Source organism: Aotus nancymaae, unplaced genomic scaffold (genome assembly GCF_030222135.1).
Source record: "Aotus nancymaae isolate 86718 unplaced genomic scaffold, 86718_ANA_hifiasm-v0.15.2.pri h1tg000019l, whole genome shotgun sequence".
Lineage (NCBI taxonomy): Eukaryota > Metazoa > Chordata > Mammalia > Primates > Aotidae > Aotus > Aotus nancymaae.
The window spans coordinates 48,319,461-48,391,549 of record NW_026988431.1 but is presented as its reverse complement, the minus strand read 5'-3'; the positions used below and the strand labels follow the sequence as shown (position 1 = coordinate 48,391,549).

The 72,089-nt window shown below is 38.9% G+C and overlaps 1 protein-coding gene and 1 pseudogene across 1 annotated transcript; one reads left to right on the top strand and one right to left on the bottom strand.

The window, feature by feature from the left end:
* Positions 1 to 40,341: 40,341 nt before the first annotated feature.
* Positions 40,342 to 42,318, bottom strand: LOC105713563 (polyadenylate-binding protein 1-like; annotated as a pseudogene).
* A 17,667-nt stretch (positions 42,319 to 59,985) lies between these two features.
* On the top strand, positions 59,986 to 63,749 carry STRIT1 (small transmembrane regulator of ion transport 1). The gene is made up of 3 exons (XM_021669533.2): positions 59,986 to 60,048; positions 62,965 to 63,063; positions 63,157 to 63,749. The coding sequence occupies exons 1-2, from the start codon at positions 60,036 to 60,038 to the stop codon at positions 63,057 to 63,059; spliced, it is 108 nt and encodes a 35-aa protein (XP_021525208.1). The 5' UTR covers positions 59,986 to 60,035; the 3' UTR covers positions 63,060 to 63,063; positions 63,157 to 63,749.
* Positions 63,750 to 72,089: the final 8,340 nt, after the last annotated feature.

The window sequence follows — 72,089 nt, the reverse complement described above, 5'->3', positions numbered from 1 at the left end:
GAATTCCCTGTCTTGGTTATCTTCCTGAAGGCGCAGGGAGTGTTAATCCATATTAGTCATCTCTGCTTCTATCACATGTAAGACAATTGTCAGGACCCATGCCAAAGACCCAGCCTTGGAGGAAAACTTGAAGTCCCTAGAGCCTGAGAGTTTAGATCTTGCCATTCAATAAATAGTATTGAAAATATTATTGTGTGAGGGCTGAAAAAGACAATCTGTATTCTCACAGTGGATAGGACCCTTTTAAATTCACAATGAACTGTCCATCTAATAAGAAAACCCCAGAGTGTTTTATAAAAAGGTAGAATTTGACAGCAAAATATTTGTGAACATATATCTTACCCCTTAGGAAACTTCAAACCTCTTCCTGTTTGTGGTGATGCATTTATTCTTTCATATATTCACTCAGCAGTCACTTATGTTAATCACAGAGGGAGTCTAATGGGGCTGTGGAGAAACAGGAAGGTGGAATTGGAAAGGGAGACCGGGCTCAGAGCATGGAAGCCTTGTGTTCTATACTGAAGACTGTATTCTGCAGTCAATGGGAAGAGGCAGAGGCAGAGGCAGAGGCAATGGATTCAAGCAACTCTGAAGGTGTCAAACCCACAGGACATGGGACATGAGGACAAGGGATGGGTCCTAGATGACCCCTGGCTTCTGGCTGGTGAGCCTGGGGACATGGTGGGACCCTCTCTGAGAAAGCGAAGCAGAAGCCGAGCAGGTCTCTGGTAGAGCTGATAGGTTTGCTTTTAGGGTATGAAAGTGAGGTGCCCACAGGACATCTGCATGGAGATTCTCAGAGTCTGGGTCTCCACGGATCCCAGGGGCTCTGGAAAGAGACTTTTACTTATCACTTACTGCTTCTTTAGTACCTGTTTCTGGAAACCATGCTTCTTCCAACTGGCTGATTCTCAGGCTGTCCCTAACCTCCATCCTTCCTGAGGGCATTGGAGGGCTCCCTCCCCTGAAGCATCATTTTTGTCCACCAGATCCACTTCTGGTTTCAGCCCCTAAGGGTGTTTGTTTTGTCACAACCTCTCCTGTCCTGCTCAAGCCCCAGCCCATTCCTGCCCTTCCATGTCCTTGGGCAGGACTTGGCTCGCCTGTCCCCAGCTGATTCTGCAGCAGGTTGGACAGCCAGCTGCCCTTTGTCCTTCCCTTGTCACCTGCTTCCTGAAACACTGCTGAGCATCGGTTCTCAGCTCTTCCAGGTAAAGACCTTTCCTATGGCACATTCAGAACCAGAGATGGCACGGAGAGAATGCAAGGACATTACTGTTGCAAATCCTTTTTGGAAAGTAGACCCAGTAAAATTAAGAAATATATGATTAAAAGAAAATGAAGACACAGGGCTCTAGTCTCCTTTCCTGGAGGAGAAAGTGTACAGAAACAGAAGACTGGTCTTTCAGGAGATGCATTTTGCCCTCTTCATCATTTAGTCAAAATTTGGGTGTACTACCAGAGAGCTTTCTGTTTCACTTTCTGTTTCGGGCTCTGGTGTGAAGCATAAAGTAAGAAGCCTTGTTTCTGAATTGCAATAATAACAATGATAATAATAACTAATATTCATTGAACACTTACTATGTGTCTGACACTAAGTTCATCGCATGCATCACCTCATCTAATTCTCACAACAGTGCTACAAGGCAAATGTTGTTACTATTATTTTTTTTTCTATTAATATTTATTTTTTAAGATGAAGACATAGTGCTTAGGCAGGTTACATAACTTGTCTGTGAGTCTCACAGCTGTAGGCTCTCATGTAGGCTCCAAACCTGCCTGCACAGCTTGGGTGTTGCACTGAGGATGGTGTTCCCCCAAACTCATGTCCAGCTGGAACTTCAGAATGTGACCTTTTTTGGAAATAAGGTCATTGCAAATATAATTAGTTAGTATGAAGTCACACTAGATTAGACTAGGCTCTAAACCCAATGGCTGGTGTCCTTATAAGAAGGCTATGTGGTGACATAAAGACACATGAAGAAGAATAGCACATGAAGACAGGCAGATTGGAGTGATGGGTCTACAAGCTAAGGAATGCCAGGGATTTCTGGCAATGAGTGGAAGCTAGAAAAAGAGGAAAAAATATTTCTTTTCTTTGCCAATTGCTTGCTTCGTGGCTGAAGCCCCTATAACAAAAGACAGATGAACAAGAGAAGAGCATACACATTTATTTGATATGAGCTTTACGTGACACAGGAGCATTAAGAAATAAAGGTCCAAAGAAACAGGGTATTTTAATGCTAGGTTGATGGAGAAGTAGACAGTTGTGGAGAAGTAAGGTTTGATAAAAATGTACCATGTAAGGATTATAAATTGGGGGAAAACTTAGCAAAACCTTTTTAGATTCTTCTCTGTGTCCCTGTGTCTTCAGAGATAAGGATTTTCTTTTCTTGTGAGTGTAGGGAGGGCATCTCTCAAACTGAGGTTTATGACCTGCCTCAGGTAGAAAGTGGGAATGTGAGAGTGACCTTCCTGCTTCTGCTGTTTTCTCAAATGCCAAGGTGCCATATTTGGGAGTACCGTGTCCTACACTCAATTGGGGCATGGAACCGATTCTTTTGTAGAGCCTCAAGAAGGAAAAAAAAAAAACCCACCACCTTGGTTTCTGGCTTCTAGCCTCCAAAACTGTGGGATAATGAATTTTTGCTGTTTTAAGCCGCTCTGTAGTAATCTAACAACCCTAGGAAATGAATACACTGTACTATGTGGCTCAAAATGCTAATTGCCCAAATCATTTCTTAACAGTCAAAAAGGTGATGGTTTTCCAGCACGCTCCATCTTTCTCCGTTTCAGATGTCATGGATGTGTCAACTTGACAAGGCTTATTTTAACCCCAGATTCAATTTTCTACTTTAGACACATTCTTTGGTTTATTTAGGTATAGTTCGCCATCTAGTGGCTTAAAATGAGAAATGCCGGTTATTTTTGGAAATGCATGATTTGAATAGTCTCTACCTGCTCCTTGAAGAATATCAGAAAAATCTGCAATAGAATCTTCCCTAAATATTTATTTGTGTTAATATCTGTGTTAGTGACTTGGAATGATTAGAATCATTTATCGGACCGGGCGCAGTGGCTCACGCCTGTAATCCCAGCACTTTGGGAGGCCGAGGCGGGTGGATCACGAGGTCAAGAGATCGAGACCATCCTGGTCAACATGGTGAAACCCCGTCTCTACTAAAAAATACAAAAATTAGCTGGGCATGGTGGCGCACGCCTGTAGTCCCAGCTACTCGGGAGGCTGAGGCAGGAGAATTGCTTGAACCCAGGAGGCGGAGGTTGCGGTGAGCCGAGATCGCGCCATTGCACTCCAGCCTGGGTAACAAGAGCAAAACTCCGTCTCAAAAAAAAAAAAAAAAAAAAAAATCATTTATCATCGTTATGTCTGTTTTAAAAGGTAAAATTAAAGCATTAACTTTAAGTCATACTTAAGAAAGAATGAGCTTTTTTTTTTTTGCATTATATCTACAATTAAGAGTATAGAGGTAGCTTGCATCAAGATATGATTCTGGTCGGAATATTTTATGGTCTTGTGTGGGTTGAAGAGTATGCAGTTACTCCCTCCCTCCCTCCCTCCCTCCCTCCCTCCCTTCTTTCCTTCCTTCCTTCCTTCCTTCAATCCTTCCTCCCTCCCCTCCTCCCTCTCCTTCCCCCTTCCTCCCCTCTCTCCTCCTCCTCCCCACTTCCACCACCCTTCTCCCTTTCCCACCTCCCTCCCTCTCTACTTCCCTCCCTCCCTCCCTCCTTCCTTCCTTCCTTTTCTCTCTTTTTTTCTTTCCAGAGAAATGCTGTAAGATGGTATTTTTATCCTGTTTGTAAAGATGAAAACATGGAATCAGATTAACCTGCTCCAAATCACATAGCTAAAGAATAATATCACCAAAACGGATCCCAATACTGTCCAACTTTTTTGCAGCCACTGAGCTGCTACCCATTAGTCTTGACACATAATTCTGCTGATTAAAGAAGCTATAGGATGAGTTGTCATTGTAGCACTGTAGCACGTCTTGGTCATAAATGTCCAGTCCTGGTGAGGAGCATAAAATAAAAAGCCAAATGTGTTTTATGCTTATTGTCAGAAAACTACTCTTGCAAAAAACAGAGATCACTTGCAGTTTTACTTTCCTTGAGAAAAATTAAAAGTGATTCTAAGACTGAAGAATAAAAGTCCACTTTCTACATTGAAATAAATGCATTCCTAGAATAAGAATTTGAGGAAAAGAACAGAAATAATGAAAATAACCATTTACATTTGTGATTTTTTAATTGAATAGATAACAATAACCTCTTCTATTCTCGTTGGTTTATATGTACATGGATTACTTTAATCCTTTGAGGAATTATTCTTTGGGTACACCTTGTGGAATGGAGAGATGGATTGGACTATAGTTGGATGCTTTCATTGATTCAAAAAAAAAAAAAGGCAAGGTGTATCATTGAAATATTTCAGAATTTAGTGTTTCTGGAAATTTCTGAGTAAAATGAGCTAGAAAAAACTCCTTTAGTATTTAGAGCTCTTCCTTTCAGAATATTTTACTCAACTATGATGCACATTTATACAAAATTGATATAAACCAGCTCAGTCAGAAGCCAAGAAAACATTAATTTTCTTTTTTATTTTTTTGAGATGGAGTCTTGTTCTTGTTGCCCAGGCTGGAGTGCAATGGCATGATCTTGGTCCCTACAACCTCCGCCCTCTGGGTTCAAGTGATTCTCCTACCTCAGCCTCCTGAGTAGCTGGGATTACAGGCACCTGCCACCATGCCTGGCTAATTTTTGTATTTTTGGTAGAGATGGGTTTTTGCCATGTTGGCCAGGCTGGTCTCAAACTCCTGACCTTGTGATCCGCCCACGTTGGCCTCCCAAAGTGCTGGGATTACAGGCGTGAGCCACCATGCCCTGGTGAAAACATTAATTTTCTTTCTTTCTTTCTTTTTTTTTTTGAGATGGAGTTTCGCTCTTGTTACCCAGGCTGGAGTGCAATGGTGAGATCTCGGCTCACCGCAACCTCCGCCTCCTGGGTTCAAGGAATTCTCCTGCCTCAGCCTCCCGAGTAGCTGGGACTACAGGCACGCGCCACCATGCCCAGCTAATTTTTGTATTTTTAGTAGAGACGGGGTTTCACCATGTTGACCAGGATGGTCTCGATCTCTTGACCTCGTGATCCACCCACCTCGGCCTCCCAAAGTGCTGGGATTACAGGCGTGAGCCACCGTGCCGGGCCTGAAAACATTAATTTTCTAAAGCTATCAGCCTCCTCAAAATGTAGTGTTCTCCTTTTGGAATGCAAATTTACTACATTAAATTTTTAAAACCCAAACAAAATCAGCCCAATTATTATTCTAAGATCCTCTTCCACCCAGCAGCAAGGAGAGCAAACATTTCTAAATGAAGTATCTGCTCCATATGTGTTAGACCTATGTAGGAAGACTGGATTTAGGGCATTGTAGTAAGTGACGAGTGTCTCCTCATTAACATAGTAGAAACTTGGATATGCTTCTTTGATTGTCTAAGAGTTAATTCCCTCTCCAGGAAGACATGGTTGAATTTTCTGATAATACTGCCTGGCTGACAGATTATAAAAATGTTTTTCATTTTCTTACATGCTTTTGCCAAAAATATCAAGTATCTGCTCTGCCTAATTGGTTTGCCTGACTTTAAAACATGTTTTGGTTTTTTTTTTTTTTTGCCTTTTTTTTTGGAGACAGTGTCTTGCTCTGTTGACCAGGCTGGAGTGCAGTGTGATGATCATAGCTCAGTTGTAGCCTTGAACTCCTAGGCTCAAGCAATCCTCCCACCTCAGCCTCCTAAGTAGCTAGGACCATAGGTGCACACTACCATGCCCAGTAATTTTGTTTTGTAGATGAGGTCTCATTATATTGTCTGAGCTGGTCTCAAACTCCATGACTCAAGCAATCCTCCCACCTCGGCCTCCCAAAGTGCTGAGAATATAGGTGTGAGCCACCATGCCTGGCCTAAAATACCTTTCAAGTATTAAGATGGAATGCATTTTATTAGCTACTTATTTATTTCAGGGAAGAAGTCAAATTCTGGCTGGGAACAGTGACTGACTCCTATAATCCCAGCATTTTGGGAGGCTGAAGCAGGAGGATCACTTGAGGTCAAGAGTTCGAGACCAGCCTGACCAACGAGACCAGTAGATGGCGAAATCCTATCTCTATTAAAAAAATACAAAAATTAGTTGGATGTTGTGGCATGTGCCTGTAGTCCCAGCTACTTGAAGACTGAAGCATGAGAATCTCTTGAACCTGAAAGGTGAAAGTTGCATTGAGCCAAGATTGCGCCACTGCACTCCAGCCTGTATGACAGAGTGAGACTCTGTCAAAAAAAAAAAAGAAAAAGAAAAAGAAAAGTCAAATTCTTTGTAGAAATAGCAAGATAATTCTAATATACAAAACAATCTTTAAAAAAACAAAGTTGGAAGATTCATATTTCCTGAGTTCAAACTTACTACAAAACGGTGGTAATCAAGACGGTGTGGTACTGACACAAGGATAGATCTACAGATTACTGAAATAAAATTGAGAATCCAGAAATAAACCCATACATTTAACTAATTTTTGAGAAAGATGCCAAGACCATTCAATGGGAAAAAAAAAATTCATTTCAATGAAAGAAGTTGGGACAATCAGAGAACCACATGCAAGATACAGAAGTTGAACCCTACCTCATACCATATACAAAAATTAACTCACAATGAATAAAAGACCAACAGGTAAGTGCTATAACTATAATATTCTTAGAAGAAGCCCTTTATGACTTTGGATTTGGCAAAAGATTCCTAAATCTGACACCAAAAACACAGACAATCAAAGAAAAAATTGATAAATAGAACTTCATCAAAATTTAAAACTTTTATGCTTCAAAGGACACCATCAAGGAAATGAAATGACAACCCACAGAATGACAAAATATTTGCGAGCTTGCAAATCATATATCTGATATGGGTGTAGTATCCACAATATATAAAGAACTTGTAAAACTCAATAATGAAAAATTGAATAATCTGATTAAAAAGGGACAAAGAATCTGAATAACATTTCTCTAAGGAAGGTACATAAATTTTGAACAAGCACATGAAAAGATGCTCGATATAATTAGCCGTTAGGAAATGCAAATAAAAACCAAGAGACAGTACTTCATAACTATGGCTAGCTAATCTAATATATTCCCTGCTGATATTGTTAAATTGGTGTGTGCTGGTTACTTCAAACTTTAAATCTAGGGGCAGAGATTTGCCCTAGTTAAGAATTCACACCATAGGGGCAATCAGTTACTAGAATATAGTAGTCCCATGCCAGATGTTACCATAAGCTTTGCCATTGTATCTTAATCAAACCAAGGCTATGGTAATTAGGAAACTGAATGTCAGAACTGTGTTATTATTGATTAAAATGGGGACCTGTTGACTAATAATGAATGTCAGAAATGGCTTCTCCTTTGTGAAGTTTAAATAGTTCAGATACAAAGATGGGCTGTACCCTTTCCCTTGCATGAACAAGGTAAAAAACCTGGGGAATCCTGTAGCCTATGTCCTTACGGAAGACACTCTACGCTTAATCTCTAAATGATCCCTTGTCCCATTGGTTTAAGAGGATTCTGGCTGCTTGATGCTGTTTGCAAGGCTAACAGAATCTTGCCTCTGGAGTGTTGTTTTGTCCACCTCAGGTGAACTTCTCAGGAAACCTAAAAGAGATCCAGGCAGTTGGAACTCTTTGGAGCTTTATACACATTTTATGAGAGCTGTTTTAGGCTGCCTACTAATGTTTGGTCAACACATATCATTATGCATGTCAGCATTGCTTTTGTTGGAGAGTGTGGGGCAGTAGCTCACCCTGACTAACCTCAAACTGCTCCATAGATTATTGCTATCCACCAAAAACAAGAGCTGTACGTGACCATACAGGCTAAGGTTAGTTAGCACCCGTGGGTATACTTGTTCTCGCCACATGCATTAATTGAGAGAATGTGTATCAACATCTTACCAAACAATGCTGCTTTCTTGCTAGACTAGATTGCATCTAGTTCTATTTTATAGTTAGACCTTACTTGACTAGCTGATGGACTGGATAGGAAGGCGTGTAAGGGAGAAAGAGGAACCGACGATGAGCCCAAGGCTTTTGGCTTGAGCGTATGGAAAATGGAATTGCCATCAGCTGAGAAATAGAACACTGTGGATGGTTCGAAGGAAATAAATACATGTGGTAATGTTTTGTAATTTATAAATTGCTATAAAAAATCTCAGCTTTTAGAGATTGGGATGTTTATATAAAGTCCATGTAATTTAGCATATGTTTAGAAGAGAGTGGTGCTTTCCCCCAGCTTACTCTTAAGTGAATTTCCTGGTTTCTAGTTACTGCACCACACACTACACCACACAAGAAATCTGCTTTCAACTGTCATCTGAATACTCTCTGACTCCACTCCCCCAAATCCTGCCCCAGGGCCCACCATGGCACTGAGAAAGCTAAGATTGTTTCAAAGATGGGAATCACAAGGTTTGTACTTCTTGACTACTTTGAAAGCCTGTCATTCTGCTTGGCTGATGAAATCACTTAAAAAGCAGAATGTGGTTTCTGTAACCAGTTTGCATCTAACAGTCATCAAAGACACAAGGTGTTTATTGAGATTGGGGTTCCTGGGTCTGATCTGCCAAGCTCTGTTTCAATTTTTAGATTTCTCTTTCTTAGAAACTTGACAGCAAATCTATTGGTGCCAAAAAGACACATGATATATCACACATTACTGTAAAGTAGGAAGGTGTGCCCTCCAGACACTAAGAAGGAAAAAAGTTGTAACTTTTCAAAACATAATATTCTTGTTTACTTAAAAAATAAACAACATACTTTCCTTCTGGCTTTGATGATGTAACAGGAACTGGATTTATTTATTTTCCAACAATTAAAAAAGAAAGAAAAGCCCTGCGGAATACACATGCAACAAAGTTTTCCAGGCATTGGATAAGAGGCAGTGGAGGACTGTGATTTATGACAAAAAAACAGTCAAGATGAGTCCTACAACTGACCCAGCTTATTGTGTAAAGGCTATTTCAGGCTATAGTGCTGAGAGGGAGACCCATACAGAGTTCAGAAGTCTTGTGGAGTTGAAGAGATGGAAATTGGAATTCTGGGAGGATAGGTGCCTAGAATTTGCTGGACAGAATACCAGAGAAGAAGGAGTTATATGGAGAGTTCCCGAGAAGTGCACACGGGTCTTCTCTAGTCTTTGGCTGAGTTCTGATCTACGCAGGGGTGAGAAGAAACTACACAAGGCCAGAAAAAGACCCTCAAAAAGCAGAAGATTTCGGGAGCTCACTCTGGGCTGGAAATAGTTCATATTCCTGTTAGCCAAAGTGGGAGGAATTTCTAAGACCTGGTCATTGATTCGAAGACCTTAGTGTTTCCTTAGTAGCAGGGCTAAACTTGCCCTAGATAGTTCTTGTGACCCATCCTCATAAAATTTAAAAGCTACTTTCATTTTTTTTTTTTTTTTTTGAGATGGAGTTTCGCTCTTGTTACCCAGGCTGGAGTGCAATGGTGCGATCTCGGCTCACCGCAACCTCCACCTACTGGGTTCAGGCAATTCTCCTGCCTCAGCCTCCTGAGTAGTTGGGATTACGGGCACGCGCCACCATGCCCAGCTAATTTTTTTGTATTTTTAGTAGAGACGGGGTTTCACCATGTTGACCAGGATGGTCTCGATCTCTTGACCTCGTGATCTACCCTCCTCGGCCTCCCAAAGTGCTGGGATTACCGGCGTGAGCCACCGCGCCCGGCTAAAAGCTACTTTCAAAAGGATAAATTGTTTCTAAGTAACAATTCTATGTAACATGTTCTGCATGCTAAAACAAAGTCCAATACTCCTTAATGGAATATGACAAAATCCAGCACCCCCAAATATAAAATTTACAGTATGCAATATCCAACCCAAATGGCCAGGTATATTCATTTCCCGGGGCTGTTGTAGCAAAGTACCACAAAATGGATGGCTTAAAAACCACAAAAATTTATTATCTCATAGTTTTGGAGGCCAGAAGTGTGAAATCAAGGTGTCAGCAGGGCCACCTTTGATTTTTAGGCAAATTGGACAGAAATTATGGGTGACCTGAGAGCCCACTACGTACAATTTGCATCTGACCTTGGGGTGCAGTCTTACACAACTGAGCCTTTTAGCTGTGGGGTCTGCACTAATTCTGGTTAGTGTCAGAAAGGAGTTGAATTGTAGGACACTCAGCAGTTGTTGGAGAATTGCTTGGTTTGGGAAAATCCCACACATTTTGATGACCAGAAATGGTCTGTGTTGAATATTGAGAGCACAGAAGGAGAAAACAGTTCTCTTTCCCCCCATACATACTATAAAATGGTTTCTTTTCACAATCTGTTTTCTTTAACAGTAGTATATAACTCCTATTGGAATGATTTGTCCAGCAACAACCAACGTGGCAGTTTCTTCATAGATGCAGGCACCAGCCATGAGGTGCCAGCTGAAAGCTAGAGCCACGGCTGCTGGCGCTCCTGCCTCATGAGGAGCTCTTCTCTGAGACTCTGGTGACATCATTTTTTTTCCTGTCATTCCCCCACATGGGGTTGTAGCTGCTTCCTGCACTTACTAATCTCTGGGTTATTTTGGTGTGCTATTTTTTGCTATTTCAGCGTTCCACCAACAATATAACCACACTGCTGAATTAAACACCCTCCTTTAAAAATACTAGCATGATCGCTTTTTTCTTAACCAGATCCTAACTGATACCACACTCCAGAAGAAACAACTGGAACCAGCTAGGGAGAGGCAAAGATAGAGCAGAGAGTCAGTAACGAGAAAAAAAAGTAAGCCTGCGTGGGAGGCAGTAATTGGGAGGGTGGATTTCTAGGGCAATCTAGCTTATTCAGCTGATGACTTCGTTTTGGCCGAATGTATTGCTGTAATGACACTCCTTCTGGTATTTTCTGCTCTGTAGCTGAGTAGCCTTGCAGAACTCTCATCCATTACTTAGGAATCAGGCTATCAATTTGCAAAATACAAGAATTATTCTGGGTGAATTCCATGATTCTATTCAGCTACAAATTTCTCTTGAACTGGTTGACAATTTTGCCCAGAGTCAGTTCAGTAAAGCTATCTTGTTTCTTACCATATGCTAAGTGAAGACAGGATTAAGAAAGCAGAATGATTTGGCCTTGCGGTGTGCACTGCTTCCTGGACAGGAAACAGAAAGGTTTTGTTCCTTTCGTGTCAGGTTCGGTTAAGATGAGTTAGCCAGGAGAAGCAGCACATGTCAAACTTCGCACGAAGTGCTGCAGCAGAGCAATGGCCGTGTCACAGAGATGCGTGTTACATGTCAGTGTGATTCTGTTTGAAAAGTGATTATTCCAAAAAGGTGGCAGCAAAAGAATGTTATAACCAGAAAGCTAATGAAGTTGGTTTGATGGTATAAAAGTAGGTGTGGGACTGGGTTCCTAAAAATGGTGTAATTGAAATGACTATGCATTTATCTTCTTCTATGTAAAAATGTAATGCCTTTTCTGAATAAATTTTACAAAAGGAATAAAGTCTCTTTGTTTACCACTTTTCAGGCTTCTTTTTGAGTTTTCAGGTAGATCTCCTTCCTCTTAATGTAATTAACATGGGAAGAGGCTTTGCATTTGTTCCTGTGAATTGCTAGGGATGTGTGTGCATCCTAGGCTGCCTGTGGGCTTCTGGAAAAACTCATTTTAAACCCAACATAAAAGCCTTACACCCTCAGCAGATAAAGATGATGATATTAGAAACTGAAGAGATTTGGGATTCTGAAAAACATCAATTGCTATTAGCTTGAGGGCAGCTCAGCTGCCTGGCTTTCAGGTCGCCACTTAATATAAAAAAGATAGCATCTGCTGGATAATGAACACCTGTGACAATGATTGTGGGTCTCAGTCAATTGAAAAATAAATTATTTCAGTGTGGGTCTGGTGTGGCTGTGGGAATGTGTTCTCTTTCCGGGTCCACAAGGGGGTGTAGTTTTAAGGGCAAAAACTTCCCAGCACCATGCCCCCTCCCATCTCTCTCCATCCGGGAGATTTAATGGTCTCTGTTTTAATTTTCGTGGGCGCGGGAAAGGGTCAAAAGTCAATCACTCCAGCGGAAGTTCTAAGGAACTCCTTTCATTGGCCTGGGGTCTTAGAGAAGGTGGGGGTTCTTCCCAGGTTAAAAGTCCCCTTCTCCCACATCCCTTTGGACTCCATATATGGATCCCCTTCCACACACACACTCTCTCTCGTGTGGAAGTACTTCTCTCTTCTTCTCCTTTCTTCTCTTTTTCTACCTAAAATAAATAACTTTTCTGCAACACTTCTTGGATCTGGTATTTACGAGCTTACCACACACTTGCTGTGGTCCCCTTTCTCATTCTTGAGAGGATGGAGACCAAGAACCTACAACATTCTCTCAGGGGAGCTGTGCCTCACCCGCACCCCGTTACATGGCCAGTGTTGAACTTCCATGGGCCAGATTATTTTCTGGTTCTGATGACATCCAGGGCACCTGAAATTGTTCTTTCAAGGACTTCTATGAGTGAGGCTACAACAGAGCTACTATCCACTTTCATCTTGTACCACCTACTGAACCAATCTATTGTCAGCTGCACCTGAGTGATTCCCCACGTGGCTGTAGGTTTGGGCTGAAATGCCACGGTGGTTGACAAGGGTGCCTGAACTACCTGTTTAAGAGCTTGCTTAGGCCCTCTGATCTTGTTTTTTTTGTTTTGTTTTTTTGTTTTGAGTTGGAGTCTCCTCACCCAGGCTGGAGTGCAGTGGTGCAATCTTGGCTCACTACAATCTCCACCTCCCGGGTTCAAGTGATTCTCCTGCCTCAGCTTCCTAAGTAGCTGAGATGACAGGCATGTGCCATCACACTCAGCTAATTTTCGTATTTTTATTTTATTTATTTATTTATTTATTTATTTATTTATTTTTTGAGACGGAGTTTCGCTCTTGTTACCCAGGCTGGAGTGCAATGGCGCCATCTGGGCTCACCCCAACCTCTGCCTCCTGGGTTCAGGCAATTCTCCTACCTCAGCCTCCTGAGTAGCTGGGATTACAGGCGCGCACCACCATGCCCGGCTAATTTTTTGTATTTTTAGTAGAGACGGAGTTTCACCACGTTGACCAGGATGGTCTCGATCTCTTGACCTCATGATCCACCCGCCTCAGCCTCCCAAAGTGCTGGGATTACAGGCGTGAGCCACCGCGCCCTGTCCCAATTTTCGTATTTTTAATAGAGATGAGGTTTCACTATATTGGCCAAGCTGGTCTTAAACTTCTGACCTCAAGTGATCTGCCTGCCTCCAGCTACCAAAGTGTTGGGATTACAGGCATGAACCACCACGTCCGGCCTTGCTCATTTTTAATGGCCCTCCGATCTTGCTTATTTTCATTTTGTGATGAATTGCTGCTGGGCCCACTTGACATTATGATTTGGTAGGTCTGATAGAATCAAGTTTATGCTGATAAGTTTTGGATGCATGGGTGCTTGGTGTCCTCATGGCCAAGAATTACTTCTCTTCTGGAGTTCAAGAACAAAGCAGGAGTTGTTTTTCAAAAGGTGTCTAATAATTCCCTGCATATGGCATGGCCCTGCTCCAGACCCTCAGTGCCTTATTGTCATCCTTCATTGGAGCTTGCCATACATTCCGCATAGCATCTTTCTCACTACCAGAATCTTTAACACTATAAGGCTTTCTGGCTCAAGGCCCGAGTGTCAGGGACATCCATAAGAGAATGGACATCCAACAGAGAATCACAGTGATACATCACATATATGACATTATGCTAATTTGTACTGCTATAACCTGGACCTCCTGCAGAACTTTCTTCTTCCCCAGGCCTCACTCAAGTTCAGCAGCCTTTTGTGTCACCTGGTAGACAGGCTGGAGGAGTATTTTCAGGTATGTAATATTCCACATTCTGAACCTTAGGGCATTGAGCTCCTTACTTCAGGATAGGTGTAAGATGCAATAATGTGTCTTTCACTTTGAAGATCTACTGGCATGCCCATCACTTGACCCCCAAATGTTTTCTGATGTAGCCCCTTGAATCTTTGTAAGTCTTATCTTCAACTCTCCTTAGTGCATGAGTCTTACTAGGGCCTCCAGTCTGCTTGACTTCTTACTCATCCAGACAAATTAGCGTAATGTCACATGTGTAATGCATCACTGTGATTCTCTGTTGGATGCACAGGTACTCCAGATGTCTTTGTGATATATTCCAACCAGCAACAGGGGAGTTAACACAGCTCTGGGGCAAATTGTAAAAACATAGTGCTGCCTGTTTCATGTGACTGCAAGCTATTTTTGACATACTTTTCTGACTGGAATAGAAAAACAAAAAACATATTTGACAAGTCAATGGCTGCATACTTGTGCACCTGAGGCTGTGTTAACCTGCTCTAGAAAAACACCACACCTGGCACAGCAGATGCAATTGGGGCTACTATATGGCTATGTTTTCAATAGTCTATTCTAGAATCCATCTGATTTCTTCAGGGGCCATGCTGGAAAATTAAATGAAGATAACATGAAGACAACCACTCCTGAATCTTTCAGATCCTTAAGGGTGGCATTGACTTATGCCATTCCTTTGCCCTTAGTATATAATGTAACTTTTTTTTAAATTTGAGGGGGGCAGTTTCAGAGGCTTCAATCTGACCTTCTCCACCATGACACCCCTTATTCCACATGCCAAGGACTTAATGTTGACATTATAACCACTGACAGTGAAATTGACTAAATATTACAATCTCAATTATAAATTCAGGAGCCAGGTAAATGCTCAGTTGGTGGGTTCCCAGACCAAATGGACCCCATCTATTTCTCATATCCCCTTCCTCTAAGGAAGAGAGTCAGGAAGGCACCTCAGATCTTTAAGCATCAATGTTAGCTAAGATCTTGTATCTAACAGTCCCTTTGGTTTAATCTGGGGAGAGGACACAGCCTGTGAACAGTTGTCTACCAGGAAATGCCTCACACAAAACAACAAAACAAAGGCAAATAAGTTATCACAAATCAGGAATACACCGCAAATACCAAGAGAATGGTACTGATAGAGATGGCTGCAGGAAATGGAAGGAGAACATCAGAGCTGAAGACCATTACCCTAAAATGTACATAAATACAGTATATTCCTCAAGTGGATTCTTTAGGAGTTTACATGTAAAAAGAAATCTGCTAATAATTAGTAGTGTTACATTATTATTTTTATTTCTGAAACAAACAGCTCCAACTCCCCATCAAAAGAATCCAAGGTATTTCCATCAAAACAAACAAATAACTCATTGGAACTTAGCAATGCAGAATTGACAAGCACAGAACCAGGGGAAATATGGCTATGAGCAGATGAGAAGAAGGCGTTGTCTGTAGTTTACTTTCATCCTTAAGAGTGTTACCCTTGACAGTTTTAATAAATATTTCCATCTAAGTTACAGAGCTTTGTGCTGTTTGTTTGGGGCTTAAATCGGTTCCCTGAAAATGGAATATATGCTAATTCTCAGTGCTCTCATGACTTGCAAGTGCAAAAGATTAACAATATTATGCATCATGTTGGTTTCTGTTTGATAATGATAAATGTTGGTGTTTCTTCAAAAATGAATTCGCTCCATATGTTGGTTTCTGAAAGACTGAAATAGTGGATCATTTTTGAAAATGGCATCAATAGCATTTTCTAATCTTCATATTGATTACCACCTTTGATTGATATATATTACCGTTTGTATACATATGTATATGCATTATACATTTCAAGATCCATGTGCAGTATAAAAAACTCATGTCTGTTTTCAAATAGACTGCTTTCATGACTCTCAGGACTCTCAGGACTCTCAGCTCTGGCTTTGGCTGAGCAGATAAGTGGCCCAGTAGAAGTTGGTTCTGTTGCCCTGGATGGTCTTTCACAGTAACAAGGGCCTTTGGTGTTGGAAGAGACATCAAAGGTCATCAGAAGATCCCAAACCTGGCAGCACATTTATCAGATTCACTGGGGAGATTAAAAATACACATACCTCAGCCCCTATTTTGGTCTAGTAACTCAAAATATCTGGATGAGGGTTTTGAAAAACCTCAGCCAGATCTGGGAATTGCATGGTCCAATCACCTTGATGATTTTGTTAAATGTTCAGATTTAGAGTCAAAAGTAAGCAAGTATTGTTAAAAACCCATTATCTTGAAAATCTGGTTGTTGAACTGTTTTTGAATGTATCTGCATGGATAGACCAGACTCTTCAGTTTTTATCTGATGGGACATCATGTCCTGTTGTCCTCAATATCCTCCCACGGCAGCCTCCTCTGAGCCTGCTCAGAGCAAGAGTAGAACACATTTTTATCAAATTAATTAATAAACTTGGGTTTCAGATCTTTTATTGTCAAAAAGGGAAAAAAATGTCATTCAGAAGAGAAGGATCAGGGCCTTATTTTTTTCTTGTACTTGATGGTACTGTAACTGGGGCGGGGTGCAGGGGCTCAGCTCCCTCTCCGTGCTCACCAAAGATGTGATGGGAGCAGAGCTGTGGGGCCTCCCAAAGAGGCTTCCAGTTTCCTGATCTGATGTTTCTTGACCTCTCTTGCCCCAAGAATGGGGGAAGGGGCCCTGGAGGTACCCCTAAGCTAACCGTTTGAATAAATATTGTGGACCCAAACAGTTTTGCAAAGAGTGATTTATTAGGCAGAGAGAGAGAGAGAAAGAGAGAGAAGGAGAGAGAGAGCTCCCACTCTGCAGTGGGAGGAGATCCAAGGGAGGAATCCCTATAGGTAAGGAGCAGTGGGTTTTTAACCTTGGAGTTATTCCCGCCCCATTCATGTTCTTGTCCAATGAGAGGAGTTCTTTCAAACTTCCGCTAGAGTGATTGATCTTTGACTGCATTAACTGTTAGGTCCGCAACAGAGGACCTTCCTCCCGGAGCTGGGCTTTGTGAACAAAGAAGCACACCTGGAATTTCTACCTAGTCCGTGCCTGGCAAAGTCAGACAAAGAATTTAGGTTCCCTGATGGGGACGTTGATGGAGGCATGGCGCTGGAAAATTCCTGCCTTTGAAACCACGCCCCATGTGGACTCGGTTTTCCTTAGCACAGTCCCTCAGCACTGTAAAAAGTGAGATCAGAACAAAACTGTTTATATTAGATCAAAACAAAAACTGCTTTAATGATTTAAGAGCATAAACTGGGTTTCTCACCCATACGTAGAAATTAGAAAGTCCTTCATTGCTATCTGCTGGAATCAGTACTGCATTAACTCCAAATAGGCGTAATTTACTGAAGCTTCTCATCTTCAAACAGCTTATGTGACTAATTCTCCTGGGACTCGTATTTGCCCTAGACCCAAGACCAAATGCTAGCTGCCACCAGGCTGCAGTGTGGCGTGTGGGGCGGCAGCAATAAGGAGGCATGAATTTCAGCTGGGTCTGCCTCTCTGCAGCCATGCCGCTTATTTTCAGCGGCATCTCTTCTCTGGCCTCCCCAAATTACACTTCTGGCATAAAATTTGGATGCTTTGATAGTGAATCATTCTTATCCTTAAAGTGCATGATCCTTTCCCAATTGTCTGATGGGAGAGCAAATCTGAGAGGGAAGCAGGCTCAGCATCCTGTGATTGAGATCATGAGGGTGCCTGTACACGCGTGCCTACAGGTGTGATGCTGGAGATACAAGGGGGCCTGGGATGCTCAAAGACTAATATGTGCACGTAACAAAAAAGTCTATTTTTTAGAACAGGTAAGGTTTAAAGCAAAATTGAGCAGAAGGTACAGAGAGTTCCCATACACCCTCAGCCCCTGCAAATGCACAGCCTCCCCCACTATCAACACCTCCACAAAGTGGTACATTTGTTACAACTTATGAACTACATTGACACACATAACTACCTCTTGGTCTTTTGACTAAGATCGATCAAGTGTAGCATCCTGTTTTTATAAGAAATTGTTTGGACCCATCTACCTCTGCAACTAACTCATCTATCTCTCCAAGTAACTTTCTAGTTACTTACAGACAAGAATTCCTTTTCTTTCTTTCTTTCTTTTTTAAGATGGGGTTTCACTATGTTGGTCAGGCTGGTCTTGAACTCCCGACCTCAGGTGATCTGCCCACCTTGGCCTCCAAAGTGCTTGGATTACAGGCGTGAGCCACCGCACCCGGCCCCAGAGTTCCTTTTCTAGAAACTAACTCTGTTTCTGATTTGGTAGGTCTGATAGGACCAAGCTCATGGTGATAAGCTCTGGATTCATGGTTCTTGGTGCTTCATGGCCAGGCATTCCTTCCCTCCTGGAGATCAAGTGCAAAATAGAAGTTGTTTTTCAGAAGGTGTCTAATTCTTCATTGCATAAAGCATAGCCCTGCTGCAGACCTCCAGGGCCTGTGTTGTCACTCTATGTTGCTGTTATATATAGAGAGTTATAAAGTCAATTTATTCTTCCTACCTAGAATGTTCTGAGGGGAACTGAGGAGATCATCCACCTTTCCTGCATATTCTTTCCCCGACATATTGGACTGGCATGTAAATTTCCAACATTATTAGGCATCAGTTTTAGCTTAAGATTTTGGCCAGGCTTGGTGGCTCACACTTGTAATCCCAGTACTTTGGGAGACTGAGGTGGGTGGATCACGAGGTCAGGAGTTCAAGACCAGCTTGGGAAAGATGGTGAAACTCTGTCTCTACTAAAAATATAAAAATTAGCTGAGTGTGGTGGTGCGTGCCTGCAATCCCAGCTACTCTAGAGGCTGAGGCAGAGAATACTTGAACCTGGGAGGTGGAGGTTGCAGTGAGCCGAGATCATACCATTGCACTCCAGTCTGGGCAAGAGAGTGAGACTGTCTCAAAAAGAAGAAAGATTTTGTCTTCAAATAAAGTGCAAATATACCTTGGGAAGAGTAACACCTCAGAGTAAGTAAACTATTAGCAATATAACATTTGCATAAGTTTTTACAGTTTATAAATCACTTTTACCCATGATAATGCTTCACTTACATAATAGCACAAAGCACAGCAACTCTAAGGTGATGGTGAAGATGGGCCTAAAGAACTGTTGTGTGCTAGACAGCGTTTCCTAAATGTATAGAGGGCACCTCACTAAAAATCATCAACAAACAGTACAGTCTCTCATTGAACTTATAAACATTATCTCATGTATTCCTCCCGACATTTCTTTAAGGTATATATTCTACAGGTAAGGAAACCAAAAAATGGAGATTAAATGACACCTGTATTGATGAAAAAAGCCAAACTCCGTACAATATTTGAAGAGGCTTATTCTGAGCCAAATGTGAGTGACCGTGGCTTGAGGCACTCTCAGGAGGTGCTGAGAACATGGACCCGAGGTTGCTGGGTTACATTTGATTTTACACATTTTAGGGGGACAGAAGTCATAGGCAGACATCAATCAATACATGTAACAATATATGTAAGATGTACAGTGATTTGGTCTGGAAAGGTGGGACAACTTGAAGTGGGGGTAGGGATAGGGTTTACAGGTCATAAGTGGTGTCAAATATTTTCTCATTGGTAAGTGGTTGAAGACTTAAGTTTTTGTCTAAAAATGCGGAATCAATAGAAAGGAGTGTCTGGGTTAAGATAAAGGATTGTGGAGACCGACGTTCGTGTTATATAAATGAAGCTTCCAGGCAGCAGGCTTCAGAGGGAATAGATGGTAAAGTCTTTCACCAGAATCTAAAGGTGCCAGACTCTTAGATAAACCTCTCCTGGATTAGGAAAAGACCTAGAAAGGGAAGGGGATTTTCTACAGAATGTAGACTTTCCTCACGAGAGGCAGCTTTGCAGGGCTATTTCAAAATATGTCAAAGAAATATATTTTGGGGTAAAATACTTTGATACTTTCAGGGCCTGCTACTTGTCATGTGATGCTATACTAGAGTTAGGTTGGAATTTGCTGTCTTATTCTACAAAGAGTCTGTGATGTCAGTCTTAAGATCTCTGTTTTGCTGTTAATGCTGGTGGGTTCCGTCTGAATTCCAAGGGAGGAGAAAATAATGAGGCATGTCCCATTCCCCTTCCCATCATGGTGGGCAGATCATGAGGTCAAGAGATTGAGAACATCCTGGCCAATGCAGTGAAACCCCATCTCTACTAAAAATACAAAAATTAGTTGGGCATAGTGGTGCGTGCCTGTAGTCCCAGTGGGAGGCTGAGGCAGGAGAATCGCTGGAACCCAGGAGACAGAGGTTGCAGTGAGCTGAGATGGCGCCACTGCATTCCAGCTTGGCGACACAGCAAGACTCTGTCTCAAAAAACAAAAACAAAAACAAAAACAAAAAACCCTTTATCTTTTTGCCAGCATATTGGGCTTCTGGGTTCCTTTCTCCTGAGCCCAATCTTAAATCTACCAATTTAAGGTTTGGGAAATTAACTCTTTCCAGTTTGGAGGACACATCTGAGGGGAGTGTCCCATAGTAGGGAGACACAGTTACCTGTCAGCTGGGAGAGGACAGAGGAGGAGAAAGGAAAAAAGAAGGTGTTATTTCAAAGGAGTCCCAGGGATTTGGGATGCATTTGAAAGGTGTACAGACTGAAGATGAATGGCTACCCATCTAGAAAAAGGAGAGCAGACATTCCTGGTTCCCTTCTCTTCCTAGCAAATACCTGGGGCATGTAATGGAGAGAAGGAAGAGCACCCTTCTTCTCTTTGTTTCTTGCATCCCTGAGTCCTGGTGACCTTGGCAGTTACCACCCATGGCTGCCAAAGAGGCTTGCACCCATGAAACAGGTAAAGCCTAGAGAATAGGGATTATCCACTCTCACCTATGTCTCTGTCCCCTGCTACTGCCAGTAGCCTTGGAGTTCCCTAGACCTCATATACCATGGATACTAGCATGACCTTTATCCACCAAATGGGAAACTTGGCTTAATCGATAGGAATTAGCCATGCTTACCTGTGCTGTGCCTTTTAACCTCTGTTATCGTCTACCTGTAGATCCCTTAGATCCAGTTTTCTTTCCTAAGGCTTTAACTCGAAGCTTGGAATTGAGTTTGGGACAAAAATGTGTCTTGTTGGGTTGCATGGACTCCTTATCATAAGCCTGATGATAAGGTGAAGCTGTGGAATTGAGTCCTCCTCCAACAAGGGAGAGAAAAGAATGTCTTGTGGCACACCCAGATAACTGGTGGCTATAGTTACGCTTGCTAAGATTTGGGTGCATGGTGCTTGGCTTTGGTTAGCTTCCTTGGTCTTAATTTCCCCAAAAGGAAAACTTTGGGTGATGGGCATATTTATTCTCATCACTTGCCAGGATTTGCAGGATAATTGCTCAGAACTAGAATATTGATCCAGATTTTTACAATAGGGCTATAGTAAATATGTGTTGAATCAACACAAATAGATAAGCTGAGGTGGTTTCAGCCTGTGGCTTGTATCTCACAAAGAGCCCTCTGAGTGTAAAGAGAAGCAAGAGATGGGAAGAGTTGCTGCTTGGTACCTTTCTGCGGGGAAGGGGAGTTATCTAGGGAATGGTGTTAAAATAAGGTCTTCACTAGAAGAAATTCAACCTCAGAAAGTAATGGATAGTAAATTTAGGAGGGAGTGAGGTACAAATTATAAATGAATACATATCTTTAGGTGTTCATTTGTTTATTTAATTCATCAAATTGAAATTTGCACAATAAATCTAAACTCACAGCATTAGTTCAAAGGAATAGTAACAATTAAAATGCAAAGAACCAACTGGCTATATTGAATTTATATACATGAATGACATTTATCCAATTTCTGAATAAATATTAACATTGCAAGCCATGTGGCACAGGCCCCAGCTCCATTGTGTAGCATTTAATGATCACCCCCAGCCCTGCTGTTCTAGGCTATTTGGTTCTTCCTGTCAGTCATGTGGGCATTATCCCTGTGGCATGTGCCATAGGTAATACAGACTGGTTACATTGAAGTTAGAAGGGTGATAGATAATCCAGTTAACCCTGATGTCCTTAAATGTTATACCATTCTTTATGTTGAGTCTTTGCCATTCAAATTGAATTGAAGGTAAAGGCTGTACCTATTAATAATAGAAACAGTGTACTCATTTAACTCACAAAAAATGAAAACTGAGCTCCTATAGAAGTTCACGCTAATAATCATAATTTTCTGCAATTAAAAACTATTAGTAACAGTGCTGGCATCAATTACAGAGATCCTCTATGTTCAAGTGTAATTACAAGAATAAATGGAGTATTCTCAATCTGCTCACTAGAGGGGGTTAGACACCAAAGAACCACCTTTTCAAGGCCCATTGAGGTATCTAATGCAGCAAATCCCACCAAGTCTTTAGGATGCCAGATGTCAGACTTCCTGTGGCCATCTTTTCACAGATTTCAAAAAGGAATTCCTTATTAGTATATTTCACAAATCAGAGTAATTTTAAATTGTTTTTCTCATTTAAAATAAATGTTTACCATAGGAAAATAAAGTACCCTAAAATACGAAGAAAATTTAATTCCACTATAACCAAGCTGAGTTTATATTGGGCTTAACCGTATGGACTGACTGAACAACAAAATCCACAATTTCATATGATTTAACATACTATTTTGGTACCTATCTCTTTTTCCTATGCATATATGGCTATAAGAATTTGCTTTTTCATTTAATGCTATAGATTGTGAATTAAATATTTATGTATGAATATATTGCTTACTAGTTCATGTCATTCAAAGTCCTCAAAATTGTATTTAAAATTGCTTAGTCTTTTTTACCTGTAATTTTCTTTTAGCTAAGTAACAGCAATAAAAAGGCAACCGTTGAATCGGAGTGACTACTCTTGCGTTAAGCATTATGTTTAACAGAAAATTTAAAAATTCCTTGATTTCTAGGCATTTGTAATCTCACTGGGGAAAGGAGATTAGTGTTGCAGGAATGAATGAAAGTGAAACACATAAAATACCAGTATAAAGTGGTCTGATATTCAGTAATAGATTCTAAGTGCTACAGAAGCTCAGAGAAGAAAGAAATCAAGATTATCTGAAATTTTCAACAGACTTTCTGGAAGAAGCAGAATTTAGAATGCAGTTCTGAAAAGGCAGGGACTGGGTCTAACTTTCTCGTTGCTGCATTCCCAGGGTCCAGGGCAAGGCATGGAATGCAGTTGGTTTTAAAGAAATGTCAGTATGACTGCCTGTTGTGTGTAAAGAAGGTGCTGCTGGCCTCTAGATGAAGACGTGTCATTGGAGATATTTTCCAGTAGTGTTAGGAGGTCATTCACTCTTGCATGGGGTTTTCCTATTGTTTTTTTATTAGAGGGATAGTTAGGTTCTGGAATACTGTCTAGGGTCACAGATCAGAGTGAAAGGTGAACTGACTCTTACTGCAATTGAACTTTCAACTTGCCCTTCATGGGCAGGGAATTAGCTAATCTACTGTAGATAGTATATTAAATATGTTAGCCAAGAGTGTATAACATATATATGTATAATTTTTTGTAAGATACAGAATAAAAGCAAAAAGTGATAAATAAAGAGAACTTTTAGAGGCTGGGAAGATGTATGGTTATGGATTTTTTTCTACTTGTATTTCTTTTAGAATCCCAACACAAAATTCTGTTCTGAATAAAGTAGGAAAACAATAATGAAAATTATAATGCAGGGTCAGCCAGTCATTTAAAATGCCTTACAGAATTTGAAACTATATCCTGGTTTTAATTTTTTCATGCTATATGATCAGTGCTGGCTTTAGGCCATGCATCCTTTCAAAAGTTGCAAACCTCTTTCCAGGTAGAACATTGCTGGAGGTTATTAGAGCTGCCGCTTCATTCAGCACTGGAGTCTCATGGAATCAACTCTTTTCCATGGGTCTGGGGCCTAGGTAAAGAGGCTATATTCAATGGATTTGACTTTTGTGACCAGGTAACCACATTTCCTAGCTTTATGACCTATACAAAATATGGAACCAGGTTTACCCAAGATATAAAATCTGACCACAGTTTTCTGTGTTATTTTCCAAAAGCTAAAGCAGCTTAAACATTTAACATTAGTATTGAACAGGACATTAGGAACCACAGTCTTCTATCAGATTAAATATTAATTAATTGCAGTGATGATAGAAAAGAAGGACACACTGAAGTTTCCTGAAATGTGAATGGAGCTTATTGTAGAAAAACAGTGTTTTGAGAGTTGGGTTCTGTGTGGCAGTGGCTACTAATTAACTCTAGGTCCATTGTTGAGTGACTTCCATTTCTGGCCTCCCTTTCCTTATCTGTAAAATGGGTAGGTTGAAATAGGTTATCTAAAATTCTTTCTTGCTGTGAAACTGTGTGCTTTATGCATAATAGCTTGTTGAATATATTTTGGGTGTGAATGATTCTGAAACCATCTGTGTATATTAGCCTTGAAAAAAGAAAAAGTTTCTGGTTGAGAAAAATGTGTAATTTATTTTTCGCCTATGCTTTTACTCAAAATTTGTGTGTCACTAAAAATCAATTGAAAGACAGCTTACAGAACAGGAGAGAGTATCTGCAAATTGTTTATCCGATAAGGAACTGATATCCCAAACATATAAGGAATGAAAACAACTCGATTGCAAAAAACAAAATAACTAGATTTAAAAATGAACTGAGAACCTGAATAGGATCACTTGAGTCCAGGAGTTCCAGGTCAGCCTGGGCAACATGGCCACATCTCCACCAATAAAAACAAAATTAGCTGGATGTGGTGGTGTGAGCCTGTTCTCCCAGCTACTTGGCAGGCTGAGGTGGGAGGATCCTTTGAGCCTGGGAGGTTGAGGCTGCAGTGAATGGTGTTTATACCACTGCACTCTAGCCTGGGTGACAGAGTGAAACTATGTCTCAAAAAAAAAAAAAAATTAAAAACAGAATTAGCATATAAGCCAGCAATTCCACTTCTGGGTGGTATACCCAAAGGAAATAAAATCGGTATCTCAAAGACATATCTGTACACCCATGTTTATTGCAGCATTATTCACAATAGCCAAGATATAGAAACAACCTAAGCGTTCATCAATAGATGAATGGATTAAAAAATGTGGCACGCGCGTGCGTGCGTGTGTGTGTGTGTGTGTGTATTCAGCCTAAAAAAAAAAAACATGGAAATCCTACCATTTTTGACAACACGGATTAACCTGGGAGGACTTCATGCTAAGTGAAATAAGCTAGAGAAAGAAAGACAAATATGGCATGATTGTACTTTTATATGGTATCTAAAAATGCTAAACTCAGAGAGTGGAATGGTGGTTGCTGGGACCTGGGGGGGTGGGTGGGGAGATAAGGAAATAATGATAAAAATGTACAAAGTTTCGGTTACATGGGATGAAGAAATTCTGGCAATCTAATATACAGTATGGTGACCATAATGAATAATACTCTGTTGTATACTTGAAATTTGCTGAGAGTTCATCTTGCATTTTCTCACTGTACATACACAAAATGATAATTATGTGTGGTAATGAGTATATTAATTAGCTTGATTGTGGTAATAATTTTACAATGTATACATGTGTACATATTTCAGAAAGTCACATTGCACACCTTAAATATATACAATTTTTATTAGTCAAGTATACCTCAATAAAACTAACATTTTATACCTTTGACTTAAAAACAGTTATTTTCTGCTTTTTAGGTTTGTTTTAGTAGAAATGCAGCCTAGAGCATCAGGCACCTATCTTGTCTGTACTCGTTTATTAATTTGAAAAAAACTCTGAGTAAATTTGGTGAGGAGGCTGGCATGGGCCATTTTGAGTTGGTGGCAGAATATTCCAGTTGAAATGCAGTGAAGACAAGGAGAATCAGAAACATTTTACATTTTATTTGAATTAGGTGTTTGGGACCATTTCAGCAGCCAACACAGTAATAGGGGAAATAAAATGCTGTTGCTAAGTCAAAGCCCCTACACATTCATATTACTTATCTGCAAGTGTGTGGTTTTCGTTCTGGCCTGAATAAGAGAGGGCGTAGAGAGTTCTTCATTTGATGTTTGTTTATGAGTATGATGTCATATTTTTCTGACCAGGAGTATTGCTGGACTTAATTTTCTTGACTTAAGGATCACAAGGTCTATAGTGTATGTGCCTGTGTGGAAGGGAGAGAATCTAAATACACACCTAATGTGAGACTTCTGCAGATTCAGTTATCTTAGAATTGCATTACATTTATTTGTGTTTTTCTGAAACTTATACTCCAGCTTTTATTTTTTTGTCCTGATGAGTTCTCTTGTTTGGATTTTACCTGAGTAGACAAGCATAAAATCAATTTCTCATTGCATTTTACTAATGTCAGGAATTCTTGCAGCTCAATATCACCTATTAGTAACAGTCCCCACTCTAGGGGCTGGCAGGAGATGCTCTGTACACCACCAGGACCCCTTTGCTCCACCAGCTGCCCTGAGTGCTGTATGCTGACTGTTCATAGCTGAGTCCTTCCTCAGGCACGGCTTTTGGCCAAAAGGGGTGGTCTCGGCTCAGTTTCTATCCCCTCCTCAGTATGATCCACATGACTGGTCAACATGGAGGTATGAAGGCCTGATTCCCTTGCTTCAAGTTTCAACAACTCTGAAGGGCTGTCCTGCTTCTATGGCTTCCCACACAATTCATGGAAGCTCAGCCGAGACCTTCATCACTGCCACATCATCATTCACCTTTTCCTCTACTCAGTCCTGCTTTCATTTCTTCCTCACAGGTATTGTTCCCCAGAGTCCTTCCCAGTAAGCCTCCTTGCAGGCTAATCTCAGCCTAAGCCTCTGTTTTTCAGGGACAGACCAAAGACAGGACCCTTCTCCCATTTAATGGTGTAGCATCTTCTCTAGTGTCTACACTGGATCCCTAGCAAGATGAACTCTTCTGAAAAGGTGGGTGTTGGCTGCCCAGAATCTTAATCCATTACATTAATGTTGGGAAAAGCAGCAAAGGAGAAAGGACTTACAGAGTGCCTACATAAATTGGTTATGAGTAACATATAAACAAGGAACAACAGACTGCAGAAGGCCACAGGAGGCCTCTGAGGAGGAAGGCCTCTCCATGCCTCATGTTCCAGTATAGGGTGATTTAGGCTCTGTCACCATAAACATTGTGCTCAAGGATGTAAAATCCCTCCATAGCACTATGATGTAGCCAGACTTGTAGGCTCCTTGTAAGGCCCATGTTCCACCAGCTATATATAGATAATAAGCTAAAGATAACCAAATGTTCTTGTTTTGTGAAACTCCCAAACTGCCACTGTTATCAATCTTTAGAATGACACACCAGTTCCAGCTCATTGATTCACTCCACTATCACCTCACCCTCTCCCCACCATCACTCCACCCGTACCCTATAGATCAAAATTATTGTAACCAATAAATAGTGTGGATGATCAGAGCTCAGGGCCTTCACTGTCTCCTCCAGTAATGAGTGATGGCCCCTTGGTCCCACTTTCTCTCTTAATCTGTCTTTTTCTCATTCCTTTGTCGCCACCAAACTCAGGGTACCCATGGGTGTGATGTGGGGCTGGTTCCCTACACTCTGGCACCCCATGTTCCCTACACATTATATGTTTGTATTTTTTACTCTGTGTCTAATACCTAAAAAAAAAGAATAAATGGGCATAATTTTATAATTCTGTGTAAAATGACTCCTTTTACTTACTACAAGTATCTTTAAAGCCTCATTCCCTCTTTTGACATATTGGATCAGTCTTTAAACAATTACAAGATACTGCTCAAGTTAATAATCCTTGCCTCTTTGAATCGTTTCTATGTATGATTTAGCTCGCTTGTCTTTCTTATCTTCATTAGAATGAAATTTTAAAATTAATTGTTTCTTAGTTCCATAGAAACAATTAATGTAGCTGAACACATATGTAACTGGATTTTTGCCTTATGATTAATTATTTATTTCTTCATTGTTGTGATTCAAATGACAACTATAAAAATGAAACTTTGGAAAAAAAATGAAACTTCGAAAGAGACAGCCTAAGCTGGTGTTAATTAGTACCAGCTCATGTGTCCATGCCACAGACTTAGTATGAAATGTCAATTTTTCTATTTTCTTTATGTTAGGGGTTGTTTTAGGTCATAATTGAACTTGGTAACTTTTGTCCACCTTTTAACCAAGCCAAAAAAGATACTCAACTTAGATTTTTGATATCTGCCTTTTAAAGAAGATGTTGGGGTTTTAGTATTATGGTCTCTTACAAGATTTAGAAATTAGCAAACAAAATGGACTTTTCATAAAAATGACAGCCAGAAATTTCAATTGGTATGTACATATACCAATTAAATCGCAATTCTATTTCTCTAGTAAATGAAGGAATGCACAGCTTTGTCTTATGAACCAAAATCATGGCTAGGCAGAATTGAAATAAAGATGCATTTTAAAATTTATTTGAAACTGAAGCTCCCAAAATTTTTGTACATACAATGTAATTTTTGATACCTTTAATTTGGATTACTCGAAGCCCAAGATGTTCATAGCTCAATATAGTTTGTATAATAGATGCTTTCCTTTATCAAATGCCAGCCATCTGTATGAACTGATAGTATTAGAGTCATGATGTTCAGACTGGGGCAAAGAATACTGTGTCATTAACACCCACTATGAAGGCTCTATGAAAACAGTTGCAGTTAAAGCCTGCCCTGCCATCATGAACCTAGCAAAAAGGCACCATGGCTATGGCATGGGGAAAAAAAAAAGCTAAGTGTTCAAATAGCATGTGAGACACATATACTATTTATAGAGTTCAGAGAGTGGCCTTGTAAAAGAATTTTACTAGGCTCCCATGATCTTTCTTGGAAGCCCATTCTATTTAATCTACGCTTCCACTTGGACATTAAATATAAGGGGACTCTGGTTAGAAGTTTCAGAAAATAATTTCTATTTCGTATCCTCTCTAACCTAGTTTGATCAATGTTTTTCTCTAATTCCAGCTCCTCCACATTTTACTTGTGTCTCTCGGAGCCAATGAAGAAAAACCAAGCATAAATATAAATTGCATTAATGCTGATATTTAAGGGAATAACATACCCCGTGGAAGATCTAAATGATAATCTAATACACAAATGAATAAATGGAAGAATCTCCTAAGTATTTGTCAGATTTATGAAGTGTTACATATTCATTATTAATATTTAGCGGCAAGAAATATGGCCTATATCTGTTGTCCTGATGAAATCTGATATGTTTCCAAATTGATTTGGTTATTATTGTTTTGCTGTGTTTTCTTTGGTTGTAGAAAAGGTTATGGGTCATAAAAAAAAGAGCAAGAGCTTATAGTCAAATAAGTTTGAGAAATTCTTAAATTGCTTCCTGACTGTAGGACTTCTCAAAATATTTTATATAAAAATGTATTATGAGTCTTCAAGAAAGGGATATTGTGTGTAGCATTGATCTAAATTATTTGATCACAAAATCTTTTTTTGGTGTGACAATTTATTAATATCTATCAAAAAGAGGTTTATGGATCAGTTTTGAAAATGCTAAAAAAAAAATGAAAATACTGACCTGTGGCTTTGTTTTTTGAGTATGATATTTTTGAAGCTTTCTAGCTTTGTAAATAGAATCCAAAACTTTAAATTGCTATAATGTGCAAATAATTTGTACTTCTTTCAGTTTCTTCTATGGTAAGATGAGCCAGACAACATGAGCTGTCCTGCATTTGAGGATTGAGAAGAATTATATCTTGAGCAATACAACTTTCTTAAGCAAAATGCATTTTTCTGTGTTTGACTTTTTAACCAGCAAACAAGCAGTTGAGAGGATGCAAAGATTCATGGATTCAAGGATTCATGGTGGTGTGCATGAATTGGGCTTTCTGGCACTGTCCTTGTTTCTCATGCAAGTATGCTGCTGTCTGGTGGCCTCAGTAGTCCGCATGGAGGAAAGGGTCTACTAGGTTGAAGAAGTTGTCCCTGGGAGCTGACTGCCTGATAACACCTTATGTGCTGGGGGAATGTAGGTGGGTACATATCAGCATATAGAGGCCTATCCTAAAAAAGGACACATTTCAATTTTCAACCATGCTACCCATCTTCTTCGTATGAGATTTACAAATTTTTGAGTACCACTTAGTACCACTGAGGCACCTAGCATCTACAGAGCATTTATAATACAACCCAGTTTAAAATTTTTCACTGTATCCTTGTACTCAAGGTTTTAATGAGACAGGCCTGGTCACGGTCTACTACAATATGGTTATTGATCTATGTTTCTGCCTTTCTACTTATTCTTGGGTCACTTTCGAAAATTTATGCTTCTGGGCCTGGCACAGTGGATCATGCCTGTAATCCCAGCACTTTGGGATGCTAAGGCAGGCAGATCACTTGAGCTCAGGAGTTTGAGACTGGCCTGGGCAATGGGGCAAAAATCCGTCTCTATAATTAAAAAAAATAAAAAATAAAAAGATAAAAAGAAAATTTATGCTTCTGCATAAAATTATCTATTTTATCACCTTAAAAAAATCTTATTTCTCAACATAGTATGAGACACAGAAATCATGTCATTTTATCTTTCCATCCCATCACCAGCCCCTTGCCTTGTACTGGGTAGACATTTACAAATGTAGGGGAGTGAAGGGAATCATATTTGTAGACAGTGTTGTCATTCTTTTTAGTGCCAGCCTGCACAGGTTAGTAGTAACTATTATTTATTAAGTGCCAAACATTTTTGCCAATGCTCACCATATATTGTTCCTAATTTTTACAATGCTCTTATAAGAATATTCTTGTCTTTTTTTTAATGTTTCATCTTGTTTATATTTAAATATTGCAAATATTTTTGCCAAGTTTTCATATTTAAAATAAGGAAGTTTTTAAAAGCTTGATTAAATGAGATCACAATTAGCAGCTGCTTCAAATATATTTTTCATTCTTCCTTCTTGAATAAGATATTACTAAGAGAGGCTTTGGAGGTAACAATTCCGTGCTAGTCAAATTACTTAATTATTTGTTATTTTTTATTTATTTATTTATTTTTTTATTGCATTTTAGGTTTTGGGGTACATGTGAAAAACATGCAAGGTTGTTGCATAGGTGCATACGTGGCAGTATGATTTGCTGCCTCCCTCCCCTTCACCTATATCTGGCATTTCTCCCCATGCTATCCCTCCCCAACTCCCCACCCCTCTGCTGTCCCTGCCTCCCCCGCAACAGACCCCCGTGTATAGTGTTCCCCTCCCTGTGTCCATGTGTTCTCCTCGTTCAACACCCACCTATGAGTGAGAACATGTGGTGTTTGATTTTGTGTTCTTGTGTCAGTTTGCTGAGAATGATGTTTTCCAGATTCATCCATGTCCCTACAAAGGACGTGAACTTCTCGTTTTTAATGGCTGCATAATATTCCATGGTGTATATGTGCCACATTTTTCCTGTCCAGTCTATCATCGATGGGCATTTGGGCTGGTTCCAGGTCTTTGCTATTGTAAACTGTGCTGCTATGAACATTCGTGTGCATGTGCCCTTATAGTAGAACGATTTATAATCCTTTGGATATATGCCCAGTAATGGGATTGGTGGGTCAAATGGAATTTCTATTTCTAGGTCCTTGAGGAATCGCCACACTGTTTTCCACAGTGGTTGAACTAATTTACACTCCCACCAACAGTGTAAAAGTGTTCCTATTTCTCCACATCCTCTCCAGCATCTGTTGTCTCCAGATTTTTTAATGATCGCCATTCTAACTGGCGTGAGATGGTATCTCAATGTAGTTTTGATTTGCATTTCTCTAATGACCAGTGATGATGAGCATTTTTTCATATGTTTGTTGGCCTCATGTATGTCTTCTTTTGTAAAGTATCTGTTCATATCCTTCGCCCATTTTTGAATGGGCTTGTTTGTTTTTTTCTTGTAAATCTTTTTTAGCTCGTTGTAAATTCTGGGTATCAGCCCTTTGTCAGACGGGTAGGCTGCAAAAATTTTTTCCCATTCTGTTGGTTGCCGATTCACTCTATTGACTGTTTCTTTTGCCGTGCAGAAGCTGTGGAGTTTGATTAGGTCCCATTTGTCTATTTTGGCTTTTGTTGCCAATGCTTTTGGTGTTTTGGTCATAAAGTCCTTGCCTATGCCTATGTCCTAAATGGTTTTGCCTAGGTTTCCTTCTAGTGTTTTTATGGTGTTACGTCTTATGTTTAAGTCTTTAATCCATCTGGAGTCAATTTTAGTGTAAGGTGTCAGGAAGGGGTCCAGTTTCTGCTTTCTGCATATGGCTAGCCAGTTTTCCCAACACCACTTATTGAACAGGGAATCCTTTCCCCATTGCTTGTTTTTTTCAGGTTTGTCAAAGATCGGGTGGTTGTAGATATGTTGTGTCACCTCCGACACCTCTGTTCTGTTCCATTGGTCTATAGCTCTGTTTTGGTACCAGTACCATGCTGTTTTGATTACTGTAGCCTTGTAGTAGAGTTTGATGTCCGGTAGTGTGATGCCTCCCAATTTGTTCTTTTTGCTTAGAATTGACTTGGCTATGCGGGCTCTCTTTTGGTTCCGTATGAAGTTTAAGGTGGTTTTTTCCATTTCTGTGAGGAAGGTCATTGGTAGCAAGAATATTCTTGTCTTAATTTGACAGAAGAAAAAAACCAAAATTTAGAAAAGGTCATATGTCTAAATTTTTTGGAAGCTTTGTAGCCATATATTTCTAATAAACTGGATTATTGGTTCTCTCTGATTTCCAGTCCCTTCCACTTCCCATACTAGTATACTACCATGTGTCCCATGGTCATAAGATAACCATGTAAGACACGCTGTCACTGATTTATTCAATAAATATATACCAAGTGCCTTCTGTGGGCCAATAATCTGCTGAATGCTGTGTGTGGGAACATACAGAAAGAAAATAACCGTAATAGTAGCAAACATGTATTGGGGCCTTACTATGTGCCAGATATTATTCTAAGAACATTATTTGCAATAACTTAATCTTCTAAAATAGGCATTTTATTGTCCTTCTTTTATAATGCCAGGATTGCTATGTAATTTGCCCAAGGCCACACAGCTATTAGGTGGAAGAGCCATTACTGAAACCCAAGACATCTGACTTCAAAGACGAACTGCCTCTTGTACTCAATCCCTTATGCCAATGAGTTTATAGCCTAATTTGAAAGCAAACCAGAAATGCACCACATATTTATAGATTTCAGAATGCCCATACAATTTTGAAAACATATGACATAAACTTCACACCAAAGGATTCAAGATAGGAACATATGTTCATGAATCCCACATGCTATTTTCATGAGCTGCATTGTGATTTTATAGCTAATTAAGATCAGTTCAGTTCCTTGATTTAACTACAAATCTTTGTTCAGGTAATTTTGTTGTGTCATATTTTGATTAAAATTCTTTACATAAAGAAAACTCCCATCATGAGTTTATCTATCATTACTAATCTCAAAAAGACAAGGACCAAGAAGACCATATATAGGCCTCTGAATATAATATAATATCTTTGGTGAAACGCATTTGGCTCATTTAGACATAGTTATTCCCAAAATAGCCTAGATGGACTGGATGGAATTTATTGCATTACTAATGTTCCAAAGGCAGGCTTCCCAGTAATAACTTATCCATAAAACTCTACTTTAACAAAAGGCTACTTGATAGCATAGAATAAACTGGAACGCTTTTTTATAACCAGAGATTTCCTAACCATAAATACTTCCATCCTTCTAAGCAAATGGATCAGAAATATTTATGAGCTACCCTAAATTTTTATCACTTCTGCAATGGAATGCAGCAATTTCATCATGATCGCATTCTATTTCTACCCTTACTCAATACTGTTGATTAACTCCTTAGCATATCATAAGAAATCCATTAGTGAGAGGAACTTGGGAATTTAGAAAGGAATCAAGAAATACAGAATAGAAGTTGTTGAATCTGGTTTTATTTGATCTATCCACCACTATTCATTGCTAAACTAAATCCAATTGTTAATTTCAGAACAATGTCAATGTAGTTGGTTAAAAAGGTGGTTGCCTAGTAATTTGATTTATCCTCTGATAGTATTAAAAATTTATTTTTCTTCCTTCTAGAAATAAATATTCATTTGGACCTGGAAATGCCAGATTGCTGACATTAGGGATATGACACAAGACTCACCATTTATACATTAGTCTTTTTTTCTTTTTTTTTTTAAAAGAAGGAGGCACGTGGAATTAACTGCTTTAAAAATAACTCTAAAGATGTCAAAAGGTCAAAACACTTACATTATTCTGTTGGTTATGGTTGCTGCTTTGTCTCTCTTCCTTGTAAGAATAGTATGTGGAAAGCCAGTGTCTAATTGTACATTAATTTTACAAAAATTGTAATTTTGCTGTTCATATAAAATGCTACATGCTTTATATTTAAACATTTGAGCAATTAAAAATTCACAAAGAAGAAATATTAAAAATCAATTAGATAAGAAACACAGGTTATGCTAGCTAATATAGGTGATAAGAGTTTGAAAATAGAAAATAAACATCAAATGACATATATATATATACACACACATACACATTTGTTATTTTGAACATAGTGCTAAAAAATCTGGTTATCCTATTATCATATTTCATTATAGTAAGACATGTATTATTTAAAATAAAATTTGCAGATGACTTCATATTAAATGTTCGTTTCAGATTCTAGTTCCTATTTTTTTAAAAAGACAATATTGCTTTGTATTGATGAATTTTTTTGTATTAATTTTGTTAATTTATTATTATTAAGCACTTGTGAGCAAAGCATTTTGTTAGACACAAAGATAACTAAGACGTGGTGGTAGAGACTGCGCAGATACTCATCAAACTTGTTTCCCCTTCTTCGACACACAGCTAGACTACATTTCCGTGCTTCCCTTGGCATTAGATACAGGCATGTGACTGACTTCTGGACAATGGAATGTGGGTAGAATTGATACACACACCACCTTCAGGGAAAGCCCAAAAGGTCTCCCATGCATTTCTCTACAGGCCCCTTTTCTTTCTTGGCTTTCCAGAAAGATCTGGTGGAAGATTCTGAAACCTTACGGTTTGAAGGGGGGTCACTGGATGGATAAAACCTAGATTCCTGTATGTATATAAGGAGCAGAGACTCCCACTGCCAACCCACATGGGATTATTACAGGGGCAATAAACTTTCGGTGTGTTAAGCCGCAGAGATGGTACGGTTGTTTGTATTTTACAGCTTGTATTTTACCTACATCAGGGTTTCTCAACCTCAGCACTGTTGACATATTGGACTAGGTAGATCCTTGTTGTGGGGGCTGTCCTGTGTTTTGTAGGATGTTGAGCAGCTTCCCTGGCCTGTATTCAACAGATGCCAATTTCACCACCTTCCCCAGCCATGACAATCAAAAATGTTTCCGGACATTTCAAATATGCCATTTGGGGCAAAGTTGCCACTATTTGAAGACCACTAGCCTAACGTATACAGTAATATTTAGTATTTTTAAAAGTTTTATACCAGATAGTCTCCCACTTTTTTATATAATGAGCTTCTGAAAAATCTGTTTGAAAGTCAAATGTCTGAAATTTGAACGACACGTTTACATGTTATAAGATTTGTAATACAAGTGAACTAAAAAAATGTTTAGTTGCTGTTGCATTTAGTAGAACATTTTGAAGATGTTGTTGCAGCAATTTTTTTTGTTTTTGAGACAAGAGTCTTGCTTTGTCACCCAGGCTGGAGTGCAGTGGCGTGATCTCAGCTCACTGCAGCCTCCGCCTTCCGGGTTCAATTCTCCTGCCTAAGCCTCCTGAGTAGTAGGACTGCAGGTGCACGCTACCATGCCCAGCGAATTTTTATATTTTTAGTAAAGACAGGGTTTCACCATGTTGGTCAGTCTGGTCTAGAACGCCTGACCTCGTGATCTGCCCGTCTCAGCCTGCCACAGTGCTGGGATTACAGGCATAAGCCACCACGCCTAGCCAGCATTAGTGCTTTTAACAACTTTTATCTATCTCTTTATAGTCAATGATCTCTAAATATACTAAATGACCTTCCTCTTCTGAGATGGTTTCATCAATTTACCTTTTTATAAAATTATTTCACTTCACTTCAGTTTAGTTGAACAGAGTCAATTATTCCCATTTCCTCTGTATTTGTGCTAATTTCTCTATTCTCGTTTCTTATTTTGTGTAATTGTGCTTTGCTTTTTTTTTTAACTAGTTTTTCTTTTTTTCTTTTTATTTTTTAATTTCAATAGGTTTTTGGGGAACAGGTGGTCTGGTTACATGGATAAGTACTTCAGTGGTGATTTCTGAGTTTTGTGCATCCATCACCTAAGCTGTGTACACTGTACCCAGTGAGCAGTCTTTTATTTCTCTCCACCACCCACTTTTTCTCCCAAGTTCCCAAAGTCCAATGTATCATTCTTAGGCCTTTGAGTCCTCAAAGCTTAGCTTCCACATATAAGTGAGAACATAAAATGTTTGCTTTTCCATTCCTGAGTTACTTCACTTAGAATAATAGTCTCCAATTCCATCCAGGTTGCTGTGAATGCCATTATTTCATTCCTTTTTATGGCTGAGTGGTATTCCATGGTACGTGTATATACCACATTTTCTTTACCCACTCATTGATTGTTGGACATTTGGGCTGGTTCCATATTTTTGTAATTGTAAATTGTGCCATTATAAACATGTGCGTGCAAGTATCTTTTACATATAATGACTTTTTCCTCTGGGTAGATACTTAATAGCGGGATTGCTGGATCAAATGGTAGATCTACTTTTAGTTCTTTAAGGAATATCCTCACTCTTTTCCACAGTGGTTGTACTAGTTTACATTCTCATCAGCAGTGTAAAAGTGTCCTGTTTTCACCACATCCACACCAACACCTAATATTTTTTGATTATGGCCATTCTTGCAGGAGTGAGGTGGTATGGCATTTTGGATTTGATTTGCATTTCCCTGATAATTAGTGACATCGAGCATTTTGTATATCCGCATTTTGATGTTGGCCATGTGTATATCTTCTTCTGAGAACTGTCTATTCATGTCCTTAGCCCACTTTTTGGTGGAATCTTTTTTTTGTTTTGTTTTTCTTGCTGATTTGTTTGAGTTCCTTGTAGATTCTGGATATTAGTCCTTTGTCAAGTGTATAAATTGTGAAGATTTTCTCCCACTCTGTGGGTTGTTGGCTTTAACTAGTTTTTCAAAACTAGCTCTTGGATGTATTTCTTCATTTCTTGGTTTTTCTGTTTACATTTCCTTAACGTTTCCCTTTATTTTTATTTGTTCTTTCATTTTTCTTAGGTTTAATTTCTTGTTCTTTGTCTAATTTTTAAAATGTGATGCTTAATTTATTTGTTCTCATTTGTTCTTGTTTATCTGTGAAAACATTTAGGGTTATATATTTTTTTCTCTGAACACAGTATTAACTGTATCCCTTGAGTTCTAACATGTAATGCTTTAATTAATTATATTATCTAGATATTCTGACCTTCAAAGTTTGATTTTCTCTTTAACCAAGTAATTGTTTCAGAAAATTCTAAAATTTCCAAGTGATGCCAGGCACAGTGGCTCATACCTGTAATCCCAGCACTTTGGGAGGCTGAGGCAGGCAGATCACCTGAGGCCAGGATTTCAGGACCAGCCTGGCCAACATGGTGAAATCCTATCTCTACTAAAAACACAAAAAATTAGCCAGGCGTACTGCCAGATGCCCATAATCCCAGCTCATTAGGAAGCTAAGGCAGGAGAATCGCTTGAATCCGGGAGGCAGAGGTTGCAGTGAGCCTAGATCAAGCCATTACACTCCAGCCTGGGCAACAAGAGCAAAACTCCGTTTCAAAAAAATAATTTCCAGGTGGTATTTTGCTTTTTAAGATGATTCCACCAACATAGTGGCTCATACCTGTAATTCCAGCTAAGAGGGGCATATCGCTTGAGCCCAGGAGTTTGAGACCACCATGAGCTGGGCATGGTGGCACATGCCTGTGGTCTGAGCTACATAGGAAACTAAGGTAAGAGGACTGCTTGAATGCAGGAGGTTGAGGCTGCAGTGTGTCATGATTGCATCACTGCTTTCTAGCCTGGGTGACAGGGCAAGACTGTCTCAAAAATAAAATAAAATAAAGGAAATCATGCAGTAAAGTGTTTCACAGAACAAAGATTTTAATGTAAGATATTATGTATTTATGATTCTATTCAGGGGCTTTTGTTTTTTATATGTTGGAGCTTTTCTTTTTGGCATGACCATGGCTCACTGTATTGGAGTTTTGTTTATAAAGTATTCCTATTTAATGTATGCACATGTGTATATGCATATGGTTTTAAATACATTTAAAGTAATATGTATTAATTACTGTGCCCTAACATTGTATTTGTGACACTGATACATTGACTAGTTTATTCCTTAATTATTGTCCATTATAATAGAAGACAAAATCTCAGAAAGATTACGGAAGATCTCTGAATTCAAACAGTAGTGCTAGGATAGCTGCCAAAATACGACTGATTCCAAGGCCTATGCTCTTCCCAAACTGCATCACTAGAACCATGGAAGAAAGCAAAATATGAATTGTATACCATATATAGAAAATAGACACAGCACACAGTTCCATAAACAGGTAATGCTTTAGCATGTTTGAGATGCATAATGAGAAATGTAGATATGTTACTTCGCATTTCATAAAAGCACAAGGCTTTTGTAGGTTTCAAATACAGAGAATAGGCCAGGAAAATCATCATTCTGCTTTTAACGTTCTTTCAGATTTCCAGGTATTCCCCTAAGAGCTTTCTTCCAAAATTTCACTCTCACCGTCAGGAAATTCTTCTTCATACTTAACCTATTACTTCATGCCAAGGTTTAGCCCTCTCTTTGGGATTCTTTAAAGATAGAGAACAGCTGGTCCCTATTTTCTACATAATAACCCCTCATAAACGTGAAGCCTTCCATCGTAATCTTGTCTCTGGGATACATAATCCTAATTCCTAAGTCTCATCTTTTTTTATTTTCAACTATTTTCTTTAAATGTGGTTATTTTTATGCCTGGAGAGAAAGATAATGTTTATATTGCCCACATCCTTTTTAAATTGTATTGAATGTTAACGGGCTATTGCATAGTGAGATGGTAAAAGTTGCAGTATGACTGATGTACGGTGCCTATGAGTCTGTTCATGTCTCCCAAGGCCTTTTAACCTAGGTAATAGGGTTTTGGGCATTCGCTGTCCATATCTCACACTAAAGGTGCTGAGAAAAATCAAAACTGCCCATGTTCAAGAAAATTATGAGAAAAGCATGTAAATAGAGAAATTTGAGGGATGAGTGGTGTTTTTATATAAAGTGCATGTATTCTTACTAAAAAAAAATTAGCTTATTAGGTAGCATAGAAAAGAAATAAAATGAATACCTAGGGTCTAGAATAGCAGAGTATGTATTTTTATAAAAAAAAAAGAAAAGAAAGATAAGTTATCAAAAACTTTTCTCATATCAGAACTCTAGAGTGATTCCTGAGTCATGGGCATTTCTGGAGCTCATATGATAATGGCAGAAATCTAATAACATAATAATGGCAGAACAAAAAGATGGAGGGGTTTATTGGGACTGAGTTACTGTAAGAAAGAATCATCAATGCTAAGGGAATTAGATGGAAGGATAAATTAATTCTGTAATGCATCACAAACAAATATTAATAAGAGATAACAATAATCAAGAGATTTACTAGATGCCAGGTGTTTTAGGTACATGACAAACATTAGCTTATTTAATTCTCACAACATCCTACCACGTAAGGTTTCTTAAACCAATTTTACAGATAAGAAAACGGAGTCAAAAGAGGTTAAATTATCTGACAAAAGTCACAATGGAGGTACAAGAAAGATTTGGAATTCTAACACAGGTAGTCTGACCCAAGGTTCTTTGCTTTATCAATGTCAGAAGATGATTTTAGCAAGGACTGGGCTATTGAATCTACAAATTCATCAAAACTAACCATTCTCAAAGGTTCAGATAAATGAATTTTAGTTTTAATGTTCTCTTGTACTATAGTCACAGGTGTCATTAAGAGAGACAATGCCCATAGGTGAATTTATCTTCACTGTTCAAGGAATTTTTATTAAAGCAAGAATTTTATAATCCAAATTATGTTTCCTTGCTCAGTTATCAGTTCTGTTACTTAAAACATACCTGACATTTTAAGCTGTTCTACAGTAAAGAATTACAAAATTAAAGAGAGGAATGCTTTAAATTTTTGTTCTTTGCTGAAAATTCTTTTTCCCAGGGTCCTTTAAAACATTAATTTGTTTTTATATTTTACTGTTTTTTGTGGGTTTTTTTTTTTTTAAATCTATAAGTAATCTAGGACTAGCATTATGTTTTCTAGACCTGGAATTTGCTTGGTACATAAGGTTCAAAGTTTCCTTTTCTTTTTAAAATGTATTTTATATTTTGCAATTTTTTCCATAATATTTAAGTTTTTCAATGTTTAGATATTTTTCTTCGGTGAAGCACAAGTTTCTTTTTGTGGTCCCTGATCAATTTTAAACAGCTGGAACACTGGTGGCACTGTTAACTGCTTTCTAGGCAGCCTCTTTAGCTTGGTGGGCTTGCAGTACAGCTACAGCTTTATTGACCTTAGAACGACCTCTGTAGACTCAAGCATATGAAGAAGTTCTGAATTATCAATCTCCAACAACATGCCAGTGATTTTACCAGCAAGAGTAAGGTGCATGGCTTGAACAAGAGGAAGCAGCCATTCACCCAACATCTGCTTTTGCTTTTGAGGAGGGGCAGATGCCAATATAGAAGCAGTCAAAGGTTCCTGACCTTGTACATGAACAGCAGGCTGTTGCATTGTAACTTGTGGCTGTGCATTAAGATGTTGCTAAGGATTGGAAACTCCTGCAGCATATTTATGCTGTGGAACCGTGCGGACAGCAGGAGTAGCTGCAGCAGCTGCAGCTGTAGGATGTGGACCCACTGTCTGTGTTGATGTGTTAGCAACATGCTGTGTTGACATGACTCGTGGAACCTGTGAAAAAACTGGTCTCATAGTACTAAATGATGGTCTAGGAACAGCTGGGTAGATAGCACCGGGAATATTTTGGAACGGATAAGGTCTAGCACCCTGCGTAGTCCAGCGAGGACTTGGTCTTAGTTGAGCAATTTGGCTAGGAGGATAGTATGCAGCATGGTTCTGAGTATGTAGGATAGCTTCCATGAAGTAACCTGAAGGAGGTGCTGGCTGGTAGGTGCTTACTGGGTTGGGCACAGCTTGTACATGCCATTCTCTGCATATACTTGTTAGTGAGGTGAGCCTGGTGCTCTTCTTTGCACTGAGCTAAAGCTACATACAATGGCTCTGTGGCCACAATTCTACCTTCCTTTCTGTAGCTGCTTTAGTGACTTCTTCTGGGGAGGTGAAACATACAAAACCAAACCCTTTGCTGCGACCACCCTCCATCATAACCTTTGCACAAGTGATTGTACCAAATGGAGAAAACTCTTTCCAGAAACGTTCATCATTAATACCATCATCAAGATTTTTCACATAATGATTAACACCCTGGTATCTGGTGATCCTATCTTGCTTCATCTGTTCAAATTTGTGCTTAAGCTCTATCTGCCGTTCCACCTTTTTCTGAGCTTGACCAACGTAAAGTTGTTTTCTATTGAGCTCCTTTCCATTCATCTCATCCACAGCTTTCTGTGCATCTTCTTGCCTTTCAAAGCTTACAAATCCAAATCCTTTGGATTTTCCACTTTCATCAGTCATTACTTTCACACTTAAGGCAAGCCCAAACTCGTCAAAGAGATGCTTAAGGAGCTCATCATCCATGTCTTCTCGAAAATTCTTGATGTAAACATTGGTGAACTGTTTTGCCCTAGCTCCAAGTTCAGCTTCTCATTCTTTACGAGACTTAAATCGTCCAATAAAACTTCGCGATCATTTAGGAGCATACCATTCATTTTTTCAATAGCTCTTTCAGCTGCTTCCTGTGTCTCAAAGTGTACAAATCCATAGCCCTTGGAACCATTTTCATCACAAACTACCGTACATGAGAGGATGTTATCAAAAGCAGAAAATGTATCATACAGTGCTTTATCATTAATGGATTTGTCTAGATTTTTAATGAGTATGTTGCCCACTCCACTTCTGCAAAGTGATGGATCAGGCTGAGACCACATGACGCGTACTGTCTTGCCCTTTATAACATCAAAATTCATGGCGTCCGAAGCACGCTCCGCGTCCGCGGGCTGCTGGAAGTTCACATATGCGTATCCCAAGGAGCGGCGGGTGATCACGTCCCTGCAGACCCGGCTGGAGAGGATGGTCCCGGCAGGGCTGAACTTCTTGTAGAGCATCGCCTCGGTCACGTCGGGGTGGAGGCCCCCCACGTGGAGCGAGGCCATGGGGTAGCTGGGGGCGCTGGGGTTCATCTCGGCACGGCTGCCCGCAAGGCCACAGGCCGCGACCGTTCCGTGAGAGGAGGGCGAGTGCCAGTGCCAGGGGCTGGAGCTGGGGGGAGGGGTGCGGGGGCAAGCGCAGAGGGACAAAAATCACCCGGAATCGAAAACTACTCAACGTCCCCAGAGCTGGGCGGACCGGCTGCAGCAGACTGCCGGCTGCCAGCCGGAAGCGAGGGTGGCGGTGTCGGGTCCGGGCAGCTGCAAGGCCTCGGTCTCTTGGTTCCTTCCTAGAGCTGCTGCTGTGTCGCTGGCGGGCGGATCGGTCTCGGCTGTTTCGCGGGGTTATTTTATAAAAGAGGAAGAAAAAAAAAAGTCTCCGGAGGGGGAGACGCGGCTTTTTGTGAAATTTTGGGGGTTTTAAAAAAGATGTTTTTAGATTAAAAAAAAAATTTTTTTTTAAATAATAAATATGTGTTTCGACCCTGGAGCACACACTCCGCACTCTCAGCACTAACCGCGGGGGAGAAGGGCCATAGGTAAATTTTGAAGGAGGATCCTCCTTCAGCTATGCTTTGCTGGCTCAAATCAGCATGTTCCCTTGGCCGAGCTCCTCTGGAGTGCACTTGGATTTAATGCACTCCAACCATAGTGTTTTTGCTTTGAACTTACAGTCACAGCAGTGTCTCATTCCTTTTATGAGATTATTGTACTGTGTCTGCATTTGCCTCTATACCACTGGATTAAAGCTCCTAAAAAAGCAAGGATACTGCCTTCTTTATCTTCGTATTACCAAGCATCCAACTGTCTGTAACGTTTTTTCCCAACGAACAGGGGGTACCCAGGCCAGTGGTCACCGGGGGCACAGAGTGAGTGCAAAGTACCTCAAACTTCTAGGGTGTCTGGCAAGAAAGATCAGACACGCCAGGTGCAGAGACCTGAGGATGCTAACCTTGAAGCCAGATAAATAGTGCAAACATCATGCTAGTCCGGAGGCTGAGATGGAAAAGCGGGAACAAACGGAACAGGAGAGAAAGTAGACACAGGGAAAGTGGGTTAAGACCCAGAAACGCCAAAGTAAAATCAGACATTTATACATCACCAGACAAGCATGTTTCATACAATTCCCATAGTAGAGCCTTTTAAATGCTACCAGTTCCTTTCTGGCTGTCTTGCCATCTTTGTCTATACATAAGTATTTATACAATTATTTCAAGATCTTTTTTTCCTATTTCATAAAAAAACGTGGAAAATGGAAAACTGCAATGCATTTATTGTAGTAACAAAAAGCGCAGGTCTTATAAAATTGTTACACAGATGAAAGTCATTCTATGTGCTTTACATGCTAATTCTTCAGCTTCCATCAGGTTCACTGTACTTAAGCTAATTCGAGTGTGAGTTTGACATTAAAGGAAAAATATAACGTTTTAAAACATGTAAAAATTGCTGCCACAAGGCTGGGCACCGTGGCTCATGCCTGTAATGCCAACACTTTGGGAGGCTGAGGTGGGCGGATCACGAGGTCAGGAGTTTGAGACCAGCCTGGCCAAAGTGGTGAAACCCCGTCACTACTAAAAATACAAAAATTAGCTGGACGTGGTGGCCCGCGTCTGTAGTCCCAGCTACTCTGGAGACTGAGGCAGAAGAAGAATCGCTTGAACCTGGGCGGCAGAAGTTGCAGTGAGCTGCAATCAGGCCACTGCACTCCAGCTGGGCAACAGAGGGAGTCTCAAAAAAAAAAAAAAAAAAAAAAAAAAAAAAGGCCGAGCGCAGTGGCTCACGCCTGTCATCCCAGCACTTTGGGAGGCAGTGGCAGGTGGATCACAAGGTCAGGAGTTCTAGACCAGGCTGGTCAAGATAGTGCAACCTCGTCTCATCTAAAAATACAAAAAATTTAGCCCGATGTGGTGGCAGGTGCCCATAATCCCACGGGAGGCTGAGGCAAAGAATTGCTTGAATCCCGGAGGCAGAAGTTGCACAGAAGTTGCAGTGAGCCAAGATTGTGCCACTGCACTCCAGCCTGGGTGACAGAGGGAGACTCTGTCTCAAAAAAAAAAAAAAAGCACTAATGCCTCCCTAATGAAAGCATTCTTCTATCAGTACAAGCTGATGCTATTACAAATACAGGAAAAAAGAAATATGGAAATTGGAAAAGAGGAGATAAAATTATTGTTTATAAATAATGACTGTATGTATCAAAACCCAAGAGAATCAACTGAAAAATTCCTACTGACAATAATCAAATTTGTTAAGTTGTCTGTATATAAAATCTATATAAAAAAGTATGATGGTATATATACCTACCATGTAGCCACAAAAATTTAAAAAATAATTTAAAAAAATTTAAAAAGTATGATGTGAAAGACAAAACTACCAAAAATAATTTTAAAAGAGAATAAACTTGATAAGAAATACGCAAGAGTTTTATGAAGAAAGTTCTGACACGTGACTGAGGGACATGAAAGAGGCTTTGACTAAATTGAAAGGCATTTCCTGTTCGTGGAAAGGTAGGCTGAATATCACAACATTTTACTCATTCCTACATTAATCTCTATACTTCATGCAAGTCAGTTAAAAATTACAACCGGAGTCTTCTTCCTTCTCCTCGACTCCTCCTCCATCACCTTCTTTTCTGTGATGAGTGGGGATGGGGATTAAATAAACTGATTTGAAAATTCAAAAGAAAAGGTAAACATGCCAGAATAGCCAAAATCATTCTGAAAATAAGAGTCATAAAAGGAACAAGGCATACAGATTTTATTATATTTGTTTATTTTTGAGAGAGATTTTCACTCTGTCACCCAGGTTGGAGTGCAGCAGCCCGATCTTAGCTCAGTGCAACTTCTGCCTCCCAGGTTCAAGCCATTCTCCTGCCTCAGCTTTCTGAGTAGCTGGGACTACAGGTGCACATCATCATACTTGACTAATTTTTGTATGTTTAGTAGAGATGGGGTTTTGCCATATTGGCCAGGCTGTTCTTGAACTCCTGATCCGCCCTCCAGGCTTCCCAAAGTGTTGGGATTAGAGGGCTGAGCCATCACTCCGGCCCCAGATTATAAAACATATTATAAAGCTGAAATATTTAAAACGCATTGTTACTAGGGCATGAAAAGACAGATCATTGGTTAAAAGCTGGCAAGCCAAAGAAATAGATTCAGTTTTATATCTTTTTTTTTTTTTAGGGTATTTCCATATCTTTTATTTTTTTATTTTTTATTATACTTTAAGTTCTGGAATACATGTGCAGAACATGCAGGTTTGTTACATAGGTATACATGTGCCATGGTGGTTTGCTGCACCCATCAACCCATCATCTACATTAGGTATTTCTTCTAATGCTATCCCTACCCTTGCTTCTCATACCCCAACAGGCACGTGTGTGTGATGTTTCCCTCCCTGTGTCCATGTGTTCTCATTATTCAAGTCCCACTTATGAGTGAGAACATGTAGTGTTTGGTTTTCTGTTTCTGTGTTAATATGCTGAGAATGATGGTTTCCAGCAGTTTTATATCTTGATAGGAGTTTGGGTTATAAAGATGTATGCCTTTGTGAAAATCCATTGAATGTACAGTTAAGATTTGTACATTTTGTTATATATAGTTTCACTTGAAAGAAAAAATAAAAAAAATATTGGACTAGAATCTAATGATATGTATACTAAAGTATTTGGAGGGAAGTATGCTGCTATCTGCAATTCATTTAGAAACAAATAAGAAAACCAGAAAAGAAGATGGCTAGAAGGTTACATATATGAAAAATTAAGTAATTATATAAAATTATCTCAACATTGCTGTATGCTTAAAAATTTCATAATAAAATGTTGGAAAATAAACTCTAATATGTAGAGACATTTAGTATACAATAAAGATAAAACTGCAAATCTATAAGTTATAACATTATCTATAGAATGAGATTTTTTGTCTCCTATTAGAACAGTTTTAGGAACCAGGATGCAGATGAGAAGGACTGGGTGTAGGAGATGGAGTTGTCCCTGGAATGACTCTTCCAGATTCTGTTGTATCTCCTGCTGTTCTGAATCATGAGGCTAAGGAGGAACTCTGGCATCCCAGTCCCTGAGAGCGCTGTGCTGGGCCACTGCTTTCCTACTAGCAGGGGCCATGTTGGCTATGAGGTGAGGACAGGTCCGGGAACTACACACACATCCCAAGGGCTAAGAGAACAAAACAGTCCCTGTAACAAAGCGCATGTTGTGCAGGCCAAGGTCAGTTCTGTTCTTACAAGCACGGTGATTCTTCGCTCCTTTGACTTTTTTTGGTTAAATTTCTCTTTTATAGCTAACAACTTTAGGATTTACAACAGTTTATTTAGGAGTTCTGAGTAGTTTATAAAGTGCTATTACTTAGCTATTTGTCTTTTTTTTTCTGTTTTTTTTTTTTTTTTTTTTTTTTTTTTGCTATTTGACCCTATATTTATATTTCTCAAAGACTGCGCAGAATGGGTATTGAGAAGTGTCATTCTGCTACTCCATGTACAGAGTTTCAAAAAACTGGAGTTCCTGGGAACTCACCTGAGCTCCAAACAGTAGAAACTTTGTCAGCATGTGGAGAGAATTAGCCAGGCTTCCTCAACCTTTAAGGTGTACTTGGACTCTGACAGGTAAATTTGAGGCTCCTTTTATTTGGGGAATGGGGGTGGGAAAGAGCATATATTTTAGTGGCAAAAGGGAAACACTAGAAATTCAAGTATATGAGGACTCTCTAGAGAGCTCTCAGGGAGAGGCACAAATTAAAGAAAACTGTTTATGGAATGTGTTCACAACTAAATTTATTTCTTTAGCACATCTTTCATTGAAAATGTCATCTTTAGGCCAGGCGCGGTGACTCACGCCTGTAATCCAAGCACTTTGGGAGGCCGAGGTGGGAGGATCCTGAGGTTAGGAGTTCGAGACCAGCCTGACCAACCTGGTGAAACCCTGTTTCTACTAAAAATATACAAAATTAGCCAGACATGGTGGCACATGCCTGTAATCCCAGCTATTCAGGAGGCTGAGGCAGGAGAATCGCTTGAACCTGGGAGGCAGAGGTTGCAGTGAGCCAAGATGGCACCACTACACTCCATCCTGGGCAACAGAGTGAGACTGTCTCAAAAAAAAAAAAAAAAAAAAAAGAAAATGTCATCTTTAATATCACTCTTTTACATCTTGAATAATTTTACCATTTGAATATGGAAATGCTGATGTTTAGTTTCTGAGAAAAACCTTCTCTATCTTTACATTTGCTTGATTGACAGTATTATGGGCTTTTTGAACCCTATGCCTGCCTGAGTCCTCCTGGAAACTAGCACTGGAAAGCTCCAGTGACGAAGGTCACCTAGCTCTGCTACTTACATGTAGTTCCCAGTGGACATTATTTCCATGAGGTGTGAGATATATAATTAGCAAAGGGTCAGCAAATAAGATTTTAAAGACTGTGATTATAAAAGAGGAGAAGTTTACCGGTAAAATTAAAAAAAAAAAAAAGAGGAGAAATTGTTTCAGGCAAGTTTGTAAATTCCAGTGTATGTGAGTGTTTAGGAAAGAAGCTGAAGGTGAACAGTGATAAACTGGACCCCCGACCCTGATTCCAGCTGCCTTAAATACTCTCTTTAGAGTCACATTGAAAGCGTAAGGCCTCATGTGCATTTACTTAGCAAAAGTTTCTATGCTCAGTACCTTACAAATCCTGTCTCTTAATTATCACAAAAACCTTATAAAGTAGGTCTTTTCCATTTTATAGATAGAGAAACTGAGGCAAAAAGAGTTAAGTCATGTTAGAGTATGATTTTCAAAAGGATAAAATCATGACTCTTAGGTAAATAGAAAAAGGACAGATGTCAAATATTTTACTGAACTAATTAATTAATGAGAGAACAGGTAAGATGTCATAATCAGTTCAAAGAGCATTTAAGAAGTGATGGCAGTTATTAGCAACTTAACAAAGAAATGTTAAGATAAAATTGCTGAGCTGGATGTAAAACTGGTTACTGTCCAACAAGCCACCAATATTTTAGGTTGTCTGTTCCACTGGTTGGAAATTGTTTGCATTTCTACTGGACAAAACCCTGAAAATTAATCGGTAAATTCCCTAAGTATGAGACCTTTAATCAACAGTAAAAATGAGATAAACTAATTACAGGTCTAGACAATCCTAGGAGACATTTGCCCCTATATGATACTGAAAAGATATGTTCCACCTTTTTTCCCAGTTTGGAGAATTTTTTTTGACAGTAACCTGGTCCCACAAATATTAGCTAGTGGAGCAGCAGTTTGAACTTCAGTCTCTGTAACTCCACAGACCTTGTACCCTTTGTTATAACTCAGAAATGAGTTAGTTTGTATTTTTAAGAATGTTGGAATCTATCAGGTCTTTGCAAATAATTCTTTTTCACAGTCAAGACTTCTCTGAAGCACAGGGTTTCTCTGGAGGATGAAACCATCCAACTCAGTCAATAAACATCTATCTGAAGTAGTAACCCTTTCTGTTTCTGCTTTAGAGGAGCTTGCTGATACCAGACTCCAAGAACATGAGCACTATGATAAGAATGACACTAAGACAACATTCTATATTATGCCTGTCGTTATCAATATTAAAACGTTAGGGAAATAGAAAAATTTAGGTTGAAAGCATATTTTATCAGTTGCTTTGCAAATCGCTTTAAGATTAGGTCATATCTTTTAGAATAAGAAATAGATAGATAAATGCTCACTTTTGGGCATACCCCAGCCAACCTTTTTCAACTTTTATGCTTTAAAGTAGGATAATAATAGGGGTTCTTCAAACTGGGTTCCAGAAAAACGGGTTTCGTATCCAATGCCTGAACACCTCATGTCATGTATCATAACCTCCAATACTCCATGCTGTGTGTTATATTCAATTCCTGAACATATCATATCACCATGATGGAGTCATGGATACCAAGAAAGCAGCGTGGTGGGGGAGGTTATCTTGAGACAAACCCTGAGGTCAGAAAAATCAACTCACCTTCCTATGCATTAGTTTGTTCCTTCCCATGTGTGTGGTTGGACTAGATGAGAGGTTTCTAAACTTTTTAGAACCACAATCCCAAAATATGAGGCCATCTCATACATGGCTTAGTGTGTTCAGGGGTTACATATCACACATGACATGGTATGCTCAGGGATTATATATCAATCATGACGGCACGATATATTCAGGAGTTATATATCATACTTGATGGCACGATGTGTTCAGGAGTTATATATGATACACGACATGGCATGTTCAGGGGTTACATGTGACAGAGAGAGGCTGTGGTTAAAGGAATCGAGGGAGAAAGGGATGTGGATGGCCCAGACTTCTTACCACCCTACTTTCTCCTTCCCTTATGGAAGGAATCAAGATTGCCTACAAAATTTGCAGGGCTGAGTGGAAAATAAAAATTTGGGGCTCTTTGTTAAAAAAAAAAAACAACAGCAAAATATATATTAAATATACTAAAATATGGCAGGGCGTGGTGGCTCATGCCTGTAATTCCAGCACTTTGGGAGACCAAGGTAGGCGGATCATGAGGTCAGGAGATCAAGACCATCCTGGCCAACCTAATCTCTACTAAAAATACAAAAAGTTAGCTGGGCGTGGTAGTGCGTGCCTGTAGTCCCAGCTACTTGGGAGGTGGTTGCACCTGGGAAGTGCAGGCTGCAGTGAGACGAAATCGTGTCACAGCACTCCAGCCTGGTGACAGAATAAGACTCCATCTCAAAAACAAAAAAAAACCAACAAAAAATTAAAATATAAAACTTTTTCCTTTAAAAATACTCATTGAATTTCAAAATGCAATAGGTATAGCCAACATAAATGAGAAACATAAATGTACATATTGCAAAAATAATATTTTTGCTGTCATATTTTATGTAGTATAATATATAATTCTTTTTTTTTTTTTCTTTTTTGAGACAGAGTCTCGCTCTGTCGCCAGGTGCCAAGCTGGAGTGCAGTGGCGCGATCTTGGCTCACTGCAACCTCCGCCTCCCGGGTTGAAGCAATTCTCCTGCTTCAGCCTCCCGAGTAGCTGGGACTACAGATGCGCGCCACCACACCCAGATAATTTTTATATTTTAGTAGAGATGGGGTTTCCCCATGTTGGCCAGGATGGTCTCTATCTCTTGACCTCATGATCCACCTGCCTCGGCCTCCTGAAGTGCTGGGATTACTTACAGGCATGAGCCACCGCACCCAGCCGTAATTCTTAATAATACGATATCATGATTGTCATAAGATTTCTGGCTCACATTTTTGCAAATTCACGTAAAAGTGATCATGTAAATTTAAATTTTTAGCGACATTATTTCCTTTTATTCTTTCGATTTTATTTTTGTTTGAGACAGAGTCTCGCCCTGCTGCCCAGGCTGGAGTGCAGCAGTGTGATCTCGGCTCACTGCAACCTCTGCCTCTCAGGTTCAAGTGATTCTCCTGCCGCAGCCTTCTGAGTAGCTGGGATTATAGGCAAGCGTCACCATGCCCAGCTAATTTTTTGTATCTTTAGTAGAGATGAGGTTTTATGTTGGCCAGAAAGGTCTCAAACTCCTGACCTCGTGATCCTCTTGCCTTGGCCTCCCAAAGGGCTGGCATTACAGGCATTATCCACCATGCCCAGCTTCCTTTTTTTTTTCTTCAACTTTTATTTTAAGTTCAGGGGTACACATGCAGGATGTGCAGGTTTGTAACATGCTGGTTTGCTGCACAGATCATCCTGTTGCCTAGGTATTAAGCCCAGCATCCATTAGCTATTTTTCCCGATGCTCTCCCTCCTTTCACCATCCCTCTCCGATTTTAAATCGATATAATTGAACACAGCATTAATTGATCTTGGTAATTTCAACATCACAAATCATTTTTGACAATTTTAATTTAAGAAGATCTTTCTGCTAATGCAATGATTACTGGAGCTGTTAAGAGTATTTTATAGGTTGCAACAAATTAGGATAAATTTCTGATAAATTCTGTCAAAATATAATTTTCAGTACATCTAGAGCTGATGACTTGTTTTTTCTAGAAAAAGATGTAACTCTTTGTACAAATTTTGTGTAAGTCTGAATTTAATTTTAAATGTAAGTTTATACAATGACATTTCATTATTTCCTCTGATGTTTTCCGTAACTTGTGGAGGGTATACAAAAACTTTCTAATTTGTATACATTTCAAAATATCTGTTATGCATTCTATTGCTATATCTTCAGTTACAAAAAAATTAATTTAAAAATTGTTTACCACATTTATACTTGGTTTATCCAATGCTTAATATGATAATAGTGTTATTTTCCATCAAACGTGATAATTTTAGAATTTAACTTCTATTTTTAAGCTTGCGGATGTTCGTCTTGCAAGATTGAACAGCTTTTTAAACTGAAGATTCTATAATATACTGTTGAAATTCACTACCTAAGCACCAGCAGCTCCTGCCCTGGCATTTCTGCCGCTGCTGCTATTGCTGCTATCACTACCATCATTCTGTACCCAGGTCCCAGCCTGGCTCCACTCCCTTGCTTCCCCTCACCTCTGGACTGTCCCAGCCACTGGCATACATGTAGAGCCAGCAGCTTTGTGTGTGCTGTTTGCTGAGCCTGAAGCCTGAGCTACACATGTGCAGGCCACTGCTGGACCCCTACAACATACACACATGCCAGTATATTGCCTCTGTTATTTGCATGTTCCCGTATCCTATTGAACTTAACTTACAAAACACAATATGTTATTTTATTTTTTTATTTTACTTTAAGTTCCGGGTTACATGTGCAGAACGTGCAGGTTTGTTACATAGGTATACATGTGCCATTGTGGTTTGCTGCACCTATCAACTCGTCATCTAGGTTTTAAGCCCCTTTTGCTTTAGATATTTGTCCTAATGTTCTCCCTCCCGTTTCCCCTCACCACCTGACAGGCCTAGGAGTGTCTTGTTCCCCTCCCTCTGTCCATAACAAAACACAACATGTTTTGACAATTGGATGAGGATAAACCTATAAGACTAAGAATGCACAGTCAAAAATAGAAAGGGTCAGAAGATTCTGATGCCACAGAAGCCAAGAGAAGAGATAATTTCAAGAAGGAGAAAGTAACCAATGGAATCAAGCAATGCCAAGAGGTCAAATAATATCAGGACTAAGAAATGTTTGTTGGCTTAATAACACAGAAGTCATAGGATCTTAGGTCTTAGTGATCTTAGAAATGTATTAGTGATTTAGAAATGAGTTGTTTCAGGGAGAAATGCAGGCTGCAATCAATCAAAAGCAGCTTGAAGAATGAGCAGGGAGTTGAAAAATGGACTCCTACAATCCCCTTTATGTCCTGGCCTAATGATCAGTAGATATGGTTCCTCGTAGATGACCCTCAAAATGATCTTGGAAGCATGCACGGGGGATATCTGGTTCTTTGTAGATACTGCTTCTCCTTCCTCTTTACCCTTGTTTATCTTGGCTTAATGATAACAACTACCATGCATTGGGGACCTACTTTGTGTTAGGCTGGTGCTGAGAATTTTGTATATGTTTATCTCTAATGCTGCATGCTACACTTATCATTTTCCAAACGAAGAAATAGACTCAGAGAGCCCATGTGACTGTTTAAGTTCGTACAGCTATTACCAGAGATTCAAACTTGATCCCAAATCCCTGTTCTTGTCACTATCATAGTGCTGCCTTTTGTTTTGAGCCACATTTTCTTCTCTGTGAAATGCAAAGAGGACTCTCCAGGGAGGGAGATCAGGTAATCTGTGACTTTTTTATTTTCGAGACAGGGTTCACTCTGTTGTCCAGGCTGGTCGACCCCCTGGTTGCAAGTGATCCTGCCATCCTGCCACTTTCTCCTCCCAGTGGCTGGGACTATAGGTGCACATACCACCACACCCAGTTAATTTTTTAACTTTTTGCAGAGATGGGGTTTTGCCATGTTGCCCAGGCTGGTCTCAAACTCCTGAGCTCAAGCCATCCACCCTCCTCAGCCTCTAAAAATGCTGGGATTACAGGTGAAAGACACTGTGTCTGACCGTAGTCCATGATATTTTGCTGTCTCTTATTCGTTAATCCCAATACATTTTACATTTGGATATCTCAGAACAAATAAACTTGCTTGATATGGTTGGCTCTGTGTCCCCATCCAAATCTCAGGTTGAATTCTAATCCTCAGTGTTGGAGGAGGGGCTTGGTGAGAGGTGACTGGATCACAGGGCTGGACTTCCTTCTTGCTATTCTTGTGAGTGATTTAAAAGTGTGTAGCTCTTCTTCCTTTGTTTTCTCTCTCCTGCTACACCATGTGAAGGTGTGCCTGCTTTCCCTTCACCTTCCATCATGATCATAAGTTTCCCGAGGCTTCCTTAGCCGTGATTCCTGTACAGCTTGCAGAACTGTGAGTTGATTAAACCTCTTTTGTCCATAAATTACCCAGTCTCAGGTAGTTTTTTTATACAAGGCAAGAACGAACTAATACATTTATCGATACATTCTACTGCAGTTTGCTGAATTTTATGGGACTTTGAACATAAATTCCTTCATACAACTCAGTCAACAAAAGTTGATAATATGGAAAAGTTTCATTCAGCCTATCAAAACTACATTAGTTAGATAGATCCATCATAAACACACATCTTGCTCTGGCTCATCCCTCGTTCTCCTTCTTGATGAAAATGTTATTTAATTTTTATATAATTGTGAATTTGCCAAATTTTCTTCTGAAGAATGTGTATTCTGTTACTGTTTATTATCGTATGCAATAAATGTGTATTAGTTTCTGTTGGTTTATAGTGTTGTTCAAGTTCCCTATTGCTGATATTCTGTCTAGTTTTTCTGTCCATTATTGTAAGCAGGATATTATTTCAGCTGTTATTGTTGAATTGCCTATTTGCTTCAGTTTTGTCAGTCTTTCTTCATGTATTTTGGGGCTCTGTTTTTAGTACATATACGTTTATAACTGATTCTTTTATCATTAGAAAAGATGTTTCCTTGTTTCTAGTAATTTTTTTCTTAAAATCTATTCCATTTAATATTAGTACAGTTGTTCCAGATCTCTTTTGATTATAATTTGCAAGATATGTATTTTTACATCTTTTTGCTCTCAACCTATTTGTGTCTTTGAATCTAAACTGTCTTTTATAGATAGCTTATAATTGGATCACTTTTAAAAATCCATTCTGCCATTCTTATCTTGTATTTGGAGTGGTTAATCCATTTAAATGCAATTACATATAAAGAAGGATTTACAATTACTATTTGTTTTATGTATGTCATCTTTTTGTTTCTCTGTTCCTTCATTACTGTGTTGTTTTGTGTTAATTGATATTTTCTAGTGTATCATTTTGATTTTGTAATTTCTTTTGCTATCTTTTCTTGGAGTTATTTTCTTAGCAATTGCACTAGGGATTACAATGAATGTTTTAATTTATACCCATCCGATTTGGATTAATACCAACTTAGTTTCAGTAGTTCACAACATCTTTGCTTCTGTAGAACTCCATTCCGTTTTTTGTGTTGTCATTTTAATTTAAATTACATTATTATATATTGCATGCCACCAGTACAGATTTATAATTATTGCAGTTGTCTTTTAAATTAGTTAGAAGGAAAAAAAAGAGTTACAAACAAAAAAAATACATTTATCCTATTTTTCTATGTAGTTACCTATAGAGATGTTCTTTATTTTTTTATGTGGATTTGAGTTACTGTCTAGTGACCTCTTATTTAATTCTGAAAGGATTCCTTTTTGTATTTCTTGCAGGGCAGCTTTGCTAGCAACAAATTATCTCAGTTTTTGTTTATCTGGGAATGTCATAATTTTTAATTTACTTTTTGAAGATTGTCTTGCTTGTTACAGAACTTTTGGTTGACAGTGTTTTTCTTTTAATGGCATAACACTGACTTCTAAGCTTCACGGCTTTTATTGAGAAATCAGCTGTTAATGTTATTGAGTATCCCTTGCATATAATGAGTCAGTTCTCTTTTGATGCTTTCAAGATTTTCTCTTTGTGTTTGTTTCTTTTCTTTTCTTTTCTTCCTCCCTCCCTCCCTCCCTCCCTCCCTCCCTTCCTTCTTCTTCTTTTTTTTTTTTTTTGACAGAGTTTCACTCTGTCACCCAGGCTGAAGTGCGGTGGCATAATCTTAGCTCACTGCAATGTCCACCTCCCAGGTTCAAGTGATTCTTGTGCCTCAACCTCCTGAGTAGCTGGGATTACAGATGTGTGTGACACCACACCTGGCTAATTTTTGTATTTTTAGTAGACATGGGGTTTCACCATGTTGGCAAGGCTGGTCTTGACCCCTGACCTCAAGTGATCCACCTGCCTCAGCCTCCCAAAGTGCTAGGATTATGGCATGAGTCACTGCACCCTGCCTGTCTTTGGTTCTTGACAGAGATTTTGTGTTTAAGTATTGTTCTCTTTGGGTTTATTCTACCTAGAATTAATTAAGTTTCTTGAATATGTACGTTAACACTTTTCACAAATTTGGGAAACTTTTGGCCGTGATTTATTGAAATATTTTTTTCTGCTCTTACTCTTTTTCTTCTTTTAGGGCTCTCATATTCTCTAAGTATATGTTGATATGCTTGATGGTGTCTCACAGATCTCTAAGGTTCTGTTTATTATTATTTTTTCTTTTGGTTTCTTGTACTGGATAATCTCAATCAAACTGTCTTCAGATTAACTGATTCTTTCATCTGCCTGCTCAAATCTGCTATTGAGCTTCTAGTAAAATTTTCATTTCATTTTTCTCTCTACTTGGATTCTTTTTGCTGAGATGGCATTCTCTTGTTTTTTTTTTTTTTTTTTTTTTGAGGTGGAGTCTCGCTCTTGTTACCCAGGCTGGAGTGCAATGGCGTGATCTCGGCTCACCGCAACCTCCGCCTCCTGGGTTCAGGCAATTCTCCTGCCTCAGCTTCCTGAGTAGCTGGGATTACAGGCACGCGCCACCGTGCCCAGCTAATTTTTTTGTATTAGTAGAGACGGGGTTTCACAATGTTGACCAGGATGGTCTCGATCTCTTGACCTCGTGATCCACCCGCCTCGGCCTGCCAAAGTGCTGGGATTACAGGCTTGAGCCACCGCGCCCGGCCGCTTTTTTAAAAGTTATTTGAAAATAGTTAAAATACCTGATGTAAAGTCTTCATTAGTCAGTCTAATTTATAGACTTTCACAGAAACAGTTACTTTTGATAGATTTTTTTACCTCTGTGTATGGGCCATACTTTTCTGTTCCTTTGCGTATCTCATAACTTTTTTGTTGAAAGTTGGTCATTTTAAATAATGTCAACTCTTAAAATCATATTCTTCCTCCTCCAAAGAGTTTGTTGTCATTGCTCCTTGTTATTATTGTTCATTTGCTTAGGGACTTTCTGAACTGATTTTGTACAATTTGTATTCTTTGTTGTATATGACCACCGAAGTTTTCACTCAGTTAGTTTTGTTATCAGCTAATGATTGGACAAAGATTTCTTTAAATCCCTGTAACTAATGTGTCTCCCAGACTTTGATGATGGGCTCTTTGTATGTGTTGAGCTATGCCTTTAACACTCAGCCAGGTAGTTGACAACTGCCTTACCCTTTGCTTTACCCTTTGCTTTCCATTTTGAGCCTCAAGGTTAGCCAGAGGTGAAAGCTTAGGGCCTTTTCAGGCCTCTCCTAAGCATACCCACAGCCATGAGGTCATGCCCATGGCCGAACATATGCATGTAGTCTTCTAGATTCTCAAAGATATGTGAAGCTTTCCAAATCCCTATTGACATCTCATTCCCTAGATTCTCCTTTTAAGCTTTTTAATTAGCCTACTGTTCACTCTGTTATCTAGGCAACTGTGATGTTAAACAATTGCCTTTAATTGTCTTCAACAAATGCCCTGGGAGTGGGTACTTTTTCTGAGTCTGATTAAGTAAAGATAGCCTTGCAGGTGAGATCTTTGAGAGAACCACCAGACAGGTCAAATAGTTACTGTTTTCTACAACTGAGATTTTGAAAGAGTTCTGTTGCACTCTGTCTCCTCTGGTGGCTGCTAGGCTGCTAGTTTTTGTGGAGATCATTGGATATTGATTTTCAAGGCTACTTCAAAGCTGGAGAGAGGAAGGTCAGAATAGGCTAAATTCAAACATCACAAAACTTGCTGTTGTTCCTACTGAGATTCTGGCTCCCCCAGTTGCTGTAAGTCTTTGGTAAATTTCCAGAATTCTGAAAAACTGATTAAAAAAATTTAGACAGCTTTCTTGGTGCTCTTATGTAGGAGAGATATTTTAGAGGCCCCCATTTCTCTATTTTTGCAGATGTCACTCTCTTTTATTTGTTTATATTCTTATTTATAGATTTTTCTAATGTTACCAGTAATTAAATACACTGTATTGTTTATACATGCACATATCATAAGACTAGAATATAGTTAAGACAATTTTATTACTTATTACTCTTTTAGGTATTGCCATAAGTAAGCCTTTGTTTAGAGTGCAAACTAAGCTACCTTATACAGCATTTATTATTACGTCCACCCACCCAGTCAGTCAGCCATGAAGTAAAGATCCATTGACCATCTACCATGGTCGGGTCTATATACTATAATTCCAGACACTGGTAGTTAAAAATATTTGAAAAGTGAAGAATTCTTAAATATTTTAAAGAAGGAACCAAATATTCAAGTTTTTTAGCTCACATATCTCAGAAGAATCTAATGTCACTTGAGAATAAGGGATTAGAGAGCAAAATGTTTAAGAGAGCATGTAAACTAGAAGTAGAAGATGTTCCTAATTAGTATGTCCTAAGAGAAAGGTTAGAAAATGGTCAAATATAGGCCCTTGGGTTTATGAGCTCAAAGTGAAATCGGTCTATTAATGAATAAAACTTCCTTTCCTGATTAACTATTATAAAACATTTATTTAAAAAATTTACTGATGGTATAACCAAGGAAATGAGATTCTAGACTGAATTCTTTTCTGAAGTCTGAGGTATTCACATTCATTGAATCAGTTTTTCCCTTCTTTCTATAGAAAAGTAAAGAAAATAAATGATGAATTATAATCTAATCCCTCCTCAAATCCAAATTGACAGCAATCATGTTAATAATAGTCAATTTCATGTCAAGAAGAAAGCTTAATATAATTGAAATGGAAATGAGTGTTTAAAATGTAAAAACCTTTTCATATGTTTTAGGCAAATTATTTTATTTTGGTATGTATGTTTGTGCTCTTTGTGGGTACCACACTATTTTTTTTGAATGTCATTTTTTTCCTTAAGATAATTAGTGTTCATTTGAACTCATTAAACTAAAATTTTTTATATTTAAATGAGATCAGTGAACATTTTTATTTCTTTTCTCTCTCTTACCCTCAATTAACCTTTGTTTAATGTATTATTATTTAATATTGAAAAAAAACTCAACTTTAGCAGGTAAGCAAGGGATTTTGTTGCATAAATAATACATAGTTTTTCTTCTTACCTGATATAGCCAGACATTTTTTTTCAATATTATATAATACATTGAGAGAGAGAGACTGAGGAGAGAGAGGACAACTTGGCATAAATGATAAAAATGTGCCAGATTTTTGGCTGCACATTCTAATCTATAGGTACATTATTTGAGGTAGGAAGTCAAATGTTCTTGCCTGTGAGAGTAGGAGGATTCTGAATTCAAAGAACAGCAAGGAGTTCAGGGTCACTGAAGTTATCACTGCAAATGCAAGAGTAGAGAAATAAGGCTTTCTAAATGTCTAAACAAGGAGTTCAGATTTTTATTGTCTAGGAGATAAAGAATCATCAGTGGATTTTGAGAAGTGATGGAACATGGTCATATGCAGGGAAATATCACTCTTAAAAATCTGTGGAGAGAAATTTGATCAGGCAAGATGTGATCAAAGTTTTTGTCAGATTTTTTGGGAGATGGTCAGATTTTTTGGGAGATGGTCACAGTGTCACTCTGTAAAACTTTTCCATCCAGAGTCACAAATTAAAGTTATTCCAATGAGAATATAGAGAATAGTCTAGGTCAGTTACATAAACCAGTTTGGACTTTGAAAAAGGAAATATCCTATTTTTATACATTGCTAATAAAAACAACAAGCTTATGACTGCTTTCCAAAAATTCTAGGCAATGCCACAACTTCTGTATTGTTTTAGTTTCTAGTACATATATATTAACATTTTTTGTTTTTAGAATAGTTCAAAGAAAGGGGCACTATTTCATTTAACATTTCCATCTGTAATGTAATAGAGAACTGTCTACATTTCACACAGACTTACATTTCAACTTTATGCAAGTCCCATGGGTAGGTATTATTATCCTCATTTTAAAATTAAAGAAGCTTATTCCCAGGTTAAGCAACTTGGCTTTCATTACAGAAAAAGCTGGAATTTGAACCCAAGTCTCTCCAACATCAAAATCATTTCTTTCTAATGTATCACCCTTCTCCTTGATAGCACTTGTCTAGGTGGAAGTTTGTTTTTCCTCTGTACACCCCCTTTACAGAACATTTTCTTCATGTTATCTGAAGGCACTGTGCAAATTAAAAACCTGTGAATCTCTGCATTAGGATAATTCAGCTTACCTAATTGTTTGGGTCACGTAGCCCCTTGTTTTCTCCATAATAACAGGATAAGGAAGAGCCAGAGGTGTTCTGCTTTCCAATGACTTACATCACTCTGCAGACAATTGGCAGCCAGGAGACGGGCAGCTGCCACACTCTTCAGATTTCTCTCTATTTAAAGTTCAAAGAGACGCTGGATAACAAAAACAAAGAGGTAAGTGAGACCTGACCAAGCCACTCACCAACAGGAATAATGGCTGAAAAAGGTAAGATTTAAGGCACTGGATTCTCCTGGCAAAAAAAGGTTTCTTGACTTTGGTTTATTTATGTTTCTTGGTGTTTCCCAGTCATTCTAAAAAATGTGGTATCTATTCTAAACGACCATTAACCATATATAATACTGCATGTATATTATATGCAAAAATGCATTAAATATACAATTTATGGATCAGACCTATAGGTTATACATAATTTTAAAATGATCAACAAAGCAAAAGAGCTTAATTTTGTTTATGCTTATTTTGAAAGGTGAGTTAGAAGTCAGTTCTGATTTCAATTCTGAACCAGAATTGAAGACAGTTAAGTTCTGTGTCAGATCTGCTAGCAAATGGCTATGTGAGTTTGGAGAAGTCTCTGTCTACCTCTCTGAGTCTGTTTTCTGACAGTAAAATGAGGATATTGGGCTGAGTCATCTGTTCCACATCTAACATTTTTGTTCCACATCTAACTTTTTCTGTTTTTTAAACATTTTTTTGTATTTATGTTGTATAATTATATAAAATAATTGATTCTAATTTGTCAAAATAGGTCGAATATATATTGTATCTAATAAATAGTTTTAAAACATTTACAGGAAATTTTGCTTTAATCTTGACAGTGAACTTGTGAAATATGCACATCATCATCATCCCCATTTTATAGATAAGAAAACTGAGACATAGCAGTTTAGTAACTTATCCATGATCCCTAAAGAGTGGTGGCACCAGGTGTTTAACCTGGACAGTGTTTTCTGGAGCACAGTGTCCTCAAGAACACTTCCAGCTGTAACTACTTTGATGTGCTCAGAACTGGACAAGAGAGAAGCATTTTGCAATTGCACTTCTTGTTTAAAGAGATGTTTTGTTATTATTTCTACTAGCAATACAAGTGACATATGCAAAGTATGTTGTGCTCTTATGTATTCCAATTTTCAAACAATTCTACAGGTGTTAGTAAAGTTGAAAATATTAGTTAAAAAAACACTAATGGAATATATACTTGGAGTGTTAAAATTCCCAGTCAGTGCTACTGGTACTGTTTTACAAGGAAAGTAAATAATGAGATATTTACTTTTAAGGCTTTGTGATATGTAAATTTTATTAAGATATGCTTATGTTAAATTTTATTAAATATGCATTCATAAAATATAAATGCACAATTAAAGGGTTAATATTAACTTTCAAGTTCTTCGAAATTGAGAAAAACACAAAGCCGCATACATGGACTTTCAAAAAAATTGCTGCTATGTATTTCATTGTAGTGGTACCTTAATTCATAAAAAGGCTTTCGTCCAAATGAGAGCAAAGGGCATCTCATGTTGTTTGCTTTATCCTTAAGCAATACCACATATCAAGTAAAGAGAAGGGTTTTCCGTTTAGTGCTTAATGCCTTATGCAAGGTCACAGCGAGATGGAGAAGCAACAAGAGCATGTTGAATTTTGTCAGTTAAGAGAGACTCTAGCATTTTTGGAAAAATAGATTTACAATATTAAAATTCATCTCCACTTCAGAAAATTTGCTTTTATAAGAGTGTCTTCTAATTTTAAAAGTGTCTCATCTTCTGATGATTTTATTTTAATAACATTTTTTAAAATTTCACATTTTAAAGTGATGGAAATCGTAATAGGAGTACAATTGCTAAGAATATACATTCTCTTTGTTAACTAATGGCATAAGATCTAATTGTGCTTTGCAGTTAAGAATGTATCTGAGGGCCGGGCGTCGTGGCTTACGCCTGTAATCCCAGCACTTTGGGAGGCCGAGGTGGGCAGATCAGAGGGTCAAGAGATTGAGACCATCCTGGCCAACATGGTGAAACCCCATCTCTACTAAAAAATACAAAAATTAGCTGGTCATGGTGGCGTGCGCCTGTAGTCCCAGCTACTCGGGAGGCTGAGGGGGGAGAATTGCTTGAACCCGGGAGGCAGAGGTTGCAGTGAGCCGAGATCGCGACACTGAACTCCAGCCTGGCACCTGGCGACAGAGTGAGACTCTGCCTTAAAAAAAAAAAAAAGAATGTATCTGAGTCCTTAACACAGGGACATTAGTTCTATGGAATGTTTTTCTGTGCTCTTTCTAAATCTTTTTGTGTGACGTATGTGTGGATTTCTGTGTGTGTGCGTGTGTGTGTTTGCTTGAAAGAACAAGATTGAAATGCAGTGAATACTTAAAGAGATACTTGTATAAACTGCTTTTTATAGGTAAGAGTACAAATAGGAGGGACAGGAGGAATCATATATAACCAAAGTCATTTATGTGTGCGTTGGATTATTACTGCCCATTGATTCAGGTTCAGTGCTGGTTCTTATACTGAACAATTTTCAAAAATAGAAATTCTTTTCTGTAGTCAAGAATGGTTATATAATGTATGAAGCTTTCCTTTCCCTGTGACATTTAAAATTACATCCAGCTATTGAGGCCAAGAACAGTTCTCAACACCTTTTTCTGTGTTATAATTATTTACTTTAGTGGGAATTGTCTGACTTGTATTAGATTGTTTTTCTATAAATAGCTGCTTATGTGTTATTGCAGAAATGCATGAATGTGTTCTGTATACATTAAACACACATGGTGGTTAGAGTTTACAAAACTTTGCACATATGTTATGTCATTTGACCTTCAAAACTATTCCAGGGGGCAGATAGCACAAGTTTTATTATCAATATTTTACCAATAGGAAAGTTCAAGCTCAGAATTGTCCAAGGTCACATAACAGTAAAAGACCCATGGTTTGATTCAGAATACCCAGGGTTTATGACAGTCACACATATTCTCTGTAGAAAAGAAAAAATATTTATGTATGAGTATGACTAGGGAGTGTATACTTTTTTCTTGACATTACCAGATTCCTTTTATTCTCTTGACTCAGAAAATTTAATTCCAAAATGACCAACTTAATCTGTTTTCTTTTGTTTATTTTAAAGCACAGTCTACATTTTCACACCTTCTGGTTCCTATTCTTCTCCTGATAGGCTGGATTGTGGGCTGCATCATAATGATTTATGTTGTCTTCTCTTAGAAAGGTAAGGGTTTTAATAATTGAATGTTTCTTCATAGTACAAATTATTCCAGAAACAATCTTTTCTGTTTTACTAATGGAATGTTTTGTCATTCAGGCAAGAAGATATCAGATTGACATCATTTAGAAGAGTTAAGAAAACCATGAACATGACTGATCATTAAATGTCTCATGTTACATAATGCAATGTTTGACATCACTTTACAAACTTGTATTATAAACTGGCACTTTGGCGTGCATAAGAATTTTTTCAGGACAAAAAGAAATTATGCATGATTTTCTCTATATTCTGAGTGAGAAAAATGTTTAATGAAAAATGCATGTCATCAAAAAAGTTTGATAAATTAAATCACATTACAAAAAATTCTACCCCCTGCCCTCTGGAAAAAAACTATAGAGAAAATGGGCTAAGGCTGTGCACGGTGGCTCATGCCTGTAATCCCAGCACTTTGGGAAGATTGCTTGAGCCCAGAAACTGGAGACCTGTGTAGATGACAGAGAGAGACCCCATCTCTACGAAAGAAAAAAAGGGCTAGAGATAAAAAAAAGACAATTCACAGAACATATAATGTAAAAGTATACTTGGCCCTTATCCTCTTGTTTGCAAAAAGAGACATGTAATTAAAACTACACTGAGGAATCATTGCTCACTTATCAGATGGGAAAAAAATAAAGATGTTTGACAACATATGTGTTGGTAAGGCTGTGTGGAATTGTCACACATTGTCTTTGGGAATTCATAATGGTACATTTTGGGGGGCATTTGGCAGTACATATCTATCAAAATTACATATATATTTAATTTTTGACTCAGCGATCTCTCTTCTAGGAATACGGTAATTTCCACAGGTACATGAGCAAAACTACAAAATGGCTTATATGCAAGTCTATTTATTCTGGAATAATTTGTTTAGCAAAAACCTGGAAATAAGGCCAGGCACAGTGGCTCACACCTATAATCCCAGCACTTTGGGAGGTCAGGTGGGCAGATCACCTAAAGTCAAAAATTTGAGACCAGCCTGACCAACATGGGGAAATCCTGTCTCTACTAAAAATACAAAATCAGCCAGGCAGAGTGGCTTATGCCTGTAATCCCAGCTACTCAGGAGGCTGAGGCAGGAGAATTGCTTGAATGTGGGAGGCAGGTGAGCCAAGATTGCACTATTGTACTCCAGCCTGGGCAACAAGAGTGAAACTCTGTCAAAAAAAAAAAAAAAAACATGGAAATAAGCCAAATATCTATTAAATTAATAAGGGACTAATTGAATAAACTATGGTATGTCTATGTAGTACTTCTGCAGTTGTAAAAAGAAATGAAAAGGATTTCTAGATACTGATATGATGAGCTTTCCAGGACAAAGTGTTAAGTGAAGAAGCCAGGTATGGGACAATGTATGCTGCCTTTCATATGAGAGAAAAAGGGGCTATACCAATGTATACATGTATTTGCTTAAATTAAAATACTAAAATTGAGGGGAAACAAATGGAGGCCAGATATCTCTGAATATGCCTTGTTTTATAGTTTTTATTTTTGGAATAATATAACTATTTTATATGTTAAAAAGAAAAAAAATTGCTCAAAATTTGAAACAAACTAAAGCAAATCTAATAGTGTATCAAGTTGTAGCATAGCCACACAGAGAAAAGACATCTTTCAAGTATCCTTAAAACATAGTATATTTGACTGTACACATCTTATGGGGTAAAAATCTTAACACGTTCAGTAGTCTTTTCATTTGTGATAATATTGATAGTGTTAGTTTGAAATTCACATCATCAATGTAAAAGTCAAGTAAATAATTGGTGATATTAAATCTGAATTGCAAGTATCAGTATAAACTAAAAGAAAGTCTATCCAAACTCCGTCCATTGGAAAAGCCTAGGAGGAATGAGTCCAGTCTCTAAGTCCAGTCTCCACTCAAAGGAGGCAGGGATCCCTGCCCTAGTGTGGGGCAGAAAATGTACAATGAAATTTGCAATTTCATACTAAATGGATTAGTCTGATTATACCTGTACCCACTGATCAATTTAACATCACCAAAAATATTACAACTCAACATTGTGTGCCTCCTGACAGAATATGGTAGAAGGTACAGAGTACCACCTATGAAGTATTCTTACCAAAACAAGTGAACCTGAAGCAGAACAAGTTTCTGGGTCAATCTAAAAGGCTACTCTAAACAAATCATGAGGATATATTCTGCCAAGTCCAAAGTGTGGAAAATTATAAAGGACACATGATCTGGTTTTTCCAACAAATAACTAGCATTAAGAAGTGAGGTGGGGCCAGGCATGGAGGCTCATGTCTGTAATCCCAGCACTTTGGGAGGCTGAGGTGGGTGGCCTCACTTGAGGCCAGAAGTTCTGAGATCAGCTTGACCAACATGGTGAAACCCTGTATAAAAGTGCAAAATTAGCTGGGCATGGTGGCACATGCCTGTAAACCCAGCTACTTGGGAGGCTGAGGCAGGAGAATTGCTTGAACCTGTGAGGCGGAGGTTGCAGTGAGCCGAGATCGCACATGGGTAACAAGAGTGAAACTCCATCTCCAAAAAAAAAAAAAAAAAAAAAAAAAAAGGGGTGGTGGTGTGAAAGGAGAAACTATTACAGAATAAAAAAGGCTTAAAAGGATAGCCAACAAATGCAATACATGAATCGACTACAAAAGACACATTTTTGCATATCTGTGATAAAGATATTAGGAAATTGTTATTAATTCTATACATTGCCTGTTAGGGTTTGAATATGGTTTGTTTTTCTGCACCAAATCTCATATTGAAATTTAATTCCCAATGTGGCAATTCTGGAAGGTGGGGCCTAGTGAGTGAGAAGTGTTTGGGTCATAGGGATGGTTCCCTCATGAATGGCTTGGTGCCTTTCTCTTGGTAATGAGTGAGTTCTCACTCTCTAGAGACTAGAGTGGCTCCTTAGAAAGTGGGTTGTTACAAAGCCAGAATGCCCCATGGGTTTGGTCCCTCTTCACACATGGCCGCTTACCCTTTGACCTCTGCCATGTTTTGACTCAGCATAAAAGTCCTCAAAGTAAGCTGAGCAAGATGTCAACACCATACTTCTTATACGACTGTGGAATGAGCTTATTATAACTCTTTTCTTTATAAATCACCCAGCCTCAGGCATTCCTTTTAGCAACATAAAATGTACTAAGACATTATAATATTGACTTGGCAACAGAAAAGACTCTTATCTCTTAGAGATAATACTAAAATAATGTTTGGTTAGATATTAGGATGTCTTTACCTTAAAATATTCCTGTAGAGGCTGGGCGCGGTGGCTCACACCTGTAATCCCAGCACTTTGGGAGGCTGAGGCAGGTGGATCATGAGGTCAGGAATTCAAGACCAGCCTGACAAAGATGGTGAAACCCGTCTCTACCAAAAATACAAAAATTAGCCGGGCATGGTGCTGGGTGCATTTTATCCCAGCTATGCCGGAGGCTGAGGCAGGGAATTGCTTGAAACCAGGAGGTGGAGGTTGCAGTGAGCCAAGATCGTGCCACTGTACTCCAGCCTGGGCGATAGAGTGAGACTCCAGCTCCGAAAAAAAAAAAAAAAAAAAAAAATCCTGTAGAAAACAGACTGAAAAATGAAATGGGGAACATTAAATAAAAGGCAAAATGCTGACATTTTCTTAAGATGAGTGATGATCTCATAAGGATTTATTATACTCTTTATTCTACTTTTGTGAATATTTAAAAATTTTTATAAGAAGTTTCTTTTTTCCTCTCGATGACTCTGTGTTGCAAGCTATAGCTTATACAAGAAATAAAATAGAGCAAAATTACATAAAATAAAACATAGTGCTGTTCCTGAACCTCGTCCCGAGAGATTCTGATTCACCAGGTATGCGCTGGGACCAGAAATCTGCATTTTAACAAATTCCTTCAGGGACACTTGGACACACTAAAATTTAAGAACCATTGTTTTAGAGAAATGGTGCTCAGACTTTAGTGCACATTGGCATCCTCAGGAGAACTTGTTAAAACACAGATAGCTGGACATCATTCTCAAAGTTTCTGATTCAGATCTGGGGTGGGAGCTTGTGAATTTAATTTCTAACAAGTTTTCAGGTGCTGCTGCTGCTGCTGCTGCCCTGAGATCTGTATTTTGAGAACCACTGTTCTAGAAGGGGGCTGATTTCTTCCTCAGAACTTTTACACTATCTTCCATTCAATTAATTTCTCTATGTAAATTAATCCTCTTATCAAAAAGTTAGAAAAAGCTTTTGCTCTATTCATTCATTCTGATTTTTAAACTTGCTAAACACTTCAAAACTGCTTCTTAAATATATTACATTTAGAGAAATATTTACAAAATTTAAGCAGAAAATGTACACAAACTTAGGCTCAACTAATTTCATTAATGACTTGCCCTAATTTAAGTTTTCTGCAGACCTGAGAAAAACCAACTCACCTTCAGAGGTCTTGCTGGAGTTGACTCCTACAGCCTTCTAGAAGCTGATCATTAATATCTTCCGGAATTTTGTATTAGTCAATGTCTCATCTGTAGCTTGAAACCGGCCATGGTGGAGTATGTACATCACAGAAATCAACAAATAGTGTATGTTAGGACTTCTTTTTGCTGAATAGCCGGCCCCTAAACCTTTAACAGCACACCACTGCCTTGAATCCTTTTGTCTGATGCTTATACAGGTTTGTCAGGGATTCAAAACCAGCCACTTCTGAAAAAAAAAATCCTTTTGAGTAAATTAGATAATCTCTTTATTTTCTTCAGCTCTTTTTGTGCTATAGACTTTAATGAGAAATCTGTGAAAGCTATGAGCTCTCCCAGAAACCAAACATTCATAAAACATTGCAGATACTACTTCAAGGTGTTTATAAACCCCCTGAAATCTATAGAAAAGAGACCATGGGTTAAGTAACTCCTCAAGTGTTTCCTACTTTCTGAAGCTGAGGCTGGAGTGCAACGATGTGCTCTCAGCTTACTGCAACCTCCTCCTCTGGGTTTCAAGCAATTCTTGTGCCTCAGCTTCCTGAGTAGCTGAGATTACAGGCACCTGCCACCACACCTGGCTAATTTTTGTATTTTTAGTAGAGACTGGGTTTCACCTGACCTCAGGTGATCCACCCGACTTGGTCTCTCAAAGTGCTGGGATTACAGGCACGAACCACCACCCCTGGCTCTTTGTCTTTTTTAATTGCTGTTGCTTTAAAATTTGCTTTGTCTGATATAAGAATAGCTACTCCTGCTTGCTTTTGGTGTCCATTTGCATGGAATATCTTTTTCCGCCCCTTTACCTTTTTATGAGTTTGTATGTGTTAAGTGAGTCTCCTGAAGACAGCAGAAACTTGGTTGATGAATTCTTATTCATTCTGCAATTGTGTATCTTTTAAGTGGAGCATTTAGACCATTTACATTCAATGTTAGTATTGAGACGTGATGTACTGTTCTATTAATCTTGCTATTTGTTGCCTGAGTACCTTTTTTTTTTTCATTGTGTTATTGTTATATAGGTCCTGTGAGATTTATGCTTTAAGGAGGTTTTGTTTTGGTGTATTTTGAGGATTTGTTTCAAGATTTAGAGCTCCTTTTAGCAGCTCTTGTAGTGCTGGCTTGGTAGTAGTGAATTCTCTCAGCATTTGTTTGTCTGGAAAAGACTGTATCTTTCGTTTATGAAGCTTAGTTTCGCTAGACACAAAATTCTTGCCTGATAATTGTTTTGTTTAAGGAGGCTAGAAATAGAACGCCAATCTCTTTTAGCTTGTAGGGTTTCTGCTGAGAAATCTGCTGTTAATTTGATAGGTTTTCTTTCATAAATTACCTATGCTTTTGCCTCACAGCTCTTAAGATTCTTTCTTTCATCTTGACTTTAGATAACCTGATGACACTGTGCCTAGGCAATGATCTTTTTGCGATGAATTTCCCAGGTGTTCTTTGAGCTTCTCATGTTTGGATGGCTAGATCTCTAGCAAGGCTGGGGAAGTTTTCCTCGATTATTCCTTCAAATATGTTTTCCAAACATAGATTTCTCTTCTGCCTCAGGAATATCAATTATCCTCAGGTCTGAATGTTTAACATAGTCCCAAACTTCTTGGAGGCTTTATTTATTTTTTAAAATTATTTTTTCTTTGTCTTTGATGGATTGGGTTAATTTGAAAGCCTTGTCTTTGAGCTCTGAAATTCTTTCTTCTGCTTGGTCAATTCAATTGCTGACACTTTCTAGTGCATTTTGCATTTCTTTTAGTGTATCTTTGACTTCCAGAAGTTGTGATTTTTTTTTATTTATGCTATCTATTTCACTGAAGAATTTTCCTTTCATATCCTGAATCATGTTTTTGATTTCTTTAAGTTGGACTTCACCTATCTCTGGTGCCTCCTTGATGAGCTCAGCAATCGACCTTCTGAATTCTTTTACTGAAAATTAAGAGATTTTGTCTTGGTTTGGATCCATTGCTGGTGATCTGGTATGATCTTTCGGGGGTACTAAAGAACCTTGCTTTGTCATATTACCAGAATTGTTTTCCTTGTTCCTTCCCATTTGGGTAGACCATGCCAGAGGGAAGATCTGCGATTCAAGGGCTGCTGTTCAGAGTATTTGTCTTATGGAGTGCTGCTTTGATGTGGTGTTCTCCCCCTTCCCCTAGGAATGGATCTTCCTGAGAGCCAAACTGTAGAGATTATTTTTGCTCTTCTGGGTTTAGCCCCCAGTGAGCTACCGAGCTACCAGGCTCTGGACTGGTACTAGGAGTGTCTGCAAAGAATCCTGTAATGGGATTAATCTTCAGGTCTTGCAGCTGTGGATACCAGCACCTGCTCCGGTGGAGGTAGCAGGGGAGTGAAGTGGACTCTGTGGGGATTCTCAGTTGTGTTTTTGTTGAGTGTGCTGGTTTTGTGTTGGTTGGCTTCCAGCCAGGAGGTGGCACTGTGAAGAGTGCATTAGCTGCACTCCTATAGGGAGGATGAGAACTTGCCCTATGGATGCCTGGTTAAGTCTTCAGGTTTCTCAGGTGATGGGCAGGGCCATAGAACGCCCACATGATTATGACCTTTGTCTTTGGCTACCAGGCCAGGTAGAGAAAGACCACCAGGTTGGGGCAGGGATAGACGTTCCTGAGCTCACCTTCTCCTTGGGTGGGATTTGCTGTGGCTGCTGCCGGGGATGGGGTTTGGTTTCCAGTCCAATGGAGTTATGTTTCCAGGGGGAGTAGGGCTGCCTCTACTGGGTCATACAGGTTGCCAGGGAAGTGGGGGGAAACCAGCAGTCACAGGCCTCACCGCACTCCCACACAGCCACAGTCCTAAAGGCTGGTCTCACTCCCACCAACAGCACAAGTCCACGTCCAGGCAGCCAGTGACCAGGGCTGAGAACTTGCTCCAGACCACAAGCTTCCCTATTGAGAAAGCAAGCTGAATTACAATTTTTTGGTGTCTCAGGGAGCCTGCCATGGTGATCCAGTTCTTTCAAAGAGTCTGGATTCTCTTGGCTTTCCTGGTATGTTCCTGTGGTAGTTCTTGGCGCAAAAGTTCACAATGGGAGTCTTCACATGCTGCTCTGTGCAAGTGAAAGCTGCAAGCTAGTCTTGCCTCCTATCTGCCATCTTCACATTTTTTTCTATAACATTATTTTTAAACAGAAATATAAATAAATTTTTCTATAAGTGTTTTAATTCCATGTTTCTATATCCCACCTAATCGTTTTCTCAGAGAACAAAGAAAGCTTAGTACAGTGAAAAGAACAAAAGTTTTGGAAGTCAGATTGTTTTTTCCTAACTTGGGAGCCCTTGGAGTAGCTAATTAATCTCTCTAACCTTAGTTTTTTCAACTATAAAACAGGAATAATAATATTGTCTTGGCATTGTTGTGAAGACTGCAGTGTTTTCCAAACCTGCCTAATCTGAATAAATGGAGACCTTTGTTAAAAGTGCAGATTCTCCAGGTCCTCTGCAAACTCATTTCAGTAGGTCTTAAAAATGCCTATTAAAAAAAAAAAACAGTTCCTCAGGTAATTTATTATCACAGAAATTTGAAAAGCATGTGTAAGCATTAATTTCTGATACATATAGACAATGATACATGGCAGCTTATGTTTATAAGTCCCAACCACTTTTCTTTTTATTGCTGTGAGAAAAAACTAGCACTTTATTGTGTTGCAAAATATTACATTATATTTTGCAATTATACAAAGTATAATGAAAATATACATTAATTTGTCACTAATTCTATTAGTCTGTTTTCACACATCTGTAAAGATACTACCTGACACTAGGTAATTTATGATGAAAAGAGGTTTAATTGACTCACAGTTTTGCATGGCTTGGGAGTTTTCTGAGGAAAACTTACAATCATGGCAGAAGGCAAAGGTGAAGCAAGGCACATCGTCACAAGGTGGCAAGAGAGGGAGAGAGGGCATGCAGGGGAAACCACCACTTTTAAACCATTAGATCTGATGAGTACTCCCTCACTATCAGGAGAACAGCATGGGAGAAACCACCCCCATGACCAGTCATCTCCCAGCAGGTCCCTCCCTTGACACGTGGGAATTGCAATTTGAGATCATAATTGGGTGGGGACACAGAGCCGAACAATATCACTAATGTTTTCATGTATGTGAGTCATTGCCTGTTCCATTTAAAACTTTTTATCAGTGAATTCATTTCTCATCTTCCTGACTTATAGAATATGGTTCATTATAGGCAACTAATAAATAAGTATCAAATGGATAATTAATTCACCTTTCCCTTATGATATTCTTGAACACATTATATCAATGTTTTAACTTTAGACTCTTAAGATGTTTAAATTGGATTGGAAATCTCAAAGAAATGATTAGTAGTTTGCAATCAATAGGTTCAGGTAGGTAATGGCATATAGATTTCACAAGGCGGAGATAGATTCTTGTATGTTTTTAAGTTTCTGGAATCTTTAGCTTACATTCTATCAAACTGCACATATAAATATTTGAGAAGATGTTTATAATGAGTTAACTGTTTCTTAACCAATTTTTTTTTTGTTTCATTGATGCCCATGGTTAAAAATACACCAGATGTTAGAG